The sequence below is a fragment of the Helianthus annuus genome, chromosome 1 (genome assembly GCF_002127325.2).
Source record: "Helianthus annuus cultivar XRQ/B chromosome 1, HanXRQr2.0-SUNRISE, whole genome shotgun sequence".
In the NCBI taxonomy this organism is placed as follows: Eukaryota; Viridiplantae; Streptophyta; class Magnoliopsida; order Asterales; family Asteraceae; genus Helianthus; species Helianthus annuus.
Window position 1 is genome coordinate 106,365,736 of NC_035433.2, and position 72,089 is coordinate 106,437,824.

The following is a 72,089-nucleotide window of genomic DNA, read 5'->3' on the forward strand; positions in this document are numbered from 1 at the left end:
TGTGTGACACATTGTCATGCAATCGAATAGTCAATTTTACCAAAAGTTTTTCAAACAAACAGATCACCCAATCGAATAGTCATCCGATCGGATGACCATCCGATCAAATGACCATTCGATCAGGCGACTTGTCCTTACACTATCTTTTGATTCAAACAATTTGACCAAAGTCTCGATCGAATAGCCATCCGATGGAATAGCCTTCCGTTCGGATAACCATCCGACCGGATGACTTGATTTATACTACAACGAAAACTTCAAAAGTTTCAAATCGAATTACAAGCCCTCACATCTTAGTCGAATGACCAACCGTTCGAATGTCCATCCGGATGACCATCCGTCCGGATGACCATCCGATCGAATGGATATTCACCCGTTCGACTCACCATTCGACAGTTATCCCATCAGACATGCTATTTACACGCTGTTCAATGACTTATGCTACTGTTCACAGGCTAATTCAGACGCGCTCTCATTCAGTCTAATCAAGTTGTATTTACTTGTTAAACAGCTACTGTGAGTATACTTGACCCCCTTTTAAACGCTTTAAACACACTTTGGGGTGTAACATACGTTCATATCTAAAACGCACTCATCAAAACGCAGTCTATACTCTAAAACTACTATTACATGCGAATTACTGAAGTGCATATTTACACGTGATGCTTGATACATATGTGCTAGGACTTTTACTCGCGACGTCCCACCTTAGCTAGTATGGTACTATAGTTGGACTCACGCCCGATGGAGTTTAGTTAAGGAAATCACGCCCTCTTTGGGATCTCTATCGCAGTCATCGAGTGACTTAGCTGGTAGTATTTGTCTTGTAGTGTGTATGTTGTGTATCTCGTTTATGTATGTGGAAATTCGCAGCGCTTTTATCTACTTTATACTATTTCAAACCTGTATGCTCGCCAATACTTTTGTATTGACATTATTTTAACGTATGTTCCAGGTTAATCGCAGACTATCTCGAAATCAAGCTAGGAAGTCTAGAAACTCACAATAAATATAGGTTGTCGGATTTGTATTGTTTGAGAGAACATGAAATCTGTATGATTGTTTACTGATTATGTTGTTTGTTAGTATGGGATCATGAACGCATTAAATATTGTCGCTAAATAGTTGTTATGGATTCTCTCGAGCAATCTGATTCGCCTAGTGTCGCACCCCGATGATTCCGCCATCGGTTGGGGTGTGACAGATTGGTATCAGAGCCATAACTATAGGGAATTAGGAAAGACACGACCTAGTCCGGGTTTTGATGTCTTAGAATTGACCTAGTCTATAGTCTAAGTACTAACCTTTGAACAGCTGGACTGTTGCTTCGTGTGAACCCGGTAGGGTCTTTGTACAAACATACATGTTGTTATACTCTCATTCGAACTCGCGAAAACTACATCTTCGTATGAACTCCTGCACATACAGCTTCGTACGAATGAGCCTTTCCTAAGGCTGAAACATACTTTTGCCTTTCCTAAGGCTAACAAAATACACACGTTTTCGAAAACACTCGCATAACACAACCAAGTGATTGTGTCGAGATTAGGTGTGAAAACCAAGAACTCTCAATAAAATCACTCACACAGCGCATTATTCTAGCACGAGAACCTTTCGTTGAGTTAGGAGTGATATCCACATGCCAATGGAAATCTCCATTTCTATCTAGTGGAACTCCCGAATTGATTCGGTGAGCACGACCACAGCTAGGAGCGAAGTTGTTAAGTTAGGGGTGAAACCCGCACCTTAATAACCCGTTCCACTCCCTAAAATGGTTTTCAAAAGCTCTCACCAAAGTCTCGACTGTACTAACGACTCTAACCGCGTAATAGCTGGAAAGATGAGTGCCGTAGCCGCATCCCGGTGAGGGCATAGTCCATTAGGCCGACGCGTGTGCTCGAATTTGTTGAGGATAGTTGAACTTTGGGTAGTCGATGTCTAACACCCCAGACACTCTATCTATTTTAAGCCCGCAGTCGCCGATTTTTACGCGTCAACAAATTTTACAAGTTTACAACATTACACTTAATCGATTTTCGACTTTACGCTTTATCAATTTGCCGATTTTTGCTCCCGCTTTATGTATGCACAACTCGCACAACCATCGCAATCTGAAACAAAAGCCGAATGTTTGCAACAAAACTAAAAGACTAGCAACTCGCTCTCTCTCTTCATCGCGTCCTCGCGCTATCTATACAAACATATATGTACGTAAGTATATATATATATATATATATATATATATATTATGCGATTATATGTGTTATACATGAGAACTTAGGAATCTCGTGTCTCCTATGTGGCTCCTATGTGAATACGTATTACTATGCTACCTGCAATAAGTTTTAAACGCGCTCAATCGCATCGCAAATCTCAAAATCATTATGATCGAATCTCACTCCAAATCTCTCTCCTTGTCTAGATGTCTTCGAACGCTTCCCTCTCGCAACGCATAGCTAAGAGAAGAGCCAGACGAAACGCCGATAAAAGGATCGCCTCACTCGTGGCCAAGGAAGTGGCCAGAGTTATTCCTCAAATCTTCGCGTAGTTTCAATCTCTCAGCAACTCTTGAACTTCGGAAGACTCTAAGACCAACACGCCGAAGCCTACTTTCTCCTACAAACACTTCAAAGCCTGCTACCCGATGGCCTTTACAGGCTAAGGAGGTGTATCTCAACTACTCCAGTGGTTCGATGCTATCGAGGTTACCCTTCGTCAGAGTGGGTGCCCCAGCATTTCCATACCACATGCGCCACAGGAGTATTTCAATCAAGAGACCTTGACTGGTGGACAGCCGAGCGAAACAAACATGGGAATGATGCAGCTTACGCTCTCTCCTGAGATGAGCTGAAGGAGCTCATGAAGGAAGAGTACTGCCATCCCCAAGAAGTCCAGAAGCTAGAAAACAAATTTTGGGAAATCAAGCAAGTTGACGGTGATGCGTGTGAAATGTGTTATATTTTAGGTGTATATTTTAAGCCCTTTTACACTTTTTAGCCAAGTTTTAAATTTATAAAACACGATATTTACTAACACTAAACACACATATGGGCAAGTGCACCCATCGTGGACGTAATATAGTGTTGGTAAGATACCGAGGTCGTCCAAGGACACAAGAGCTTTTAGTACCGGTTAATCCTCAACGTCTAATCAAATCAAAAAGTTAGAAAAAGGTTTTAAACTAGAAAAATAAAACTAACTAAAATGCTGAAAATAAAAATAAAAGTAAAAACAGATAGACAAGATGAATCACTTGGATCCGACTCGTGTGTAGTGTAACCTTTGATTATTTCCGCACTTTTGCACTTATTTAAGAGATTATCTTAGTTATTGTAGTAGGCCCCTCTTTTGAAGGTGACGTTACCCTCAATCCAGTAGTTTGAGTCAGCAAGGGTACAATCCTAAAGGGTCGGATTATAAAAAAATAATTAATTAAGTGAGCAGTCAAGGCAGCGTTATCTCCATCCTTCTTCTTAATGTTCCAAAACACGTCCTCCAGCTTTTGGCGTTCATGGGGAGGGCATAATTCGTCCATCATGATGGCTTTCAGCTCTTTCCATGTCAGCTCATAAGCTGCATCATTCCCGCGTTTGTTTCGTTCGGTCGTCCACCAGTCTAGAGCTCGGGACTGGAAGACGCCGGTTGCGTTTAGGGTACGAAGATTTTCTGGATAGCCGCTTTGGCGCAGAGTGACTTCGATGGAATCAAACCATTGAAACATAGCTGTTGGGCCATTTTCTCCGGTGAATTCCTTTGGTCCGCATGCCTTGAACTGTTTAAAGCTGAAAACGGTCTTGGTAGCGTCTTTGGGAGCTTCAGTTCTCGACTCCTCGGAAGTTTTGCTGACGTTTTCATAAACATCGCTCACAGCTTTTGCTACTTGCTAGGCGATGATAGCAGCAAGACGTCTGTCTCTCTTTTCTTGGCGGGTAAGTGGGGTTCGGTGTCCGGATGACGACATGGTCTGCAACAGACATCATCGTAGGTCTCAGACATATCAAAATCGAAACTCACCTCACTCGTCTACTACTTACTAAAACTCAGAAACACGTCGAAACACGTATTGTAACACCTCGAAATTTTGTGTCCAATAATGTGATTACACGTGTCATTAGTTTACACGTGGCATTAGATATTAAATAAAGGACTAAAGTTGACAAACCTTGAAAGTATGTAAATTCGAGGGTTATAAATGTCAACGAAGAGTAAATATACTGTATAGTAACCCTAATCGATGCTCGTACCTTCAAACGAATAACTCATGGATCGTACGGAGCGAAACGCGGAAGAAAGTGAGAGATTACAAGCTGCAGGGGTTAACTGTGTCAACATGTTTAATTTTACCTCTGAGTGACCCTTTGACAAAACCCGAGGCTTTGTAACAGTAAAATACGCTCACTAGAATATGTAATATAAATTTCGCGGAGTTCCGTTTTAAAACGAGAAAGTTATGATCAAATTCGTATGAGAGGGGTTAAAAGCGTCAACAATAAAAGTTAAGGCTTTTCGGATAGTAATTAAACTAACCGGGGACTTAACAGTGCGGGTAAATGGCACGAGGCCCTTAATTGTAGTTAACCGAGGGCCAAATCGCAAAGTTACCCCTTCGAACCCGAAAGGTCAGGTTATTAATTACCAAAGATTCGATTAATCATTACAAAAGATTTAAAAATCTTTGAAAACAGGCCTCAGGCGGCCCGCCTGAGTGAAACATATAAGTTAACGCGGGCCGCGAGCCACCTGTGGATACGTTTCATGACATGAAGATCCAGGCGGCCCGCGTACAAGCTGCCTGATCTCTCATGCGGGCCGCGTGAACCACCCAGATGCAGAAACTTTGGACAGATGCATTGTTTGAACTTGTGAACGATCATTGCTGCAATAAATGAAGCATGGGCGCCCTCTACTTGCCCCCTAGCACCCAGGCCACCTGCTGAACATCCATGCTCCATTGTAGGATGTGTTGTAATGATCTTAGGCCTAATTTTGCTCTATAAAAGGCACTACATTGCACTTAAATGAATCACACCTCAAACCTGCATTCTAACTCACTTCTGGAGCTCCAAAGCATTCCTCTATCATTCTAAGTCGTGCACCAAGCTTCTGTAAGTTGCCTAACCCTTTGTGGTTTCGTTTTTTTCATAGTTTTAGCCTAAAAGTCAATCCGTCGTAATTAACGATTGACTTTGCGGTAAATCACGAATGGTCCAGTGGTTTATCGAATCAAAGATAGTTATATGATGGTAATCATGTGGGCATTAAACCCCTAAAAGGGCACCCTCTGATTCCCACTCTAACTAGTTCAAAAATCGAGTCAAACTTGCTTAGAAAAAGTCAACAGAAATGTCATTTTGCGATTTCTTGCATAACCTGTAATATAGATGATATGTAACCTGTTTGAACACTCATAAAACATGATAATAAGTATATAAACTAGTCTAAGCTTGTTTGATCCGACCATTTTCTGTTTAGACCCGGTTCGGAACCAAAAGTCGCAAAAGTTTGACTTTTGCTTTGACTTCAGTTCTGACCCGTTAAAGTTTGATTTAGATATGCCTTAGGACTCTCTTAGGACCAGGTTACATGATGGTATAACCCTCTGTGACCGGTTCGTTGTTTCTCCGAGTCTTTTACACATTTCCGTTAAATGCTTAAAAGTTGACCGTAACGCCCTTTTTAAATTAAAACGAGAATTTCGGACACGTGAACAGATCATAACCTTGGTTACTGGTCTCTAAGCATGTCCCTAAAATTTCATGTCAATCCAAGGTCCAGAATAGGAGTTATGTTAAATAGCCGCAAATTGCGAAACTTTACTAATTAAATAGCGCAATTAGCATAACGCCTATCTAACCCCGGATTTCGACACCAAACCTTTTACTCACTGATGTAAAATAATATTTTGGGATTTTTAAAGATTTTTAATTTTTTTTAACCTGCTCATAACCTGCGGTTATGGCAACGGTTCGGTAAATACTGAATATACCCTTTTCGGCCGTAACTTGAGTTCTATAAGGTCTTTTGACCCGATTCCAGTTGCTACTGATTTTAAATAATAAATAAAGTATTTTAGACTTTATAAACTGTTCGGGAAACTCAGATTTCCTGTAGAACTCTAAAACCTCTTTTATAATCTTTAAAAAGACCGAAATACCCCTACGGGGCATATTATGAACTTAAACTCGTTACGGGCATTATGGAAGGTATCCTACTGATACGACAACCTCTTTAAGGCATATTAACTTAGGAAAACAGTGTAGGACTACTGCGGATTACCCGTTGCGCCTTTTGCGCGCACGGTTCGGCTTATGTAACTAGTTTACATAAATTAGCCGATACGGGTCAAACCATATTGTTTTGACCCCAAAATCCAGAGTATGATTATTATACCCATATAAAACAAGTCTTCAAGCTTGTTGGGTCAAAATCACACTCCATTCACGGTTTTCGCCTTTCACGCGATTAAACCGTAACTATCCTTTGAAACCGACCGGTCTAAGCTACGGCAAATATAAAGACCCGTTAGGATTCTAATAGGTTATTTTAAAACCTTCATTCTAGAATAGGAGACCAGTAAAAGCTATTTGTGATTTATTCAATTAAGGATTATACTTGCAAAGGTAAATACTTTTAACTTATTTTCCGTTATACGGGCTTGGGTTACGGTATCTAAAATACCGCTTGGTCGGGCAATTGACCCCAACTCATTAGTAGTTGGGTATTATCAATGTGACCCGTTTAAAAACTTGTTTTGTTGGCTTAACGCCTTTGGGGGCTTAATGACCATGTCCCAGATATCCTTGACAGCATTTATGAATGGCCACGACCTTGACATCCCGGTGTAGGCGTACACCCGGTATTATGTCCATAACTATAAAAGTGTAGCCGTTGGTTACCCGCCACGGTTTTACACTATGTGGTGTGTCTATTAAACTTTAACCCGACACGACTCGGGCGACCGAACGCATAGTAACATGTAATTCTTTACAAGATTTGATTATAAGTTATCCCAAGTTATAAAGAGTTTGTGCCTTGAGCATTTAAACCAATTTTATTAAACATTTTACAAAAGTGTCGGTTGAACGTATTTACCAGTCTAAACTGACGTATTTTCCCCAAAAAGACTAAATGCAGGTACTAGGCGTAATTGGCTGGGATTTCTCCTTAGCATCATTAGAAGTCTCGCAAGCTTAAGATGCCTGAAGTCTGTTGAACATTACTTTTGTTATTTTTATTGATCCCCTGTGGATTATTATTTCAACAATGGTGATACATTGATACTACACTTATCGTTGAAATATATTATCTTTATGCTTCCGCTGTGCATTCATATTTATTGTGTGGTTTGACTATAATGTTGCCAACTACGTCACGGTAATCCCCCACCGGCGAGACACGTGGAAATCGGGGTGTGACACGTATCGCATAAAAACCTAAGCACATAATCACAGATTCACGTAATCACAGAAGCACATAAGCACGTAGGGCACAGAAGCACAGAAACACATATGTATTTAATCACAGAGGCAGCCAGAATACAGAAACCTATCATTCAAGCTCGCGTGTCGTTCGTATATATATCGGTCGTGTATAGCATATTGAGTAGTATAGCATAATCGTATAGCAAGTCGAGTATAGTATAAGCGTATATCGTAGCATAATGTCGTCTATATTGTAGCGACTTGTTACCGTTTTGAGGTAGAAGAGCAATGCAGGTCGTGTGTGTGTTGATCGAAATGATAGCAAAAATCGGATAATCCTTCAAAAATTTAAACACATAAACAGGTAATTACACATAAAACACATACAATCGAAGAATTGTCAGAGTCGGCAGTTGCGGGCTCAGAATCGAAACACATAAAATCGAGAGATAGATTGTCTGCGGCTATTAGACATCGACTACCCAAAGCGATTCGACTATTCTCAATAGACTTGTCGTCACATTTTGACTTTCGGGATCGTGTTTCTGCCTCGATTCTTGGGCATTCAGCACGTATTCCCTAGGTCATATTCGCGAGTTCAGGTCGTTGGAGTCCGTCGAGGCTTTGGTGAGATGAGAAAAAGTCGGAATAAGTTGTCAAGGTTAGGGTTTCACCCCTTGCTTAGCAAGTTCTTCCTTGTTTTAGTGAAATTGAGGAGATTATTCATCAAAATATGGATTTCACTCCTGATTTGGTATAATTCTCCTTGTTAAACAAGCGTTCGTTATTGAAAAATAGTGAAGAAATCGTTGATAAAACAACATTGACCAAGCAACTTGGTCGAGAGTTTGCGGTTTTCACACTTAATCCCGATTGAGTCACTTGTCGTTGTCTGAAAATTCGAGTGCGGTGATGATGAGAATTAGCAGGATATATAGCACATAAGCTTGGTCTGTTGGTTCCTAACTATAGTCTAGGTCTCTAAGACTTCGACTCAGACTAGGTCGAGTCTAGCCTAATTCCCTATAGTTATGGCTCTGATACCAATCTGTCACACCCCAACCGATGGCGGAATCATCGGGGCATGGCACTAAGCGAAACAGATTGTCCAGAAGTTTCCATAACAATTATTATTACTATTCAATTTATATAATACGTCCCATACGGTACCTTAAATAGCAAAAAAATTATTACAGATAACATCAAGTCAAATATTCTGTTCCGACAACTCAGATTTTAAATATAAAAATTGTTCAAATGCTTCTAGAGACTCGATCTGCAAGATCTACAGACAACTATGCTCTAGACGCTTATTCTAAGCTCGCCTTCCTAGCAAATAAGCATCCTAATTGCCTGTCACATACGTTAAAATAAAGTCAATACATAAAATGTAAAGGTGAGCATACAAGTTTGATAATAGCATATAGAGTTCGAAATAGTTTACGCATAACCAGCACGTACACAGAGGAAAACGAAGCATGTTAATTATCGACATGGATCTATCGATACCAATGACTGCGGGTTGACTGCCTGAGGCAGTTCGCAATACATGATTACCACCGTAATCCATGCAAGTAATTGTCCTTAACAACCCCCGTGTGAACGGGTGCTGAGTCCAAATTATAGTACTATCATCGTTAAGGCAGGTAGACAGTATTCCACGTGTAAACATAACAACAAGCATTCATTTAGTCACGTAATACATGCGGTAAAGGTTAGCGTTTAAAGTATTTGAGTAGTGTGTTCGATTGCGATTTAGAATAAGTAACGTATGTAACACCCAAAAGTGCTAAAGCAAAAAGGGTTCGAGTAAGTGATTGATGGATTGAAGGGAGCACTTGAGAGTAGGGTTAGCCTGAATAGTTCGATAGCATAACGATGAGTATCGCGTAAAATGGAAACAGGTGTTGGAGGGTCGGACAACCTGGTCGATCGGACGGTAGGTACGATCGGACGGCTTGATCGTTCGGTTAACCAATCCGTTCGGACAGTCTGTCCGGTCGGTCGGTAGGCCGGTTGGATGAACTGTTCGAGTGGACTGTTTCTTCCTTTGAGAAGGATGTGTTTGTGTATAATGGTTTGACTTTTGAAGCTTTCGTTGTAGCATTTGAAAACATTGAAGTATCCTTACCTTTCAGGTCGATCGATCGAACGGACCGTTCGATCGGTCGGCTTAACCGATCGGTTAGGTACTTCAACAACAAGTTCTTATAAGGGTGTCACCTGGCGGACGGCTCGACCGATCGGGTGACACTCCAATGCGTTGAACAAGTTGAAAATCGATTAAGTGTTGAAGCATAGTATCTCATGATCCGAAGAGTAATTCAAATCAGACCGTAGTCCGATCGAACAACATTTCGTTCAATACGAGGCTTCATGAAATTGTCAATGTGTGGGGCCATGTGCTAGCCGATTGGCTGGCCTGGTCGATCGGCTGGCTTGTCCGATCGGCTGGGCTATCCGTTAGGACAGTCAGCCCGATCGGTCAGCTTCCTGACCTGGTCGGCCTGTTCGTCTAACACTTGGCTGTTCTGATTGTTTGACGTTATATCGAGGTATTTTGACAACGAGTTGAACCATAGAACCCTCGTTCTTGCTTGTTTCTCCTGCTCAGACAGGAATCACCCAAACCCGGCCGGTGAACTGTTCAGAACGGAGTTTGACGTTTAACCCGAAGTCGGTGAACCTCGTGGATAGAATCCGGATCTTGAGTCGTGCAACCACCGAAATGATTAGCAAGTCGGCACAAGCTCCGTTCCTATCGGTTTGAAGGCATTGAGTGTAAAAGAGTTGAAAGAAAGTTGGAAAATCCATCTTTCAATCCTTTACACCGTGTTAATGTTTAGATCTATGGAAGATCCTTGTTTGTTTATGTGGAAATCGGCTAGATCCAAGTGATTCTTGGTGGATTGAAGCCAAAACATGATGTTCTTCAAGAACACCATGATGACATCATCCTGGAACACTTGAATCTTGATGATTCCACGGTTAGAAATCAAGATTTGAAATATAGAAAGGTGTAGAAGTGTGTATAAATCAAGAAAGTACAACATTTAGGATGAAATCTTACAGGAATCGGAAGGAATCTGAGAAAAGAAGGGGAGCACGAGCTGGTCGGTCAGAACTTTCCAAAAGTGGTAAAGATGACAGTGACAGGGGTATTTATAGGATGCCAAAAGTGGAAAGGGCTGGCCGATCGGCCAGGCATCCCGATCGGATAGCCTGTCCGATCGGACAGCAGTCCGATCGGCTGAGAACCTAATCGTTCAGCTGCCTGATTCGAGTGTTTGGTGCGACGATTTTTGATATTTCGATTTTGATTGCGATTGATGAGAATACGATAGAGTTTCCTATTCAAATTACTTTTATCCTAACCACTATATCTAACATACAATCATCTATGTCTCGCGCTGTCTTTTCGCCACCAATTATCATAATTCGATTTCGATTGAGTTTGACTGAGTTTCGAGTTTCGATTCGAGTTTCGATTGTTTATCACACATAACATAAAGTAGACACGCACAAGTAACACATAAGGCACACACACACGTATATTAACACCAAAAATTCGCATAATTCGAGTCTCGAGTTTGATGATGATTTGAGTTGATTAGCTTGATCATTGATTGATTGACTTTATCACATTATTACTTCCTACTATTCACAGTCGTTTAGCGTTTCACATCGATTGAACATTCGATTACTTTGATTAATAACACTTACTCCACATAATACAAATAACGAAAATCGCAACCATAAAGCAGACTAACTATGGTCAAAGGAGTCAGTCTTGACTTTGACTTTGACTTTGACATTCAGTAACACGGGGTGTTACAACCACGGCCCCGTGTCCAATGGGCACGCCCCCGTGGTGGGTGATAGAAGCTTCTACAGCTTTGTCTTTTCTGCTGACACTTGGGCACGCCCCCGTGGTCAGTGAGCACAGGGCGTGTTCAGTCTTCTGTTTTCTTGTTTTGCTTGGGAAGATGCTGTCGGGAGGTCGGGCATGCCACGTTTGCTCCTTTTCTTGTATTTATGTTAGATTTAGCAGCCTTTATGCTTCTTTTGTTCATTTGAGCTCATTTAATCCTGAAAATACAAAAGGAAGACAAAAACACACTTTTTCCAACATTAGTACTAAAAAAGGGTTAGTTTTATGCCACAATTGATGTAATTTATATGTTGCATTTTGTGCACATCAACGGTGACAACAACGGCCTCACAGCAAGGTTCAAACAGCTTAGCATTATCTGCCCAAGCCAAGTCGACACTCCCGAAAAGGCTATCAAGAAGTACATCCGTGCTTTGCCTGAGTGCGTGGGCGATTTTGTCGAAGCTGCAAAACCTGCTACTATAGAAGAAACCTATCTCTTGGCCGCAGAAATCAATGACAAGCGAGTCTTGGCGGGATTCTTCTCCAAGAATGCCACCAGGAAGGCTAATCAAGCAATCGTCATCGAATCCTCCGACGAATCTTCCGATGACTTCTCCGACGAATTCTCAAACGACAACACACCGCCACAAGACACTCAGCCTAGCCGCAAGAGAAAGGGCTCGAGCCTAAACTCTTCAACAACTGAACTGCCTCAACCAGAACCTCTTCGAGCAGTTCCAGTTCACCAAAAGCGTGCCTACACGGGAGCTCTTCCCCTGTGTCAAAAGTGTACCTATCACCACCAAACGAGAACCGGTTGTCGCTATTGCATCAATTGCAAATGTTACGGCCACTACACCCGCCACTGCCGCACAGGACCACGACATCAAGGCATGCTAGCTCTCCCCGCATCACCAACGCAGCTCGCACCTCCAGCAACAACCGCAGCTCCAGCAAGAGTCTACCATATCAACACCAACCAGACGCAGAACGACGCTGTTGATGGTATGATTCTCGACAAAAATTCTTATGTGTATACTTCTCCGATCGCTCGATGTCACCACAAGAGGCGACGTTGACTCTCTCTCCCGCTCTCTCTCGTCCTTGCACCTAGTCTAAGTTCGCACACCGACTATAATACTAGTACTATATACTATATCACGATATAACGTGTTTTACCCTCACCATGCATCCTTGAAATAAGTTACGATAAACGTGCAAGGAACAACTTAATCACGGGTGCACACGGGATTATTTTGGTCAGTGCACGGAGATCGTAGTAAGTTCCAATGATGCCATAACGTTACAAGCATGGTTAAGCGTAGTGGATACACTGTTGGTACTTCCTATATATAAGCGTCTTAACCATGTAGACAAAGTGTGACACCTATTCACGGGACGGAGGCGTATGGTGGAAACATGGTGGATACGCCACTGGTACTTCCTATATATAAGTGCTTCGCCATGCTAACCAATTTCTCGTGAGGAAAGTGCCATGTGGAGTTGAACGTTATTAGACCTCTTATACTATTGAGACTATTTTCAGCACGCTAAACTCATTCACAAGGCGTAATATCTTATCACAAATCACGCCCTCTTTGGGATCTCTATCGTAGTCATCGAGTGACTTAGCTGGTAGTATTTGTCTTGTAGTGTGTATGTTGTGTATCTCGTTTATGTATGTGGAAATTCACAGCGCTTTTATCTACTTTATACTATTTCAAACCTGTATGCTCGCCAATACTTTTGTATTGACATTATTTTAACATATGTTGCAGGTTAATCGCAGACTATCTCGAAATCAAGCTAGGAAGTCTAGAAACTCACAATAAATCTAGGTTGTTGGATTTGTATTGTTTGAGAGAACATGAAATCTGTATGACTGTTTATTGATTATATTGTTTGTTAGTATGGGATAATGAACGCATTAAATATTGTTTCTAAATAGTTGTTACGGATTCTCTCGAGCAATCTGATTCGCCTAGTGCCGCACCCCGATGATTCTGCCATCAGTTGGGGTGTGACAGAAGGTGTGTAAGTAATGGAGTTTAAACAAAAGATTCGGATTAAAATTCAAAGTACAAAAACTATATAAGTATAAAAGTATTATCTAGTCTAAGTACTCAATTTTGACACTAAGTTACGTGTGATTTCATGGGTCCTAGTTTGCCCATTAGAATCAATAACGAGAGTCTTAGATTCTTAGATATAATAGCCTAAGTTTATGACGAGTAATCATGACCCGATTACCATCATAAATTCAGCCATGTTCTTGTGTATATGTATATTTATATAGTTATAATATTAACCTAAAACTGAGTCCATCATAGATATCATAGATTATCATGTAAGTCAAGTATGGGGGTTTAACCTCTTTATATGATTCACCACTACACAAAATCATCACAAGGATGATTCGGAGGGTCATGAATGACAAGAAATAAAGAACTAACTAGTATATTATCAAGCAAATCATCAAGTGAGGTGTGGAATCAAGTTAGGATTACCAAAGCATCCAAAGTTCACACTTGCATCAATCATAAGTCTCACCACATGAACTATGGTAAACACTTGTGGGTTGTTTTGAACCCTAATAAATCAGAAAGTTTAGAGGATGTTTGTACCTCTAAACTTGTAAGAATCGACTCTAACAAGTTCCACAACCATTGACGGGTTTAGGAGATTGTTAGGTACAAGATTCAAGTAGAAAAAGTTAAGTTTTTTAAAAGTTAACCAAGTTTCTTCAAAAAAGAAAGTTTGGACCTCAAAATGGTGATGTTCCACCTTAGATTACCATGGCAATCTTGTGGAAACACTCCCAGAGGTGTTCCAAGCTTTGTGGAAGAAGAAATGGTGAGAAAAAGTAGAAGACAATGAAGTTACAATAACATGAATAAAATCAGAAAAATACATTTCACTTTGGACCTCAAATATGGTGAGGTTTCACCTTAGTTTGCCATGGCAAACTTGTGAAAACCTTCCTAGAGGTTATCCAAGTGAAATGGAAGAAGAAACAAAAAGAATATGGATGAGGAAGTGAGTTGGAACTCACTTTGAACCCTTAGAACTTTCTACTCAAATCTGAATATTTTGGAGAGTTTTAGTGAGAATTTGAGAGTGTTAGAGAGGTTTGGAAAGTGGAAAAGAGAGTTAGAATGGGTCTATTTATAGTGAAGGATTAGGGTTAGTGTTTAGAAGTGAATTAATTGAAGTTAGGTGGGTGTTGGAAGCTTAAAACCGGCCAATGCGCAATCAGGGATTGCTGGGCTGCGGATCGCACTCGGCCGCAGGCCACAGAAGAAGCCCGGGTATGGTCAGCGTGTCGCGGGTGGGTTCAACCGAACTCAGTTTAATTATTTTTCAATTATAGTCCCTTATGTTTGTAATGTTGTTGTTTTAATGTATCATTCATATAATCAACATGCAATTATGCTGGAAAGAAGTACCAAAATATGATTTAAGTATTGTGGATATAAAACACGTATTTATGCAAATTGGTAAGTGTACAAGTATGTGTTTTACGAGAATAGCAGATATGTATCAAGAATGTTTATGGATCGAATGTATAAGCAAGCATGAATCAATAATGTACAATTCTTACAAAATAATCGATTTTATTATGATTGAAGCCTTAGCTTACAACGTTTGAACGAAATATGATAACAAGAGATTACAAGTTTCTGAAAATGAAAATACAAGGCAAGCTTTCTAAATACGAATAGTTACAAAAAGCGAGGCGTTACACATAATTAGTATCTAAAGATATATTATTGAAACTGTTACCCCCTGGTTGACTCAAAGGTGGTATCCCGGAAGAGAATCTAGGATAAGACATCTCTGCCGTTATAGCAAGGCCAGAAGAAGCAATAGTCTGCATGGGGATGAAATCCCCTTCATGGAACTCAGAAGTTCTCATTGGTTGTCTCCCTGATGATCCTTGATCCTAGAAAACACCAGAACCAGGAAAGGTCTGTGTTGAAGATCTTGTTGGATAATCCATGGATCCTTGAAGTTGAGTTGAGGATCCTTGTTGATGGAAATAGGAACCTTGAGGCTGAGACATCCCCAGAGATCCTTGTTGAAGAATAAAGGATCCTTGCGGCTGAAAGGAGGGTCCTTTGGATTGTTGAGTTGTTGATGCCGGAGTAACAAAATCTAGCACTCTAGGCATCAATGGAGAGCGATCATCTGCTAGCTTCTTTTGCTTCTTGATGTATTCGATCTCATGCGGGATCTTTTGATTAGTTTTGTTCTGCTGCTCCATATAGCTTTTCATCTGTGAATACAAAACATAAATATTGTTATCAGTATTTATAGAGGAGGAAGTAGTAGAAGGCTTGGATCCTTAGAAAACAAAAGCTGTCTTCTTCTGAGCAGTCTCCTTATTCTTCTGGAATTGTGGGGGAATAGGAGGTAACGCCATGGAGCTTTGTGACAAGGTAGTCGTTAGCATGGCAGTTGAAACAGACTTTCCTTGAGAGGCCATAGTGTTATTGTACTGATGAAAATAGGCTGAAATTGATAGAAAACTTTAGAATTGAAGAACCATTTACCCCACGGTGGGCGCCTAATTGTTTTGGTCAAAAATCGGTTTAAGGATAATGTAACCAAATTTTGTTTGTGAAGTAGAATGCTTGATTGAATGAAATGATAAAAGAACAAGAAATGTAAATTGTGCACGGTAATTTATACGAGGAAAAGCCCTCGATCACTAGTAGATCACCGACATAAAAACCTCGGGTGGTGAAAACTATCAACCACAACTATATTAACCAATGAATACAAATACAACTTCAGATGTTGATCAAGTGTTGTACAATGAACGTATAATCGCTAAGAGTGTTTGAGTGTGAGTTTTCTACTTGATGTGTGTGTATGCGAATGTCTGTTGTTAGCTAATAACACTTGATCAACCCTTTTGAATAACAATAACAACTAAATCCGAAAATGTTGTTTGATTCACGCCCCATTCATAACCGTTTGAAAAGAGTCACGTGCTAGCTCCAGTAACCTATCACTGATATTCCAGCTTAGACTTGGTCCATCACGTTGCTATCCTGCATATAAACATAAAAACATCGAGAACAATTGTTAGAAACCATAATCAATATTAAGGATCCTTGATCCTCCGAGACCCTGCACTATCTGTTAAGGATAAGTTATCCAAGCGGTGCCTCAGAATATCAGATCCATCATAATAAAAATCTAGTCCCTAACACTCTTCTACCTTCATAAAAATGTGTGTCGTATCCATTACCACGTTCGTTTAAAATACGTTGATTATATCGGAAGATGATGAAGACGCCATTAGGGCTGTTCATTTTTATCCAAAACCTGAAACCCGACCCGAATTCAAAGCCACCCGAACCCGAATTAGCGAATACCCGAAAAACCCGAACCCGAGAAACCCGAACCCGACCAACCCGAACTTTAAATGGTTCGGTTATCGGGTCACTTTTTCCAGACCAAAAACCCGAACAACCCGACCCGAAAAACCCGAAACACGAAACCCAAAAAAAACCCGAACATTTATTGTTTTGACCTCTTCCCCAATTGGGCTTGCTAGCTCGAGGGGTGTGGTGTTACTTGGCCTCCCGTCCCACAAGCCTTCTCCAAACCCATGGCCTTATAATGCATACTTATGTGTATTAAAGTTGGTGCATGACTTGTAAAAAAATATCAGAAGGCTAATATATTTTATAAAACTATATTTTATTTAACAAACAATTTAATGTATTTTACACACCATACATGATCATAAAAGAATTGTAAAATGTAGCTTACCAAAACGAATCTTATTATAGGATGAGCAATCGGTGTTAGACATTGAAAAATATCGGTACCAAACTGTACCGTATCGATTGAATTTCAATACCAACTCGATACCCAATTTTGGCGTTTTTCACAATGGGTACTTTTGGCTTGATACTAGTTCAAAATTATACGATATTTTACTACTTTTTACTTTCGAATACCGTACCGATACTGATCTTTAACCAATCCGAGGTAATCCCTACTTGGTTATAAATTCTTTCAATTCCTTTTCTATTAAAAAACCCCGGAAAAGTAGCGGGTTGGGATCCGGAACCCAACAAAATCTAAACCTAAACATTTCATTTCCGCTGATTTCACCCCATTTACAAACCCTAGGGGTTTTTCATTCTCCCTCTCGCTCTTCGTCTCTCTGCCATCATCCCCCCCACCAATTCACACTCTCTAGCTCACCAAACACTCCGCAGAATCACCACACATCCTCTTCCGTCAACTTCTCAGTGTCAGATCTGACATAAAATGGAGTTTGGGGGCCGAAAGAGAGGCAGACAAGACGGCGCTTGGAATGGAGCTCCTAAAAGACCTAGAGACGGTTAGTCTTGTCTCAATTGTTCTTATAATTGTTATTTCTTCTTGTTTTTGTAAGATTAGGTTTCATTATGTGTTGAGATCTGTTAGTGTTTGTTTTAAGATCTGATTTTCTGTGTGAAATGTTCGGTTTTGTTATTTCTTTAGGGTTGTTTGTTATGACGTCAGCGTTCTTCTGAAAAATTGGAAATTGAACTAAATTACTAATCTTGTTAGTAGAACACAGGGTTTTTGTGAGTATTTCAATTGGAACTGGAAACCAGCTTAAGTGTTAACGTTTAATTAGTTATGTTATAATTGTTAAAATATGTTATGAAGCGTAATAGTGTGGTGATAAGTTAAATGTGACGTGAATTTTGGATGTTAAAATATTGTTAATTGGAAGAAGGTAAATCGAATACGTAACTGAAACAAAGCAATTAATTTTCTGCAACAGAAATGGAGTCCTTTACATCTGGTGTAGGAAGCAAATCAAAGCCGTGCACGAAGTTTTTCAGGTTATAATCTTAACTTATACAAGATAATAATTGTCTAAATTAAAGTTCTAATGTGAAGTTGCATAACGTTAAAATACACCATTCGGTGTAACTTGGGAGAATTTGTATGAACCATGGTGACTGCAGCTCGAATATAAAGGATTAAATGTAGACGGGTTTTTTTTTGTAATGATTTTTATTGTTTGATTGGAGCACCGATGAAGTTAAAAGATTATGCAAAACACATAAATGAAAAGATGCTGTCTGGTAATGTAATTTTTCGGACCTTACGTCATAGTTATTAAAGGCGCTAGGCGCACTCAAGTCGCATAGGTCTCGCTTGGGGCCTAGGCACAAGGCGCAAGAAAAGCGAGGGCCTGAGAAAATAAAAGCGCACAACGGAAAAAATAAAAAATATTTTATGTATTAGAAAATTAACACTATTCTTCAAATAAAATAAATTAAAGCTATTATATAACATTTATTTAATATAATTTACTTACCAAAAGTTCTAAAATATTAGTGGAGAAAAGTGGTTTTCGTTAGATAAAAGTAGAAATCTAGCTGGAATCTTGTTGGAATTTATAGAATTTGCCCGGAAACTCTCCAGAATCTAGAATCTCACCGGAATCTGTTCCGGAATCATCATCAGGAGAATTAAAGTGCAATTGCCTTGACTTAAGGCGCAATTGCCTCGCCTCACCTGGAAAATGGGCCTAGGCGCAAGAGGCGATAGCTTTTAACAACTATGCCTTAAATACACTCATCTGGCTGCTGTATCGTGTAAAATAAGCATATGTGTTTTTATGTACTGGAGCAGCATTTTATGATAAGTTATGTTAATCCGCCACCATATTCTTCTGATCTCTTGGGATAAATGTGATATTAAGTTGTTTTGCTTTGTATCATTAGAAAGGTGAATAAATTTTACGTTAAGGTGAGTTTTATTCCTGGATTTTTGGTTATTGAGCCTGGTTATTTTTTTATCTAGTATAAAAGTTGAATTTCATGGCTCAGTTTTACTCTTCACCTACAAAGGGTTGGATTCGATCTTCAACGGGTCAAATGGGTTAAATTTAAAAATATGGTTAGTTTGATAGAGGTCAAATGGGCTGGACGTCAATTAAGTTAACATTTTATGGAAGTGTTGATGACTTGATAGTGTTTACACCCTTTAACTTTATTTTTTAATAAAAGTATATCTATTTCAATATTATAGTTATTATTAACGTATAAATGATAGTTAATTTTTCTTTAAAATTCAACCTAACGTTTAGACGTTAACACATTCCTGTTTGGAATATTTGTTATGGTTCTGTTTACACTCACTTATACAGTTGTACCGTCTTTTGATTTCTCATGTGTGTGGTTTTGGGTGATGCAGCACGTCCGGTTGTCCATTCGGTGAAGGATGTCACTTCCTACACTACGTTCCTGGCGGCTACAGTGCAGTGAAACAGTTGACGAACGTCAGCGGGCCCCTCGGAAGAAAAGCTCCTATGCAACAACCACCGCCCTTCGCTGCTGACGGTCCACTAAAAAGCAAGCTTTGCAACAAAATGAACACCCCAGAAGGATGCAAGTTTGGAGACAAATGCCGTTTTGCTCACAGTGAGGTGGAGCTCACTAGTAATAAGCCATCATTCTCAGCTTATGAAGACCCTCGTAGTCAACCAGGTCCCATCAGTTACGGTGGTGGTGGGTACCAAGGGCGGTTCGAACCACCCGCCCCACCTGGTCTAGCGGCTGCGGCTAACTTCGGTCAATCTGCCACTGCTAAGATCAGCATAGACGGGGCTCTAGCGGGGCCCATCATAGGGAAGAGTGGTGTGAACTCTAAGCAGATATGCCGCCTTACTGGAGTGAAGCTAGCCATAAGAGATCATGAAACAGACCCGAACCAAAAGAATATCGAGCTTGAAGGAACTTTTGATCAGATCAAACAGGCGAGTGCGATGGTGCATGAGTTGATCGTGAACCTTGGTGCAGGTGGCGGTGCAAATGGTCCGCCGGCAAGAAAGTCTGGCGGTTTTCAGCAGCAGGGTGGTGGGCAGGCGCATGGTTTTGCACATAAAATAAAGACGAAGATATGTGAAAACTTTGCGAAGGGACAGTGTACCTTTGGGGACAAGTGCCATTTTGCACATGGAGAGAGTGAGCTTCGTAGGTAGGTAGGCAACATAACATATTACATGTGATTTGGTTGGTGTTGTCATTTGGCCCAAATAATTTATGTCATAATATATTGTTGTAGGGTGCAGTTTGTTGGCTGTGGTTAAACAGGATTTTTTGCTAAAACTTTGTATTCATTTTGTTTTGGTTTAACTGTTTCTTTTTCTTAGTTACATGAAATTGAATTGAAATCCAACTTCTATTTCTTAGCAGTGTAGTTTGTTGAATACATTGGAATTTGAACTCAAATTCTTGTGAATTGTGAAACAAAAGAACAGATGGCACGTACACAATCAAAGGTAGGTTCAATCTCAATCCATCCATTCATGCTTTCTTTACTCGTTAAGAATCATTTTACCATATCTAACCGATCAACGCTTAAACATCAAAGTTACTTCATTTGTTATGGTTTAAACCATACTTAACAGAAACCCCCCCAATTTTAACCTAATTAGGTCAATTTTTCCTCAATCTTCAACTCCATATCATACATTTGACCTATTCCTCTTAACATTGATCAATTTCAACAACTTACATACACAGAAATATTGGCCCATTAGATTACCTAAGAACCCTTAACATGCAATGAAGCTTAGATTCAACAATGGAGTTACAATGTTTCTAACATGGTTTTACATGAAATATAGGTTTTTTCTAGCCTTAATCGACAAGTTCCAAACTATAACACAAATGTCTTAAACCCATAAACATCACAATTTCTTGAATTCTAGGTCAAGATAACATACCAAGCCTTCTTAAAGTGATGCGGCACTAGGTGTGTATCCCCATCAAAGTGGTGCAGGTTCAAGTCCTATAATGTGAGCAATAGGTGGATTTTGGTAGAATTTTTGGGGTTTAGGTGTTCACCATTAAAAGAAAGTTGAGATGATCAATGTAAATAATAACCCTTCACTTAATATTTTTTTGTTGATTACATGCAAGAACAAATGAATTATACAATGCACGATCTCCATGTACAAGAGACAGGGCCGGCTCTTGGGACATTGAAATCAAGCAGCCGCTTGAGGCCACCATTATTCCAAGGCCTCTGAATTTGAAATTACATTTTATGGATAATTTGTTTTGGGCTTGGGCTGATGTGTATTAAAGAAACTAAATGAGAGGGAATAATAATAGAAAAAATGTGAGGGTTATGTTTGCTTTTAGGCTCAGAAGTCAAAGCTAGGTTATCTGTTTAATCGATTACTTTTATTATTCATCATTATACCAACTTTTGTTACTTGATTATATTTTAGATTAGTCACTTGATTATTCAGTTAGTTGATTTTTTTTTTTTTTGAAAACAATCGTTTAGGCCCAATCGTGAGACCATCGACTTATGCACTAAATTTGCTAACCGTTTACATCATAATGGTAACCATAATTTTATTAAATGGTTGAAACATGATTCAATTGATTTTGTTCAAAGGCTTGTTTACTTTATTCAAAAAGGGTCCATAATTTTATTTCACATTAGGCCACTAAAAACGTTAAGCCGGCCCTGACAAGAGACGTCTTGATGCACGCACCTGTGCAATTTTAACTTGGGCCTTATCGATCGCCCCAGGCAGTTGGAAGCGATGAACCTCTCGTCAGAATGCGCCTAGGCACACTTTAAAACTAAGATTACCTCTAACGCTACCACTTAACAAAATTACAAATCAAACATGATAACTTTTCAACCAAATGCATCGACGACAAATTCATACTATTTTACAAATTTTAGTTCTACATCCGATCGTTGCATACTCCAAATCATTAATAATAAAATTATGTGCAAGTTGAAGGGCCCGTGTGTGTAAACAACTATGTTTCGGAGATCATTACCCAACTCGTGTTTCCAACCCTCTCAAAAATGCGTGCCAACTTCGAAGGAAAGACTTGTTTCCAATTTGGATGTCGAATTAAGTAATCCCATACCCTAAAACATGGGACTTGTGTTAGTATTTACTACCTTAAAATTTGGATTAAATATGTGTCTGTGTGTGTACCTTTTCTGATTTTTAACATAATCAGAGCCCTCAGCATATGGCGATGTTGACGTAGAAAAGAGAATCTCCGGATCCGATCGGTATCTCATTATACGAGCAAAATTTACCAGCCGCTCGCTCCTGTTAATATCAGACAACTATCATTACTACTATTACTACTATCGTTATTAACAGATAACAATAAATTTACCAAGAAAACGGTGTGATCACAAATCGGTCGGTATGAGTTTCGTATGTGTCTAGTAACCGCCCAGCGCGTCTAGGGTCCTCAAATGAAGCATTTAACCGTATTCTCCTGATGATGTCATCAGGACCTCTAGTACTTGCATCAAAACTGGCTGGAATTACTGAACCGCGAGACGTCTCTACCTGCACAGTCGAGACTTGTTAGAAAATAGATTATTTGACCGTCATTCTAACTGTATACAACTAACCAACGTTGTTGAAGGAACACAACTAACCGCGAGCCCATGGAAGATCGGATATGCTATTCCCTCAGAGTCCCGTCTTGTGTTATGTTTAAGCACTTGAAAATTTTTAATTTCAAACTTGTATCTGCTCTCTGCTAATTTTTCTACTATTTTTATGCACAACGGTAAAGAATAACCTTCCTCACACTCTCCCTGTTCAAACAAAAAAACGAGTAGTTGAGCTAAAGGTGACAAAACAAGCGGGTCAGGTTAATTACAGATACTTTATTATTATAAAATTAATCTAACTTTTCTAAATAATATATTTCAGGTAACTGTATATACTATGGAAGTAAAGATTGTTGAACCATACATGTGGATCAGAATCTTCAAACGCGCCAACTATGTGAACCTGCACCAAATACAGGTTTATCAAGATATGAAATACTAATCAAGTTTAAACCAATAATTAATAAAACATATAAAATCTTATTAAAGCCACAAGGATACAGAACAGAACACTACATCCAAAAGATCATCATCGTCACGATCTGAAACTAAAGACATCATCTGGAAGAGACCGACAACAACAACATCCGGAGAATCCAAATGGGCAACACATGTCCTACATTCACGGTAACCACAATTCAAGAATTTAGAATACAAATATAAAATAATTACTGAAACTTAATTAAGATACTATCGAAGATTCTTACATCCCCGTTCTGCAATTTCTAATAACCATGCCGACACATGTTGTTGCTTCATCAGTGCCAACTATCTTCATAACAAGGAGATGAAAAAAGTAAGTGCATTGCATCTATAATTTAACTATGAAAAGATTTTTTTGCGTTGCGTACATATTATATTAAGAAAATACCTCCACAAGTGCAGGGTTTACAGTAGCATATTCTCTTTGAAATAGATACACACATTTAGCTTCAACGGAGGATGAGAACTTCCTTTCGGGTATTGCACAGAACAAACGCGAGGCAGATACCAAATCAGGGTGATCCAGTAAAGCAATTACCATGTCATGGCCCTAATTGTTATCACAATGTTAGTAAACAGAAACATAACTTATATATGTTGGGATTGTGGAGTCTTCGGAAGAATCAAGCCCTGATTTATGATTTCTTTCTCAACAAGTTGTTTACCCTAATCTAAATGTTATATGATAGGCCACTCAGTGGCGAAGCTTGACCCGAATGACGGGGGGTTGAAAACGTATATACCCAAAAATTTCTATAGAACCGGGGGGTCGAAAACGTATATACCCAAAAATTTCTATACAAAAACTACATATATAACACTACTGAGCAAAAAGTTGGGGGGTCCCCCCCCCCCCCCCCCGTTGCCCCTTCTATACTTCGCCCCTGGCCACTGTAATTCCTTGAGCACCTGAATAAAATACGAACCCTAGTTGCAGCGGTGGCCGTAGGTTAGATTAGACTGAACCACGTTAAATCCAGGTGTTGTTTATTGCTTTAGTTCGTGTTCGTGTGTGCTTAATCCTAACAACATAAACATACTACAAATAAGTTTGTATGCAAGATAACAAATTATAAAATATACTTCATGTCTCATGGAAATTCATCATCTAAAATTCTAATGTCAAACAAACCTGCAACGTTGTAACTGCATAATATTATTAATTTATTCAGCTTTTCCTCTTCTAAATCAAAACTTCCAAAGCTGAACTGTCTCAATCTCTCTCTCTCTCTATACACACACACACACACACACACACATAGAGTCAAACTGGACATGCATCATCATTCATCAAAACAAAAGGTGAAACGATAAACGATGAAATTCCAATCTAACTGCTACAATATCTGGATCCAGACGTATAATTAAACAATGAATGATGATAAAAACATTGTTTGAGGAAGAATTGCGTGTAAAAAAGGGGGACCTCAAAGGGTAGATGAACTTACGGAGGATGAATCCGGCAAAAATTGAAGCCCGTTGACGTAAATCATGATCGGAAGAAGAAAATGGGAGGGTTAAGTCGTTGATATGATGCTAGTTAAAGCCCCCCACAGGTTTCATCAAAGTCCGCTCTTGTCGTTGTCATGGGTCAAACTTAAATAGCTAATATTCATGCCCTAAAATTAATGATTTACTACCTCATAATCTCATCATATTATCTAGTATCTACAAGTGTTTTATGATTTTCCTGATTATTAAATTACCAATGTATTATGTAGCGACGACGCCGTGGGAATAGTATGTGGTAAAGTGGTCTATTCCCTAATCAAGTGGTTGTGGGTTCAAATCCTGAAAAAGACAGGTGTGGAGAAAGAGTAGCCGTTAAAAAAAATGAAGCGTAGCAGTATTTGGAAAGATATTGTGGTTGTGGAAAAAGAACTTCAAGCTTGAGAGTATCTATAAAAAAGAACCTAATGGTAGAAGTTAGGGTAGGAACAAATATTAATTTTTGGGTGGATAACTGGATCGGCGATGAATTTCTAAAAGACCGATTCCCAACAATATACGCCAATGCAAGTTGCAAAAGACAAGAAGATAAAGGTGGTGGATTGTGTTCAAATTCTAAACAATAATAACTAGTGGGCGACTGGGCGTAGGGATGGATTCGTGGGCCTAATAGCTGGTTAGAATGGGCTCAACTGGGATGTTTAACACAAGATCTAAACAACTTCAAGTTCAAGGAGGGTGTCGATACCTAGAAATGGAAGATGGCAGCAAATGAAAAGTTGTCGGTGGCGCTTATCTGAGAACAATTTTAAAAGGAGTCAACGAGGGATCAAAATGTCATGTGACTACATTGGAATAGATGGGCTCCTCCAAAGGTAAACCCATTTTTTGTTAAAGGGTAACTCTCGATAGGATACTGGTAAAAACGAAACTCAGGAGGTGAGTAATACCAATTCAGAACCAACAGTGCTCGTGATGCAGGTTGCAAGACAAGTCAGTTGATCATATGATAGTCACGTGTTTGATAGCAAAAGTGGTTTCGTGGAACATTTTAATTTGGTCAATGATTCTAGCTACGTTATCTTTCAGCTCTTATAGTGAGGCTTTGGCGTGAATAGATGCACTTGTGGGATCAAAAGAATGTAAGAAAGTAGTAGGTGTGGTATTCCTGACTGAATTTTGGCAAATATGAAAAGCAAGGAACGAAAAAGAGTTTAATGGGATTAGCATGCCAGAATACAGAATGGTGGAAGATAGCAAAACAAACTCGTTTTTATGAATTAAGGCTGAACTAAATTCCACAATATATTTTGGGAAAGACGGTGTAAGTTCAACATCAGAGATATAGTTTTTTTTGAAAGGTGTGAATTATTCGCGAATGTCAGGAGGTCTAGCATATGTTGTCTTAACCTGGTCCGCGCTAGAGAGCCCCCTCGCACAATAGATCCTTAATTTAAACCCCTCAATAAGAAACCCCTATCACCAAGACTCGAACTTGAGATCTTGAGGGGAAAACTCATCCGGGCCCACCATAAGTGGAACTTAAATACCCGTGGCCACCATTAGAGCACTAGTGATGGTTAACATCAGAGATATAGTTGTGTAATTGTTTTTATTATGAACTTTGTTGTACTTTTATTGGGTGTTTACAACATATACGCTAATCCATTCTATAATCATAGAATCTTATCGTTAAAAATTTCGTGATTATTTATGTAAAGCTGGTTTTGAAAAGTCACGCTAAAAATTTGTAATGTCATTCAACATATTTATCTTTATTGATACTATGGAAAAAATGTTATCACAATTTAATATATGCTATATTGGATACACATGATAAAAATTATACGTAAGAATAGACAAAAATAAATAGGAGTTGTTAAACGTACCCAATTTCCCTTAATTTACTTCTTATACCCTCTCCTTCTAGTTTAAAAAATATACAATCAAATCTTTTATTTTTTAATTATCATCTGCTACAAGTTTTAAACAATTCAACCAAATTAATTAAATTATATAATGAAACTTATTCATAATTATGTATGATTCAATTCATATAGTTTAATGTATTTGATTCTTTCTCAAAACATGAATCCTTCATCAAACGTGTGTACAAATTTAAATTCTATTAAATATATATGGAGTGAGATATAGAAACTAACTTAAATCTAAAAACTATAAGAATCAATTTAAAAGTGACACATGACATAACTTTAAAAATCAATAAGGATATTTTAGTACTTATTTATATAATATAAATTTGTAACATTTGTTGGCTTTATAGGTTGTACTTTGTACTTCATTGGTGTGTTGTGCCTTAAATTGCTAATGATACAATTTCTATAACAACTCATAGTTATGTATTGTACCACATGTTAAAGCACATGACACATCCTCTTGATGCAGCTTTTCTTAGTTGCTTGACACGTTTTCTCCACGTGTCCCTGACTTCTTCTTTTGTTACCAAGTTGATTGATGTTTTTTAAGTTTTGTATTGTCATAGGTTTTACATGGTTAATGTTTGATGTCATTTAACCTTTACCACGACAACAGGGTTTCCATCTAGCATTTTTTTTTAACGTTTTGTCTTATTTTGTAAGTTACCGGCCGCAACGCGACGAGGTTCCATCTAGTTATTGATCAAACAATATCCTAACTTACTGTATATGAAGTAAGGCAATAGAACAATACTCACTAACCTTTTATATTTTTTGCTTTCTATTTACTCAACCTTATTTTACAAGCTTTTTTTAAATAAAAAAAAACTAATTAGTTTTCAAGCTTTTAATTTAGGGGAATTGACATGTAATAATCTCAACTAGAGGTGATTGGCCATTGACAGTTCCACCTTTGAATGTTTCCCCCACCAGTCCCACCTTTCACATATTTTTCCTACACCGGTCCCCCATTAAAAAAAAACTTAACAAAGTTAAGCTTTTTTCCAAATTACAAACAGATTTTTTAGGGCTTTTGATCAAAACGACGATACAAATCCATTAATGTAAAACTTACCTCGAAATGGTGCTCCAAATGACTTGATTTTTATTAATCGGAAATTGAAACACCCGAATTGAAGCGTCGTTTTCATCGTTTGGAGCACCGTTTCGAGGTAAGTTTTACATCAATGGACTCGTATCGTCGTTATGATCAAAAGCCATAAACAAACTGTTTGTAATTTGGAAAAAAAACATAACTCCGTTAAGTTTTTTTAACGGGGGAGCGGTGTAGAAAAAATAGGTGAAAGGTGAGACTGGTGGGGGGAATATTTAAAGGTGAGACTATCAATAACCAATAACCTTTAGTTGGTATTATTACAGGCCAATTCCCCTTTAATTTAAATAAAAAAATTAATTAATACAAAAACTAATTACAATCATCCATAATACTCATTCAACATTTAGGGTGGTGGGTATGATTCAAACACTTTAGACTGTGGGGTATGGGGCGGGGGTTGGGGCGTGGGTTGGCTGAAAACGCACAAGGCACCACCCCGGGTGGGCTTGGGTTTGGGCGTGGCCCAAGAGGCGGGAGTTTAAGACCGGGCGTGGGGCATGCCTAGCGGTCCTACGTGGCTGGTAGGCCTGTAAACGAACCGAACGAACACGAATATAGGCATGTTTGTGTTCGTTCATTTAACTTTAACCGAACACGAACATATAATCGAACACATTTTTTTGTTTGTGTTCGTTCATTAAGAAATCAGGCATGTTCGTGTTCGTTTATGTTCGTTCGTTTAAAGCCTAAACGAACAGTTCACGAACACAAACGAACATAAAAAAAACTAACTGAACATATTTGAATAAACATAAATTAACATGATTGAAGAAACAAGTCTAATCTATTACATTTAATCCGAAAACACATCTAAATAAGGGTTCATAGATATACTAAGTAGTTATATTTATATAAGTAGTTAGAAAACCTAATATTAATATAAATATAACTATTTTTGTATTTATTAAAATTTAAACGAACATAAACGAACGTAAATAAACGAACGTTCACGAACATAAAAGAATGTTCACGAACGTAAATGAACGAACACAAGGTGTGTTCATGTTCGTTCATTTAATTAAACGAACAAAATTTTTTGTTCGTGTTCGTTTGTTTATTAAATAAACGAACATAAACGAACTTCCCGCCGAACAAGTTCATGAACGTTCGGTTCGTTTACAGGCCTAGTGGCTGGCTCCTATTTTTATTTTTGGTTTTTTAGGAATTTAATAAAATTTTAATTTTTGGCTTTTTTATTTTTATTTTAATAAACTGCTAAGCCACGCGGGCTAGCCACGCCCCGCCATACCCCACAGACACGTCACTCACCAGCGGGGGGGGGGGGGGGGCTCGAACTCCACGTGTCAACCCATGCCCCAAACCCCCACCCCACCATACCCCACGGTCTTAGGGTGTTTGAGTTTTTCTATCCAATAATCTCATGCTGTCACACCCCAACCAATGGTGGAAACATCGGGATGAGACGAAGTGTGAAAATTGCTCGAGACATCATAACGCTAATAATTGTGACAAGTATTTAAATAATCATTTCATTTCATTTCTAAAGAATCAAGTACAAGGTTTTGAAACAAAGTACAACAACATGAATAATAAAATGATACAATACGAATACAATTCTTTCTAAGTGGGTATCTAAGCATCCTACTAGATTCCATGCATCGTCAACATCCACCTGTAACATGTTAAAATAAAGTTCAATGCAAAAGCAAAGGCGAGTATACAAGTTTGATACGTACATAGCAAAAGATAAGTTTTGAACAATTCCTCATAGCAAGCATGTGATTCAAGATAAGCCTTTAAATATGGTATGTGTCTAACATATCAAACCAAGGAAACGCAATATGCTCATGACATAACCGAGATAAAGGGGCGGGTCGTTAATCCTATAGCGTTACATATGTCACGGTTTGGCTCGTACGAAGTTAATGATAAATTCAACACATAAGATTAATCCAAGTTTAAAGCATCAAGCCATCACGTATACAAGCATGTTATAGGAATGTTCATGTGTTTAAGCAAAATGTTCATGTGTAAGTTTGTTGATAGATAAACATGTTACACCCCAAAAGTGGTAAAAGTAAAAAGGGAGAAATACGAGTATACTCACAAAGTTTGCATATGCTTTCCAATTATCCAATTATTGACGAGTTGATGAGGTTGGAAGATTGAATGTGTAGGGTTAAAGTTCAAGTATGCTTAGAGTCGAGACTCGGTATTCAAAACAACATAAAAAGTAAGATATGTGAATAGCATGTGAAAATAATCATCTTCAACACTTAACACTTGTATGACACTTGGTAACCACAAGGGTTATGATAATGTTTTCATGAGTTGAACACCCATAAGAATCACAACAAGGTTTAGGTCTTAGGTGATGTTCTACTACTTTAACATATAAACATGAGTTCAACATCAAAGGTTCGAATGAGTGTATATATATATCTAGGTTAAGTACTAAATATTATTTAGTCCAATAATTCAAGTAGGAGGTAGAAGATTAGAATCTTCATTTAGGCACCTCGTGTTATCATAGATGTCATGTATGGGGTAGGAAGGACATGCTTCCATTTAGGAACCCCTTGAATGTTCACCACTTCACTTGGTGTAACAACAACCAAGGAGGGTCACGAACTAGGATTTGCACAATAACATAAACAACCTAACTATAGAGAAATCATCAAATCACGTGAGGATTGTATGTAGGACAATCCAAGTTGTTCCCTAATCACTCATGTATCAAAGGCTATGTTTGACATGATTTGTGGGTTGAAACTCTAGACAAAACACCAAGTTTATGAGGTTTAATCCTCTGATTTTAAATGTCTCAACCTTGTTTTTAAGCTTAACCAACCATGGGATAAGTTGTAAGCATTAGGACATAGGTATGAGATGTGTTGAACACAAGTTACATAGGTATAAACAAGTTTTTGATGAACATAAAAACAAATAGAAAGTTTATCGATGATTTCGGGGCATTTCCAGGTCTGATTTCTCCAAGGAGAAGTCTAGGAATCGAACCCCATGATTATCCAAGTAAGTAGGAAAAAGAATCAAGTGATTTCGTTAAGAAATGAGTGAGTTATGCTCATTTTCGTGAAGGGGTGTCAATCTGCTCGAACCTTTGCTTTCAGCTACGGTTTGGAGGATGTTTTGAGAGTTTTTAGTGTTGCAAAACTGGTAGAGAGGCTGGTTATAAGTGGTATTTATAGGGGGAAGGATTAGGGTTTCAATGGGTTGGGCTTTGGAAGTGTTTAGAAGGGGTTACACCTTGAAACTAGTCCACAAAACCCAACTATATGGGGCTGAATTTTGCTGAATTGGGGCTGCCATATTTCTTTATTTTTTTATTTTTTTAAAACATTATAATGAGTAATTTTATTAGTTAAGTTGTGTAATAATTGCAACAATGTTTCCCCTAACTTGTAACAAGGTGAAATATGAAATAAAACATGATTTAACTAGGTAAAAAATGTAATGTACAAGTATGTAACATGTTTGTAAGTGACAAGTATATGTCACATATTAGATGATTAACCGTTGTATAAATAAGCATATTATTAGAGGTTTTTAGGTATCAACAATTTAAGGACAAGCATGGACATGCATCGTGAATAAGTATAAGTATGAATTACAAATAAGGATTCGATGTACAATGAATTCGAACGTATGAACATGTATGAATATGTAGATGGTGAATTTAAAGAAATACGAATTTTATTTATGATCCAAGTCTCGGATTTTACAACGAAAAGACGACTACAATAATACAAGATTTCCAAAAATAGCATTACAAGGCGAGCTTTCTAATTATGGAAAGTATGAAAAAGCAGGGCGTTACAGTCTCCCCTCCTTTAGGAAATTTCGTCCCGAAATTTATTCAAGAGGAAGACCTTGGAGAAAAAGCATTTTGGCTAAAAGAATCGAGACTTGGGAGTTTTGAAACGTTTAGAAAAGTACGAAATTTTGAAGAACGATAGGATAGGAATTTGTTTGACTAAAATGGGTTGAGGCGTTTAAGCATAGGTAAAACGGGTATGCGTGCGCATAGGCAAAGGAGTTTAAATAAGTTTGAATGTGAACGGGGTTCATATGAAAGAAAGGATAATGGAGAATAATAGGAGTATGGGGTGAACAATTGATACTAAATGAATGCAAGTATATGAATGATATAAGTATTAGATAGACGAAAGTAGCGTGTTAAAGTTGAAGTCTCGGCATGGATAATCGGATATGATGCGTTTGTGAGTTGTTTAAAGCTTGTATTAGGTCCAAAAGGTCTGTAAAACACTGAATTTCTCATGGCACGTTTTACGAAAGTTTGGTAACATGGTGAAAACACTTATATATAGGAAGTACCAGCGGCGTATCCACCGTGTTTTGACCACATTATGTCCGTTTCGTATTCGGTGTCATGTTACGTTCTGTGTCTTACCATACACAGTAGTACACTCTATGGTTTTTCATGAGCCAATTACTATAATCCCGTGTGCACCCGCGATTATCTTGATCGTCGCATGATCCACATAGCTTGTACTAGTTGTGTATGAATCGGGGTATACATAAAAAGTTTAGAATGTGTACGTACAAGAATATGGTATATAAGCAAGTCCATGTTTAAGTATGTGTGGGACCCACGCAAGCGAATCCATCAGGTTACGCTCGCGTATAGGTACGAATGTATGAATCATGAGTAAGGATGAAAGTATGAGCATAAGTTTAAGTATGAATACGCATGTATGTATGAGCATAAACATAAAACGTGTAAGTAGTATGTGTACAAGTAGAAGCGTAAAACGTATAAGTAGTATGCGTATAAGTACAAGCATAAAACGTATGAACATAGGTGTAGGTATGAAAAATAAATATTGCGTATATAGTGTTTGTTGGGACGCCACGGATCTAAGTGTATAAAACATTCAAAAGGTCGAGTATGTAAATACGAACAATATAAGTGAAATTGTCGCGATGAAATGGCAAAACGTGTATGATGATATGCATGTATAGTTGTTTAAACGAAATGCTGAGTTTATTGAATCAAATTTAGATTGAGCTTGGTTTGAAAGGTAGAATATAGTTTGTAAATGTAAAGGAACATAAAGTACTCATTGGTTATGCTTAACGTATTTTGTAATGATTGAAATGCTACTTTTGTTTAAAAAAAAGGAGTTCACATATGTTGAAAATTGTCGGTCCCCATGGAGTCTTTTAGCCCACGTGTTTTGAAATTTGGGTGACGAGTTAAGCGTTGTAGAGAGGGTTTTTTTTTTTTTTTTTTTTTTTTTTTTTTTGAAAATAACGGGTTTGTTTCATTTGCATCAAGACATGAAATTTTGAACTTTGAAGGTTCTTGTGAAAACGTCGACCCTAAGAAAAGAAATTTAGTAAAGGACTTAGTGATTGTTTAAAAAAAATAAATTTAACAAATGATTTATTGATGTTGAAAAGAGTATTTGGTAAAACGATCATATAACATCCATGAGATCTTATAAGTAATTGAGAAAGGTTAGGTTGATTTCGATTAAGAATGGAAGTCTCTAGTATGATGATATAATGTGAGCGTATTTTAGTTAATAAATCGGATATGAAGTTCATGGGCAAGAGATTCATTAGACCGATTAATTGATAGGTAGCATTTCATAAGGTTTTGAATTTTGCGTAATAAAATGTTTTAAGACATGATTAAGAATCTCGTGTATATGATTTGAGTGAAAATGGATGGTAGAATAAGAAGTACGTTTGATAAACAATGTATTTTGAAATCGGTATAAGTAGGTATTTTGAATAATGATAAATGATTTAGGTATAAAACATGATCGGGTTTGCATAATAAAATATTTTGAAAGAGGAGTTTTGGTAACGGTCACCAAAGTAAGGGAATCACCCCTAACTCGTTGGTGAGGTCGTTTTAAGGGAAGAGGGGTGGAGTCAATCGTCAAGGTAGGGAAGTCACTCCAATCTCGATGATACATCTCCACTAGTTGTTACAAGGAATATGAATGTAAATTATATGAAAATCATGCATGTATAAGTGTATCGAAAAGGTTCGATATGTTGTGCGTGTGAAAAGAGAAATCAAAGGTAAACTCGAGGTTGAAAGGTTGCATCGTATAAAATGAACAATAGAAACACATGTTTGACCAAAGTTTGGAGTGTTCCAAACAGAACTTTGACTAACCAAAGTGATCGAAAAGTCTTTTGAATTTGAGGAGCATGCTTTGGCCTAATAGATAAAATACTCTCGCCGACAAGTCGGTTAACGGTATTTACCCTTCCGGTTACTACATGTCCCAAATCAATCGAAATTCCGAGACTTGGCGGGATTTTAACAAAAATATCAAGGAGTGGAACTAGTCGCCAAGGTGCGGGTTTCACCCCTAACTTGACGATTTCGTATCCTAAGTGTGGTTGGTACTCGTCGGGTCAAAATTTAATTTCAACACTTTGACGAGGGTCCACTAGAATTTGAGATTTGAAATTTCCGTTAAGATGTGGATTTCACTCCTAACTTAATGGTGAATTTCGTGCGAAAAATAGAATCAAGCGGGGTGAGAGTCGTTTACCAAATTGTGGGTTTCACGCCTATTTTGGTAAACTCGTCTCGTTCGTATAATATGAGTGTTTTCGAGTTTAAGAAAAAAAAATCGAGTAAAATGCATGAGGGAAGTGTATGTCGAAGGAGATACACAAACAAGTGTAAACACATAGGAAAGCATATCAAGAATGGTACTTAAATAATGAAATGATAAAACAAGTATTAACACATAGAGAAATATGTCAAGAATAACACATAAAGGATCGAACAACGAAACAAGTGTTAACACATAATAAAACAAGCATTAATGCGTAAGAACAATATGTAAAATATTACACACGAGTAACATACATGTTTAAAAGAGCATGAATAAGTAACAAATAAAGTATCATGTAGTAGCCCAAGTAAAGCATACGAATAAGGCTCTAAAACTATAGACTAGGTGAAAGCATTCCTACTTTTCCTAATTCCCTATAGTTATGGCTCTGATACCAATCTGTCACACCCCAACCAATGGCGGAAACATCGGGATGAGACGAAGTGTGAAGATTGCTCGAGACATCATAACGCTAATAATTGTGACAAGTATTTAAATAATCATTTCATTTCATTTCTAAAGAATCAAGTACAAGGTTTTGAAACAAAGTACAACAACATGAATAATAAAATGATACAATACGAATACAATTCTTTCTAAGTGGGTATCTAAGCATCCTACTAGATTCCATGCATCGTCAACATCCACCTGTAACATGTTAAAATAAAGTTCAATGCAAAAGCAAAGGCGAGTATACAAGTTTGATACGTACATAGCAAAAGATAAGTTTTGAACAATTCCTCATAGCAAGCATGTGATTCAAGATAAGCCTTTAAATATGGTATGTGTCTAATATATCAAACCAAGGAAACGCAATATGCTCATTACATAATCGAGATAAAGGGGCGGGTCGTTAATCCTATAGCGCTACATATGTCACGGTTTGGCTCGTACGAAGTTAATGATAAATTCAACACATAAGATTAATCCAAGTTTAAAGCATCAAGCCATCACGTATACAAGCATGTTATAGGAATGTTCATGTGTTTAAGCAAAATGTTCATGTGTAAGTTTGTTGATAGATAAACATGTTACACCCCAAAAGTGGTAAAAGTAAAAAGGGGGAAATACGAGTATACTCACAAAGTTTGCATATGCTTTCCAATTATCCAATTATTGACGAGTTGATGAGGTTGGAAGATTGAATGTGTAGGGTTAAAGTTCAAGTATGCTTAGAGTCGAGATTCGGTATTCAAAACAACATAAAAAGTAAGATATGTGAATAGCATGTGAAAATAATCATCTTCAACACTTAACACTTGTATGACACTTGGTAACCACAAGGGTTATGATAATGTTTTCATGAGTTGAACACCCATAAGAATCACAACAAGGTTTAGGTCTTAGGTGATGTTCTACTACTTTAACATATAAACATGAGTTCAATATCAAAGGTTCGAATGAGTGTATATATATATCTAGGTTAAGTACTACATATTATTTAGTCCAATAATTCAAGTAGGAGGTAGAAGATTAGAATCTTCATTTAGGCACCTCGTGTTATCATAGATGTCATGTATGGGGTAGGAAGGACATGCTTCCATTTAGGAACCCCTTGAATGTTCACCACTTCACTTGGTGTAACAACAACCAAGGAGGGTCACGAACTAGGATTTGCACAATAACATAAACAACCTAACTATAGAGAAATCATCAAATCACGTGAGGATTGTATGTAGGACAACCCAAGTTGTTCCCTAATCACTCATGTATCAAAGGCTATGTTTGACATGATTTGTGGGTTGAAACTCTAGACAAAACACCAAGTTTATGAGGTTTAATCCTCTGATTTTAAATGTCTCAACCTTGTTTTTAAGCTTAACCAACCATGGGATAAGTTGTAAGCATTAGGACATAGGTATGAGATGTGTTGAACACAAGTTACATAGGTATAAACAAGTTCTTGATGAACATAAAAACAAACAGAAAGTTTATGGATGATTTCGGGGCATTTCCAGGTCTGATTTCTCCAAGGAGAAGTCTAGGAATCGAACCCCATGATTATCCAAGTAAGTAGGAAAAAGAATCAAGTGATTTCGTTAAGAAATGAGTGAGTTATGCTCATTTTCGTGAAGGGGTGTCAATCTGCTCGAACCTTTGCTTTCAGCTACGGTTTGGAGGATGTTTTGAGAATTTTTAGTGTTGCAAAAGTGGTAGAGAGGCTGGTTATAAGTGGTATTTATAGGGGGAAGGATTAGGGTTTCAATGGGTTGGGCTTTGGAAGTGTTTAGAAGGGGTTACACCTTGAAACTAGCCCACAAAACCCAACTATATGGGGCTGAATTTTGCTGAATTGGGGCTGCCATATTTTTTTATTTTTTTATTTTTTTAAAACATTATAATGAGTAATTTTGTTAGTTAAGTTGTGTAATAATATGCAACAATGTTTCCCCTAACTTGTAACAAGGTGAAATATGAAATAAAACATGATTTAAGTAGGTAAAAAGTGTAATGTACAAGTATGTAACATGTTTGTAAGTGACAAGTATATGTCACATATTAGATGATTAACCGTTGTATAAATAAGCATATTATTAGGGGTTTTTAGGTATCAACAATTTAAGGACAAGCATGGACATGCATCGTGAATAAGTATAAGTATGAATTACAAATAAGGATTCGATGTACAATGAATTCGAACGTATGAACATGTATGAATATGTAGATGGTGAATTTAAAGAAATACGAATTTCATTTATGATCCAAGTCTCGGATTTTACAACGAAAAGACGACTACAATAATACAAGATTTCCAAAAATAGCATTATAAGGCGAGCTTTCTAATTATGGAAAGTATGAAAAAGCAGGGCGTTACACATGCCATGTGAACTCCCCCTTCATTCCCCATTTTCTACTCAAACACTAGGAATGATTCAAACATCCACTCAATTAAACAAATAAAAAATTTGATTGGTTATCTCTCTCCTCTCTCTCTTCTCCATCCTTTCTTCACCTTCAGTGAATACTCACCGATTCCACCTCTTCTCTCCTACTCCCCACTCACCAATCCACCACCGAAAATGATTCACCGATCGGCAACCCCCCTCCCCGATCCCACTCCCCGCAATCGTACCGTCCCCATTATAAAATTTATTTTTTTAGAAACAAGCAATAAACTTTAAAACACCACCTGCAATACCCAGATCGCCGATCAGAACTTCCGTAATATGAACCAATCGGTTGATAGATAAATAATCCGTTGAGTGGATTAAGCTCAAAAGAAAATAGTAGGAAACAAGAATTTGAGATAACCCTCCTTTTAATATTTTTCATTCATAATCTTCATTAACTCAACAATGATACTTATAGAAACAAAAACAATAACTAATTACTAACCCACTAACCTAAAAATACGAGACATGAAAATTGTGGAGCATCCTCCACCACTTCCTTTATTTGACCACATGACTATTTAAAATAAGTAGAAATAAAACATATAAACTAAAGTAAATAAACTAATAAATTTCATGGAATGCATGAAACATCCAAAATCACCCTACTGATTCGTGCATGAATGAGCCATCATTAGCTAGGTACATAACATTCCGGTGACTACTGACCGGTTCGGCGGGTCATACACAAAATATTGATTTTTTAATATAACTAGCAATAAGACCCGCGCGCGTTGCGGCGCGGGTACATCGCAAACGTCGAATGAATTAGTTCAAACATTATGTGATGCGTTGACCATATGAAAGCATGTGTTTCGACATATCTGATTGAACTCAATGTAACCTATATAAGAATCGCGATTAGATCAAAACATAAAATAAATCGAATTTATACCGTATTACCGTACAATAATAATGTATTATATGTGCCTCGAGTCATACATAGAAAATGTAACGTGTATAACGGGAAAAGTTGACACATATAATCAAAAGAGATTAATTAGATCTTTTGGAAAAAGGGAAAAAAGAAACCACAATTTGACTCTAGTCGGTTCGAAACAAAATTTACAAAACATTCATAAAATTACCACGAAAACATATTATATTTGACCTTGCTCGTTTCCCAAAAAAGTTTACGACAAGACATACACCAACTCGAATTTATACTAAAATGCACCTAAAAATATGCACGTAAAAATGTTTTTTTAAACGAAAACGTATTATAAATGATCTGACCCGTTTCCAGAAAAAGTTTACGTCAAAACGTAGAGCAAATCGAATTTATACCAACACGTATATAAAAATATGCACGTAAAAAAATAATTTTACTTAGACTAAATTGCATAAATCAACCTTTATGTTATGCCTAAACTGCACTTTATACCTTTCACTATGAAATCGGCAAAATCCCAACCTTTATGTTCATGTTATGTTACATTCTGTAACTTTTACAACTAACGCCGTCTGAAAACTCAGTTAAGTTACCTCACATGCTCTGCATGTGAGGGCTTTTTAGTCATTTTACTTCTTTTAAAATTGGTTTTTATTTAGAATTAGTGGTAAACTTCAAATAAAGTATTAGTAAAAAAATTAATAGGTTAAAAACGTTCGTAAAATCGTGCCAAGTAGCATAATGTCACGCCAACGTCAGCGACCACCAACATCAGAAAAGCTCGAAAAAATAAAATTAAAAAGTAAAAAATAACACTGAACGAAAAACCAACGTAAAAACGTTGAACCACGCACGCCCGTTGTGGCGTGTTAATGCGAAGAAATTAGACATAAACGTAAAACACAGAAGATAATAACTAAGTCGATCTAGGACCCGCACGTTGCGACGAACTTGTCAAACGGAGAAAAATATTGTCAAACGGGAAAAAACAGACGAAAAACGTTAAACCCCACACGCACGTTGCAGCGTGTTGACTCGCAAAATTTAGAACGAAGCGTAAGACGAAAAACTTGCGATAGATGAAAAGTATGAGGGACCAAATTGAAAATAAAAAAGTATAGGGGTAAAATCGCAAAAGATGAAAAACTTTGGATAAAAAGTTAAAAAAGTCATTGGGGTTAAAATTCAAAGAATAAAACCTTTAGGAAAGTGAAAATTGCATTTTTTTTTTAAACTACCCTAAGCAATAAGTACAACCTCTTTATGCACAAAATGGTGTGGAAATATAATAATAAGAATAAATACAGAAATATATTCACAATTACACATTATCATATTATATTTACTACACATATATGTCCTGTTTATATCTCTCTTGTTTGGTTTAACAAGAAAGAGAAAGACTTAGTTCTCGGTCATTGACTTGTTCTCCGGCGAATTTCACCGACGGTGATTACAGTTTTAAAGATCGGACAGCTGACCGTCACCTGTGATAAGATTTCACCTTATTCTTTCTTGTTTTTTTTTTGCAAATTATTAATCCTCTGTGATTCACATTTTCAGGCTCCATCAGATCAGATTCAATAATTACATGGGGTTTTATATTTGTTTCTCCAAATTAAAACCCTCATTTCAAATTTTTTGATTTTTAATCAGTTTTTTGTTGGCATTAATTGCTTGCATGTTTATTTAGGTTTTGATTGTTATGAAATTGCCGTTTTTTTTTTAATTTAACAATTGTTTATTATTGAATGAATTGCACATTTTAGGTGTTTGAGGATTGTTTCAGTGAGATTGGGGATTAGGGTTCTTGAATTGGAATCTGAATTGCAATTGATTTGAGTATTTCTTAAAATTAGGGTTTGGAAAAGTAGAAAAACAGGTTAAAGGGGGGGACTTTTTGGTGGTTGGGTGCAAGACCATCATCAAAATAATGGAGGTCAAAGTCGGGTTTCTAGTACACCGAATAAGAACTTCAACTCGATCTTAAACTCCGCTCACGTTCCAAACACAATGCATAACCTTCCTAGTACGCCAAATAAGAACTTCAACCCGATCTTAAACTCCGCTTACGTTCCAAACACAAAGCATAATCATCCTACTACACCAAATAAGAGCTTCATCCCGATCTTAAACTCCGCTCATGTTCCAAACACAATGCATAACCTTCCTACTACACCAAAGAAGAACTTCAACCCGATCTTAAACTCCGCTCACGTTCCAAACACAAAGCATAACCTTCCTACTACACCAAATAAGAACTTCAACCCGATCTTAAACTCCGCTCACGTTCCAAACACAATGCATAACCTCGCTACTACACCAAATAAGAACTTCAACCCGATCTTAAATTCCGCTCACGTTCCAAACACAATGCATAATCTTCCTACTACACCAAATAAGAACTTCAACCCGATCGTAAACTCCACTCACGTTCCAAACACAATGCATAACCTTCCTAGTACGCCAAATAAGAACTTCAACCCGATCTTAAACTCGGCTCACGTTCCAAACACAAAGCATAATCTTCCTACTACACCAAATAAGAGCTTCATCCCGATCTTAAACTCCACTCATGTTCCAAACACAATGCATAACCTTCCTAGTACGCCAAATAAGAACTTCATCCCGATCTTAAACTCAACTCCTGTTCCAAACACAATGCATAACCTTCCTAGTACGCCAAATAAGAACTTCAACCCGATCTTAAACTCGGTTCCTGTTCTAAACACAATCCATAACCTGAACCCTAACCATGGTTCTAACCAAGCTTCACCGCCGGTCTCGTACTTCCCCTCGAAAGACCCTGCAAATTGGGACTATGGTCTTTTGGCAGCTATAGTGAGGCCCAAAGCAAGCCCGATAAGTGACCCGTTCAAAAATCGACCACAAAGCAATAGTGTTCATGATTTAAATAAAACACCAGCTCAAAATTCATTTACTCAAGGTGGTTCTATGCTTGGAAATCAACCGTATCCGACATTCGGTCAGAAAGGTGAAGAATTTTCATATTTTATACATTTGACATTGAAATAGTTACAGTTATGCATAAAAGTTATATATCAATTTTAAAGTTGTTTTCCTGTAATAAAGCTAAAACATAGGTTTTTATTATTAAAACCCCATTAAAAATCACAATGATTGGGATCATTGTTTATTTTTTAATAGATGGATTTCCGGTCCCATGCCGCTCCTGCTATGACTTAAACTCGCCACCAAGATCCGAACTCGATGCAGTCTCGTCTAGGATCACGGGCTCATTGCCATTTGCTCCAATTACTCCCGATACTCAACGAAAAGATAGAGATGAAAGTCAAAGAATTGAAGATGGTGATAACCATTGTATCGGGGACTCGACGTCTTCAGCGGTTTCAACAACACAAAAAGAGCATTTAGTTTGTGAGGAGGGTGACGAATTAGGGATCGACTTAAACAAGACACCGAATCAAAAGACACCTGCAAGACGGAAAAAACACCGCCTGAAAGTGATTCGAGAAGGGAAACCGCGTAAAAAGAAAGTATGCGAGAAAAGTTCCGAAAGAAATTGGTGTTGAAAAAAGCCCTAATGGTAAACGAAAGTACGTGAGGAAGAAGGTTGTTGATCAGTTGGATAGTCAACCGAAAACTGAAGAGGTAAAATCTTCAAAACCTATTGTTGAAACTCCCACTAAATCATGTAGACGACAATTGAACTTTGACTCGGAGCATGTGGCGATAGACGATAGTCAAAATAAAGAAACGCAGGGTATTAATTTAAAGAATAATCTCCCAAGATATAGAACAAGAAAGAAGAATAAACAGCATACTCGACCACCTTTGTTGTGTAAATTTGTATATAGCTAAACTACTAAAGTAGTCTAAGTACGCGTATAACATAAGGGTGGCTAAACATGAAAACTAAGTTCTTTAAAATTGTGAAGTAAAAATTATAATTTTATATACGTTGAGATATTAACAAAAATGTTAGAGAGTACACGAAATAATTGAAATACATGAATAGAACAAAAAAATCACAACTCACTGAAGATCTCTTTATAAATAACGTTAGTTGTTTTATTAGTCGGTTTATCATCGTTGTCAAGTATTAGTAGCTTTACTCCATCTCGTGTTTTAACCCTTGATGAAGAAATAAACAAAATTTTAACCGGCAATAATATCAAAACCATTTTCATATAGTTTTAAGAAAAAAAATACCTTAAATCACTCCGGTGTGTTTAGAATCCATTATATAATATACATAAGTGTGTAAAATCACATATTTCACATTAAATAAGGAAAAAAAGTTAAAGTAAAATTATAACTCACAAACATAAATAAGCCACTCACCACACATCAAGCTTGTGAAAGCAAGTGGTTGAAAGTTTACTCATTCCACAATTCTTTTTAAAAAAATTGGACACTTTTTAAACTTTTTATCATTCGATAATTCACACAAATTTTTAAACTTTACTCATTCGATAGTTCTTTTAAAATTTTTAGACAATTCATAGGTAAATGGGTTAAAACTGTCCATCTACACACATCAAACTTGTGAAAGCCAAAAGGGGCAACCTTCGATCCAATTTTTAAAATAGCAAATTACTTGTAAATAAAATAACATTGAAGACCAATCAAATAATTACCTGCAAAAGCACCAATCATAGCATTCTCAAGGTCGCTAAGATCGAGGCTTCTACAACTATAATTGACACTATCATTTGTCACGTTGCTTGTATACCCCTTTTCCAAAAAAATTTAACACATGCTTGCTGATCCCCACTCACTTGCTAATCCCCACTCACCAACTGTTTACAACAAATAAAATATATCATCATCATACTCAGTATATCCCACCAATAGCAAAGCTAAGTTAGAGTCTTAGGAGGGTGAACAAATAAAATATATACATTTAGAATTAATTAATTAATAATTAATAACAAACATAAAACTTTATAACATTATTTTTGCCCAATCAAAGGAGACAAATTGATTTAAGAACCTCACAAACTCCATCTTAGCTAGAAGCTAAGATAGAGCATACAACCCCAAAAAACACAAAAATAAACGTACATAACCCCAAAAAATAATAATAATGTTAAAACCCGCAGGGACGTCACAAACCAACATCAAAATTGCTCCAGCTATTCAAGGACAGACCCGCACTTTGATGCGTCCGCATCTTCCAAATGGTCATCAAGAATAGACTTTTCCTCTAACAAAACTTTTGCATCAGGACATACTTTTCCTCTAAACACCTTGTCATTTCGACACATACACATCTTCCAAATGGTCATTAAGAAAAACACATAGATAATAGGGTTCTCCTTTGCTGGTTTGTTCATTTTAAGAGCACGCTCCAACATATCGCTATAGCACTTATACAACCTGCAAGTAAATGATCTGCAGTCTCCTCCCGTATACCATACATGGGACATTTCCCATCTCAACGGCCCTCGCCACAAGGTCCATAGCCGTTGGAATGTTGGCGTTGACCACTATCTGAACAAAACAACTAACTTTTGGAATTGCAATCTTATTCCAGTAGAACCCGTTATGACCCGTATTATTATTTGGACCCCTAGGAAAATAAAATCTGATTTGTTTTAATGTGAACTCCGCCAACACTCATCAATACAGCCAACCCAACCTATCCAACTCGTCCTTAAGATGCGTAATATGCAGCAGCCCCAAAATTAGATCACCTCATCCTCAACTTCATCCTAGGCCAGCGCCTGTTTCCACTCGAGAGCCCATCTAACCTTTAAGTAAACACAAACAGTAAAAGAACTATTTCAAAAATAATAAATTCATAATTATTCTTAACTTATGATACTTATTATATATAAGAATGAAAAAAAAATCAGGCAATTCGTGGCTCTTTGGGGTGTTACTTTTACGACTTGCATTAGTAAATATGTTGGCAGGTTTACAATCCACTTGAACACAGAAATTTATAATACTTACAAAAATAAAAACATACATACTCGTATACTTTGCCTCTCAAATCTACGGTTACAGGTTTCCCAAGTCTTAAATATAAGTGAACTTTGAAGATAATGAAATAATAGACAAATAACATACCTAATGAGTATTTGAAGCATAGTGAGGAGGGACTCGTTATATAACAGAGATGATATTTAGAGAAAAAAGAATAATATCATACAAAAGGTAAAATATTAAGGATATGGTTATTTTTTATGAAAATAATAAAAATAAACATACCTAATGAAAAGAAAATGCCAAAAGTTTAACTTATCTAAAACGAAGGGATAAACAAATGTATAAAACTCATAATTCTCACTTCAGCCCAGACCAAAAGTTTAGCCGTATTGACGCAAACTCATTTTAACCTGTTAGTCTGTTACCCAACCCATCTATTTTGCTTGCTCTTAACATTTATGTACCTCTTGAATGGATTTACCAGTCAAATCCAACATCTTCTAACTTGATTTTACCATTTATGTCATACGCCCAATTGTTCACTACTCTGGACTAAACAAATTGCATATATAACTCCACATGTCCACTGTAAGATCTCACTCTCCAAATCCTAAACCATACCAACCATCGCCTATGGCCTTATTAACTACCCATTCAAACAAAACCAAATATTTTACTTTCAAAAAAAATATTTTCCAACAAACAGTTCTTCTTTTTGAACTTGATGCGTACATTGACTTGATTAAAATAGGGGATACCCTAACCTGAGTAGAAATCTGTTGTCCATCTCTGGTGTTGATAAAGTTAGTCTAGTCCGCTTTGAAATTTATACCCATCTTGAAACCAGTTTTTCTTTAAGATTCACTTGTTATTTCCTTGACCCATTTATGATTTTTGATATCATGACAACCTCGAGTCTAGCTTCCAAGCCTTAGCGTCGGGTCCTTTTGCAACAACTGTCGTATACAAACACATGAAGTTTAAATAGTTCTAGCGATTAACGTGCATAGTAAGAGGTTAATCATGACTAAGTGACTTACCCTTTTAAGCAAAGAGTGAGCTTCACCACTTAACCACGGTAGCAACTTCACTTTTTAGTTGACAAACTTCTCCTGAAGTTTCTTTGTGTTGGAAGGTGTGAATGGTGGCTGAAGAAAAGATGGCAAAAATACATGCAATCATAAAACTCTTGGTAAAATGGTCGGGTCAACACAAATAGTTTTGTGCCCATCAAAACGGGTCAGGTTGGGTCAACGCAGAATACTAAAATAATTAGTGTTGCAAAAATTTATACTAATTTCAAGGCATGAGCCTTAAATGCACATGGGCGACTTTCGACCTTTTTCAAATAATATTATCATAATTGAATGGGTTAAAAATAATATTAACCTTCGTATTCATTTTGTCTGATTGGAGGAAGCCAAAGCTTTTCACTTTCATCAGTAATACATTCAGCAAGTTTTGCAGCAATGTAGTCAAAATGTGCCCGGAGAAGATAATTTTTAGATCTTAAAAGGCACATATAGGCAAATAGAGGTAGCAATTTCGACCCCCGATCTGGATTGAGTGTTATGTCGAACCAATCAAATATATCATGATTACAAAAACAAAACCTATACAATAAATAATATAATAAAAATAATAACGTACCGGGTCATTATAGTTAGAAATATAGTAACGAATCGAATCAATACCTCTTCAGTGGTCAAGAGTCTCTTTTAGCTTGCTGTTCAGTGGAGCGCTAGCCCGCTCTTCAGTGGTCGCTGTCGCTTGATTCTCCTATTCAACAATAACACTTGGAATAGGAAAGCTCCCGAAGTCTCAATCGAAAACTGGCGCCGTGAAGTGACTATAGCAGCGATCGATGGCTTGTCATTCGCGCGTTGAGCACGACTAGTTGAACTTGAAAGAGATTCTTGCTCCCGGAACTCCTTCGAAGCGTACCATCTTTCATTGTAAGAAGTCTAACTAGAAAAGGATCTCCCTATTATTTTGAGAAGAGAATTGTTGGTTTGACCGACGAACTACGTGGGAAAATGGGCCTTCTTTCTTTTCAGAAAGCATTTTTAAAAGTAACAATTCCATTCAGTTCGGTTTCGGAAAACTTTCCGCCGGGGCCTCGTTTCGACAACAAAGAAGTCATCTTTGACGATTTCCCATTCCTTCCCTGCCGAGCCGCCTCTCTTCGCCCTCTGCCTTCCCTTTCTATAACATAGCCAAGCGCCCTCCTTTACAATCACTAATAAAAAAGAAATAGCAATCAAAGCCCTATCGTATCAGTACGTCTCTGTGATTTTTCCGGCCCCAGGGGACTTTACTCGACCCATTCCCCAGTCTCCCGCACTACTCAAGTAAGTGTGCGACTCCGTATGAGGACCTCCTTCCCTTCTGCCCACTCTCCGTTCACACGGTTCTCAAAGCAGAGGAGGAAGGGTGGGCAACAGGTACCACGAGCCCTCTGTCCCACACATCTATCTAGAAGCAAGTGTAGTTCACCGGTTCCACCGAATGCTCCTATCTGTCGGCAAAGATGTCCGGACACCAGCTCATAGTTTACAAAACAAACTTTTAAATGGATTTGGTTCATTGTCTTCATCCTCTTGTAAAACCGACTCTGGATATAACAACAAATCATAACCTCCTACGACGTCATCATTCAACTCCTACGAACCCATTTTGTTTTTCAAAATTAAAAAAAAAAATGGTTCGTGAATATGTACTCCAAAAATTAAAGAAAACAAACTATAACCAATAAAGTTTAAGCAGCTAGTTCCAAGTTCCACAGCAGACCGAACAATATCAATCTCAAACTTGCCGAATCAATCGACTTGCTTGGATCAAGTAGTATCAGAATCATCCTTGAGCTTTGTTTATAAGAACAATTTGTGAAGGAGCTAAAATCAGTCCAGCTTGTCCCGACAGTTCCTTTTAAAACAGGATGAACGCCTCTTATGTTCAGATAAATTTTCGTCAATAATTATCACACAAACCATCTTGTTAGAAATTAGGTAAACTTTTTTAGAAATCTTACGTGTCAAATGAGCAAAATGACGGACAAATCAATTGAAAGTTAAACGGGTCAAAAAGTTTGAACATATAAAAAATCGCCCAAAAGTGTCTTTATATCCACTGACCCGAATCATTTTGACTCGTTAGCCAACCCATTTATGTCACTAACACAAAATCTCCCAAAAGTGTCTTTATATCCCTAGTTAATTCACTCGTTCCCTGCATCGTCAAGAACCCATAAACTGAATTGACGACTATACCCTTTCTTACAAAATACACTAAAATGAATAAGAAGTTCGAAAAAAGTACCCCGGATCCTCTGCCTCTTTCATGCCCTCTGTAACTGTTGCGGTTCTGGTAAGGACCTCCATCGGTCTAACAATCAGAATTACTAATAAGAAAAAATATGTCAGAGACACGTATTGACCTATTCTTTATTCGAGAACGAAACTTTAGAGCAACAAAAATACTAAATTGTAGCATCGTGAGCAAAAACCGAACCAAAAACCGACGAAACCGAACCAAAATTAACCGAAGATCAGTCATCGGTTATTTTTTGTACCATTGGTTAACCAAAATTAACTAACTCGAAATATTCATATTTTTTATACCATTGTCACTTAAAGCTTGGAATTTGTTTGAACTGTTGTTATGTTGCGACTTTCGACCCTTTTTTAAACAATATTATCATAATAGAATGGGTTAAAAATAATATTAACCTGCGTATTCATCTTGTCTGATTGGAGGAAGCTAAAGATTTTCACTTTCATTAGCAATACATTCACCAAGTTTTGCAGCAATGTAGTCAAACTATGCCTGGAGAAGATAATTTTCAGATCTTAAAAGGCACATATAGGCAAATAGAGGTGGAAATTTCGACCCCCGATCTGGATTGAGTGTTATGTCAAACCAATCAAATATATCAAGATTACAAAAACAAAATCTATACAATAAATAATATAATAAAAATAATAACGTACCGGGTCATTATAGTTAGAAATATAGTAACGAATCGAATCAATACCGTCCAAATTCCCAGCCAACGAACCGCCGCCACACGCGGTTTGTCCGGACACCAGCTCATAGTTCACAAAACAAACTTTTAAATGGATTTGGTTCATTGTCTTCATCCTCTTGCAAAACCGACTGTAGATATAACAGCAAATCATCACCTCCTACGACGTCATGATTCACCTCCTACGAACCCATTTTGTTTTTCAAAATTAAAAAAAATATGGTTCGTGAATATGTACTCCAAAAATTTAAAAATAAAACAAACTATAACTAATAAAGGTTAAGTGGCTGGTTCCAAGCTCCACAGCAGACCGAACAATATCAATCTCAAACTTGTCGAATCAGTCGACTTGCTTGGATCAGGTAGTATTAGAATCATCCTTGAGCTTTTATAAGAACAATTTGTTAAGGAGCTAAAATCAGTCGACTTGTGAAGGAGCTAAAACCACTGACCCGAATCATTTTTGACTCGTTACCCAACCCATTTATGTCACTAACACAAAAACTCCCAAAATCATGTAACGAACTGCTGGTGCAAGTAAAAACCTAATAACATATCATGAGCATAACATCACTGAATTAAGAAAACAACAAATTAGGCACAAATTAATGGCAAACCTCAGTCACGCAAACCATCTTGTTAGAAATTAGATAAAATCAGTCTAGCTTGTCCCGACAGTTCCTTTTAAAACCAGATGAACGCCTCTTTTGTTCGGATAAAATTTCTTCAATAGTTATCACACAAACCATCTTGTTAGAAATTAGGTAACCTTTTTTAGAAATCTAACGTGTCAAATGAGCAAAATGACGGACAAATCAATTGAAAGTTAAACGGGTCAAAAAGTTTGAACATATAGAAAATCGCCCAAAAGTGTCTTTATATCCACTGACCCGAATCATTTTTGAGTCGTTACCCAACCCATTTATGTCACTAACACAAAACTCCCAAAATCATGTACCGAACTGTTGGTGCAAGTAAAAACCTAATAACATCACTGATTAAGCTTTTAACACTATCTCTTCCTTCAACTAGCAATCCATAGCAAACAATATTCTCAATATCAAAGACTTGACCATGCGAATCAACAATCCAAAATATCACCTGCTTCAACAATTTGTCTATATTAGTGGTTGCTCTACTCCAAGCAAACACAAATCAATATTTCATTATTAGAAGTTCTTTAGGATTGTCTAACAAAGCCAACCCGTAAAAAGACGATCAACTTCAAACGAAACCGCCTCTAAAATAATTGAAATAACCAAGCTACCCAACCACTAAAATAATTGATACATAAGTTTATAGACATGAAAAGTGAACTTACCGATAACAGTAGTTGCAACATGGCTTCCTTGAAATCATGATTAGAAAGGTATACAATTATTCCACTAAGATAAGCCTGTATAACTGCCTCTAAAATAATTGAAATAACGAAGCTACCCAACCACTAAAATAATTGATACATAAGTTTATAGACATAAAAAGTGAACTTACCGATAACAGTAGTTGCAACATGGCTTGCTTGAAATCATGATTAGAAAGGTATACAATTATTCCACTAAGATAAGCCTGTATAAAAACATGATTAATTACCTGACAAAGAGACTATTACACGAAGGGAAAAAATTAACAATATAAGAGTAGAGAAACAAAGCCCAAACGTATGAAATTTAAGAAAGAAAAACTAATGCACCTTGCACTGGCTATGGAAAGCATTGCATTTATTAGCTGCTATAGGCTATCTCAAAATAAAGATTTGCAACATTCGTGTAGCCTGAAGCAAAATAAGAAAATATTTGGAATGAAACACAAAAAAAACACTAACTGAAAATTATTACCAATCTACTTTAATCATAAAAGAAACTGCATACCCTTCATACGAAAAAATAAATGACCTAATTCAACAAATTGGCAAAAGAATATTACCAAAAGGCGGCAAAGAAAGGAGATACGGCTGATATGACACCGAGGTAGTGGGGCCTGATTCTTCCGATGATTACAACACTCAAATAAGCTTCAAACATTCAGCCCATAAACATCATCATCGTAGGAACCGTAATGCAGCCACCATTGTGACCATCGTTTATCCTCACTTACTGGATGAGACAAAGTTCACCGACAATTTCGACGTTAGCTATGGTGGCTCAGAGATTCTTAACACATCTCTTTCTCTTTCCTATAACATAAAATGATCTTGTCAACACAATACAAAATCAGTTTACCTGTAACGACAATGAAATTTATTCTTAAACATGTTGGAGTTTAAACATGTCACACCCCCAAAATACCACTTGTGGAAACTCCGCGGGACGTGTGACGTACCAGGATCTAGCCACCAATCATTCTGAACTCATAACTATAATTAAATAAAAACTTTCATTCATTATCATAAAGTGTTAGAAAACGTTAAATGTAATTCATTGTATACAGCGGAAGCATAAATCATTTATTAAGTGTTTCATAAACCACATGTACGAAAACCATTAGACTTGTCTTGCGATTCCGTATACTTCGACCCATGACCATTCCAGCCTCCCAGACAGCAGGTTCCAATGATATAACCCTATAGACCTGCAAGCATGCAGACAAGTGTGTCAGGCGACACTGGTGAGTTCAAAGTTTGTTAACACGTTTTAGTTACCAGATATGAGTATAAAACATTTCAATGATTTGATGTCGTTAATAACTCGATTACCGCTGATGGCTCCAGATTATTTGCCTAAACCCCAATGCCTCTATCAAAGCAATGGTCAAGATTGGGATCATTAGTTCACTCCTGACCTCCCCGGTGCGGTGTGAGGTTGCCAAACCTAAATAGTGCTATTAGCTAATACCCCGTTGCCTCCCCGGCAACAATCGGTAGAAGGGACTTAGGTGATAGATATGAGTGTATTAACCAACATCCCAAAAACCCGACATTCCTCCCCGGAACGTTTACCAGATGTCCCTCCCCGGGACGCATGCTTGGAAAAAGAGCAGTGAACTCACCTTTGATTTGCTCGGTATGTTTAGCTATATTACCCGTTCCAAGTTGGCCAACCATACCCTACTGTGGTTACCAAAGACAGTCAGTTACACATGGATCACGGATTCTTCTCACACATCATTCAAGTAATGAACAAGTAGTTCGCATATCACCATACATATCACCATACATGGCATACCAGTTAATCATGCAACTTATCAATTCATTTCCCTCATACAAGTTATAACACTTTATCATGAAGTCCATAGTCCATAACACACATCATTTTCCTCTTTAACACCTAGCATTTGATGTAAGTCATTTTTATAACATATATCGAGTAGTGCAAGTTCACAATTTATGAAACAGTTAACTAATCCGATACATCAAGCATTCATGTATGCGACTACCTAACTGGTCTCTTTACACGGTTCGGCCCAACTACTATCTATGTGTATGTGTGCGGCCCAACTCTAGTGTTCGGCCCAAGTGAGTATTCGTACAACCCAGTCATTACAAGCAGTTCACATTGTTGTGTGGCCCAACTCAGACACACGGCCCAATTATACAAGTCCAACAAATGCAGTGATGCGGGCTTGGCTGGTGACCCAGGGTCGTGCGACCTAATTTAACATGCCATCTAAGAAGAGAGAGTGTGTGTGTGTGTGGCCCATGTGAAGCTAGGTGTGTTTTTATCATTTGTGCAGCCCGGTTAATGTATATAAAGCCCAATCAGGTATGTAATCCCCATAACTTCCATCTATACTCCTTCGGCTAAGTTTCGTAGACGACGAATAACGTTCTTCGTCGGAATGAGAGGTGACGAAATCCCCAACTTTCGTCGACACTGGCTTCGACGAAATATGATGTTTCGTCGGGTTGAAGGGTGTGACGAAATATGATGTTTCGTCGGGGTAACACCAGATGGTTATGAACCCTTAACTAACAGTTCATCCTGCCACGCACAGATCTTCGCGAATAAAATCAAACATAAGCATCCTACACTTTAATCATCGATTATCATAAACACAGTTATATACATACGTTCACACCATTCATGTTAACCCCTCACATCATCATAAACACAGTTATATACGTACGTTCACACCATTCATGTTAACACATCAAATCATCATAAACACAGTTATATACATACGTTCAAACATAATACATACACTAACCGGAGTTAGATGGGAGGGCGAAGGTGCTTGGATTCGCGAAAGAAAGCTCCAGAGGGGAAGGTTGTCGCCGGTTTGTTGAGGGAATTAGGGTTTACCATATTTTATGTGTTGAGAGAATTACCCCAGACACCCACATATGTGATTCCTAATTATAAAGGTTTCGGGCTCAGTGTGGGCTTTGAGGGTTTGGGCCGAGGATAAGTCCACAATAAACATACATAATTATTTATAACATTCGCATAATGTATAACTTCACAACCATTCGCATATAATCAAACATCTCAATTTATCTGATAATGTACGCGCAAGTAGCAAGATATCAGTACAAGGAAAAGCCCTTCAAACTACGGGTTGTCATATCATCCCCAACTTGAAGGAAATTTCGCCCCGAAATTTGATAAGCAGTCTCAGTGGAGCAGAGTGATAGCTTGGGGTGACTGTGGATTTTCCTCGGGTGCCACATCATCCCCAACTTGAAAGGGAATTTCTTCCCGAAATTCACCAATGATGTCAGAAGTTGATACAACCGTTTGAACAATCGAGGATACTAGAGCTTTGTCTGATCTTTGCGTTCCCATGTGAACCCCGGTCCACGTCTTAAGTTCCAACGAATTCTCACGATTGGAAATTGGACTATGTTAACGAACCTTACTTCCTTGTCTATGTCTTTGATTGGCTCCTCGACAACTGCAACTTGTCTAATAAAGGTATTACAAATGTTTCATCAAACACTGCCTTAGATTCGAGACATAAATGACATTGTGTACGTTACCCAATTCGTAGGGTAACTCGTGTTTGTAGGCCACGTGACCGATTCTTTCCTGAATTCTGAATGACTCAACATAACGTAAATTAAGCTCGTCACGCTTTCCAAGCGTACCACACCCTCCCAGGGTCAGACTTTCAACATGATACGATCGCCTACAACAATCTTCCAGCGTTTCCTAAGCTTATGAGCTTTCCTGTTGGTCACACGTTGCCGCCAAACGACTCCCAATCCAAACAATCTTCTCAAAGGTTTCAAGCACAAGTCCTGGACCTGTGATTAGGTTGTCACCCACCTTAGTCCAACAAGGGAATCAGCATTGTCGCCCAAGCAATGCTTCAAACGGAGCTGTCTGAATACTAGGATGGTAACTGCTACAGTAGAACTCAATCTAAGATAAGTGTCCTCCCAATTCCCACTAAAACCAATCACACACATGCTCGTAGCATGTCTTCAAGTGTCAGGACGGTTCGTTTACCTTGACCGTTTGTCCAATGCTCAAGTCTAGACGTGAGCCAAGGGTGTTGTGTGTTGCCTGTCATAAATCAAGCATAGATTAAAATCAAGGGTAACAGGAGTTGGCACCTCGTGCCTAAAAGCCGCCTCTCTCAGAGGAACATTCACAGCTGTGGAGACTCGTCAGTTTCCTTGATTGCAAGAAAGTGTGCTGGTTACGTGAGACAATCAACGATCACCCAGGTGATATTGTTTCCATTTCGAGTTGTAAGTAGACTAGCGACAAAATCCATGGCAGTCTGTTCTCATCTTCCATATGGGTGTTGCTGGTTGCTGATACTCCACCTTGACTTTCCCACAAGTCAAACGTTATACACATACATTGCTAGGTGGGTCTTCAGGCCCGATCACCAGTACAAGATGTATAGATCCTAATATTTCTCATCAGCACCCAGACGACTAGAATTTCGAGGCCGGTGTGCTTTGCTAAACACAAGTTCCCTACAGTTGCCGAACAATGAGATCCACACTCGTTGCTTGAGGTAGCGAATATCGTCCGTCCTGCCAAAGGTTGCTTCTCCATGCCCCGCATGGGTTCAACTTGAAAATCCTCTTCCTTCAGTTCTCCATTTTGAATAGAGCGAGTCTGATCAGGTAAGTTAGAGTCGTTAGTGATCTGCAAAGCTCGTGCACGTTCAAATTTCATAGTCGTAATCATCCAAAAGTTCCATCCAGCGATGCCATTAACTGATGTAGCTCTTTCGAAACCAGGGTACACATGAGGCTCTTGTGATCGGTCTAAGTAGTACATTTGGTACCATCCAAGTAGTGCCTCCAATTTACATCCAAAGACCACGGTTTCCACCGCAGGTTGTGTGTCGTGTAGTTACTCTCTGTAACTCCATTACGTAGGTCACCACTCTCTCGTGTTGCATCTGCGCGTAACTGGGACTCTGATTCGAACCATCATGGTATACCACTAGATCATCAGTACTCTCGGATAGAAGCGATGCTCAGTGCATTGCAGAGTTGGGTTTCAAAAGCTGAAAAGACGTCCTCCTGTTTTGTCTCTCACGAATATACAACACCCTGCTGTGCTAGAGCTGCGCGATGTTCGAAAATCCTGTGATGGATCTGCGATAGTATCTAGCGAAACCAAGGATTTGCTGTATCCCCATAGGAATCTTTGGTGTAGATTAGTTTCTAACAAAATGGATCTTAGCGAGATTCACGTGTATTCCCACTTCGTTGTTTAAATGACCAAAAGTTGTACCTCTCGAATTCGTAAGTTACCTTTAACAAGACTTCGCGCGTAGTGGCTCTTCCCTCAGGAGCTCTAAAATACGATACAAATGCCGTCCATGATGCTCCTTTCTCCTGGAAATGATTCAACATGTCAAGAATAAGCATGGTCGATTCATGTGATCCCTAAAGCTGCTGGTGTGATGATTAGCCCAGAGGTCATGGAATACAACGTCGTAATGGCCACACTGCGTTCGATATGCCGTTTTAGGAACATGCTCCTCTTGGACTTCCATCTATTGGAAGTTCATTTGTTAGTCAATCCTCGAATGGGAGCTTGACCCTCGCTACTGGTCGACAGGTCATCGATGCGCGGTAAAGGATAGCGGTTCTTGACAATCACCTTGCTGAGTTCTCGATAGTCATTACACATACGAAAAGGCTTATCTTCACGGATATAACTGGGCTCCCCAAAGTGAAAAAACTAGGTCCGATAAGACTCTTGTCCAACAGTTCCTGAAGTTGATTAGGCAGTTCCTGCAACCTTCCTGATGTGAGACAATAAGGAGTACTAGTAATAAGGGCTGCTTCTGTCATGATACCGATCTGATATTCCACCTGACGATGTGAAGGTAAACCTGATAGTTCTCCTGGTAGCACATAGAGAGAAATCACGAACAATTGGTGGATCCTCGTTCCTCTTTTCCTTAGCCTTAACATCAGTAACGAGTGCTAACATAGCGGGGTAATCCTTCTGTGGACACTTCTGACCTTCATTGCTGAATTGATGCTAACCTCTGCACCACTCGGATACTTTATGACAGACGCCAACTTTCTCCTCACAGGGTATATCTGCGCGATATCTGGATAACCAATCCATACTGACTACTGTATCAAAACTATCATGGGTAGTAGAAAGAAGGTCGATGTCGAACACTTGTCCCACAAGTAGGGGTGAGCAAAAGGAAAAACCCGACCCTACCCGACTATTACCCGACCCGACCCGAGAACCGATCAAACATAAAATACAGAACCGAATCACTACCCTATAGGGTCGGTTCCGGTCCATAGGTCAAAGTTGGGTTTCACCATGAAAAGAACCGAGAACCGACCCGACCCGACCCGATTTTATATGAAAAATTGGAACCGATCTAAATACCTAGGTACTTGGGTTCGGGTCGGGTTGGGTAATTTTCGGTTCGGTTCTCAGTTATTTTCGGTCCGGACCTAAACTTGCTCACCCCTACCCATAAGGTCGAGTTTGCATCCCAACGTACATATGAAGTTTCAATTGACTTGCCATCAGTTGATTCCACAACAGGTTCGGTTTCAAGAAACATTAGGGTTAAGCAGAATAGAGACGAAGCGTTTAGCTACCCATACAAGCTACCATGTTTCTATAATCCTAGCTTCGCCCACGCCAATCCTAAATGCCCTTCCACGAGCATCATTTCCAGTGTTGTTATTGTCGTTGTTCCCTTAGTTGTTGTCGTCTTGATTTTAACAACGGCCAACCCATGTCGTAGGCACCCTCCTTTCCATACTGTAGGCTACGATTACGAGTACCTTGATGTTGCCGTAACTGCTACCTCTAACGTCGTTGCTTGAAACGGAGCCCTACGATCTTTCACCAACCAAGTCCATCTTTTCACATTCTGCGCCACGTCCTATCGCGCTACTCACTATGCTGGTAGTCACACATTCCACACTGTAATCTGTTGTCATCGCTTATGTCCCGATTGATTCGTAAGAGTTGACTCCCATAAGTCGCTGACTAGGGTTAGGGATTCGGTTGAAGTCAATCTGCTGGTGTTCGCTGCCGGTAACCAGGGTCGTCCTAATACTGAGGTCGGTAAGGCACTACACTCATCCTTTTGTCTATCGTTCTTGCAAGTTGTTTGAGTAATACACGGTATGTTGCGAGAGTGTTGCAGAAGTGATCGAACTTCGGGATCTAAGACGCCAGTACATTGAGTTCCAACAATCAAGGAGGAGTGAGGAAGGTATAGACCAATCATTCGACGCTGCGACATCCAACTGAGAGACGTTTGTACTAGCACCTAACATTCTACACAGTTCGCTAGACGTTCAGATGAGTGCTCAGGTGATACTCAATAGCATCGAGATTCGTACGGATTCAGAGAGGAGTGAAATGATCATGTTCGAGTAGGAGACAATCACTGCTATGACTCCTATAGACTGTTGTGTTTCGCATCGATCAAATAATGGGACGGAACCCCTTTTCACTTGTTAAGCCTTACTGGGACTCGCATGCACCCCACAGTATTATTATGTGTGCACCCACAATAATATTGCGATTTGCATGCTCATCTCAGTTCCTCCTAACTCATGTCAAATGGTTCCTCAAACTCGAATGCCAAACAGAGGTTATCAAAACGATAAGAGCACGAGAATCTAAGGACTATGACATGCTACCAGCGCATCATAATGTATGCAAGCAATTCATGTGATCATTCTATAGTGATGAGTGTGTGTTTGTATGCTACATCATAAACAAATGTACACTACTCATGTAATGTATACTACAGATGAAAAGACGAACCTTGCAATCTGGAGCTGAGTGTCATGGTCGTATTCACGTGTTCAGAACTGTTCGGTTATAGTCTGGTTTTATAAAAACATTTTTATAACCAAGTTCACTATAACCAGTGGCTCTGATACCAAACTGTCACACCCCTAAAATACCACTTGCGGAAACTCCGCGGGATGTGTGACGTACCAGGATCAAGCCACCAATCATTCTGAACTCACAACTATAATTAAATAAAAACTTTCATTCATTATCATAAAGTGTTACAAAACGTTAAATGTAATTCATTGTATACAGCGGAAGCATAAATCAATTATTAAGTGTTTCATAAACCAAATGTACGAAAACCATTAGACTTGTCTTGCGATTCCGTGTACTTCGACCCATGACCACTCTAGCCTCCCAGACAGCAAGTTCCAATGATATAACCCTATAGACCTGCAAGCAATCAGACAAGTGTGTCAGACGACACTGGTGAGTTCAAAGTTTGTTAACACGTTTTAGTTACCAGATACGAGTATAAAACATTTCAATGATTTGATGTCGTTAATAACTCGATTACCGCTGATGGCTCCAGATTATTTGCCCAAACCACAATGCCTCTATCAAAGCAATGGTCAAGACTGAGATCAATAGTTCACTCCTGACCTCCCCGGTGCGGTGTGAGGTTGCCAAACCTAAATAGCACTATTAACTAATACCCCATTGCCTCCCCGACAACAATCGGTAGAAGGGACTTAGGTGATAGATATGAGTGTATTAACCAACATCTCAAAAACCCGACATTCCTCCCCGGAACATTTACCAGATGTCCCTCCCCGGGATGCATGCTTGGAAAAGAGCAGTGAACTCACCTTTGATTTGCTCGGTATGTTTAGCTATATTACCCGTTCCAAGTTGGCCAACCATACCCTACCGTGGTTACCAAAGACAGTCAGTTACACATGGATCACGGATTCTTCTCACACATCATTCAAGTAACGAACAAGTAATTCGCATATCACCATACATATCACCATACATGGCATACCAGTTAATCATGCAACTTATCAATTCATTTCCCTCATACAAGTTATAACACTTTATCATGAAGTCCATAGTCCATAACACACATCATTTTCCTCTTAACACCTAGCATATGATGTAAGTCATTTTTATAACATATATCGAGTAGTGCAAGTTCACAATTTATGAAACAGTTAACTAATTCGGTACATCAAGCATTCATGTATGCGACTACCTAACTGGTCTCTTTACACGGTTCGGCCCAACTACTATCTATGTGTATGTGTGTGGCCCAGCTCTAGTGTTCGGCCCAAGTGAGTATTCGTACAACCCAGTCATTACAAGCAGTTCACATTGTTGTGTGGCCCAACTCAGACACACGGCCCAATTATACAAGTCCAACAAATGCAGTGATGCGGGCTTGGCTGGTGACCCAGGGTCGTGCGACCCAGTTTAACAGGCCATCTAAGAAGAGTGTGTGTGTGTGTGTGTGTGTGTGGCCCATGTGAAGCTAGGTGTGTTTTTATCATTTGTGCAGCCCGGTTAACGTATATAAAGCCCAATCAGGTATGTAATCCCCATAACTTCCATCTATACTCCTTCGGCTAAGTTTCGTAGACGACGAATAACGTTCTTCGTCGGAATGAGAGGTGACGAAATCCCCAACTTTCGTCGACACAGGCTTCGACGAAATATGATGTTTCGTTGGGTTGAAGGGTGTGACGAAATATGATGTTTCGTCGGGTTGAAGGGTGTGACGAAATATGATGTTTCGTCGTGGTAACACCAGATGGTTATGAACCCTAACTAGTAGTTCATCCTGCCACGCACAGATCTTCGCGAATTAAATCAAACATAAGCATCCTACACTCTAATCATCGATCATCATAAACACAGTTATATACATACGTTCACACCATTCATGTTAACCCATCAAATCATCATAAACACAGTTATATACGTACGTTCACACCATTCATGTTAACACATCAAATCATCATAAACACAGTTATATACATACGTTCAAACATAATACAAACACTAACTGGAGTTAGATGTGAGGGCGAAGGTGCTTGATTCGCAAAAGAAAGCTCCAGAGGGGAAGGTTGTCACTGGTTTATTGAGGGAATTAGGGTTTACCATATTTTATGTGTTGAGAGAATTACCCCAGACACCCTCATACGTGATTCCTAATTATAAAGGTTTCGGGCTCAGTGTGGGCTTTGAGGGTTTGGGCCAAGGACAAGTCCACAATAAACATACATAATGAACATACATAATTATTTATAACATTCGCATAATGTATAACTTCACAACCATTCGCATATAATCAAACATCTCAATTTATCTGATAATGTATGCACAAGTAGCAAGATATCAGTACAAGGAAAAGCCCTTCAAACTACGGGTTGTCACAAAACATATCAATTAATCATTTTAAAAACTAAAACCCTAAAACACTACAATCCAGAAAACACAACATCATATATCAACATATTGAAACACTTAAAAAAGCTATACACTAAACCCTAAAACCCTGAAATCGGGTTGTTCTGTAATAGAGATCAAGGGATTGAAATCATAAAAGTAAAAAAACTAGCACCTAATAAAGGGATAATGCATAAAAGAGACCAACCATATACCTGTATAAATCAGGAAGCGGAGATCGACAACACCTAGAGAAAACGCAAAATCCGTTACCTGAAACACATTGCGAATGAAGGGATGAAAACAGAACAAAGCTATCAAATCTACAACATACATGTTAAAATATGTGTCATCTAACATAGACTGATGAGATGTACGTTAGGGTTCTAAGGGATTGAGATAATCGTACAATAACAACATGAAATTAGGGTTCCAAACAGAACATGGAATTAAGATCGCATATTCAAAATAAATGATACAACGATTGTTACCTGGATGCCATACATCAGAATAGGAGAACAAATCGAGACGAATTCGAGTAACGATCGTTGTTATGGAGGAACTGCTGGGAGGAAAAGAGCGGCGATTAATGAAGAACAAACTGGCAGAGGAAGAAACCTAGGGAGGAAAAGAGCGGCAATTGATGAATTAGGGTTTGTTAATCGTATTGTGGAAGGAAGTGGCGTCTGAGGAAGGAGGCGCATATATGAATTGAAAGAAAATTGAATGAGAATTGAGAGAATTGAGATAAATGGCGCTCAAAAATCAATTCTCTGGCCAAAGAGCATTGCCACATCAAGGTCAAAAAGTCAACATTCTTTTGCTTTAGTGGGCGTTTGGGTTAGCTTATTTTGGAGCAACTTATAACTTATTGACTTATAAAAGTTAATAAGTTGTTTTTATAGTGTTTGGTTTAACTTATTTAAGTTGTTTTTGTGTGTGAAAAAGTTGTTTTTGAGAAGTTAGAAATTCTAACTTATAACTTATGACTTATATAAGTTAATAAGTTGTTTTTGAGAAGGAATCCCAAACACCCCCTTAGTATAAGAGATTGATAGAAATTTATAAAGGCATGTTATGCCCAAAACAAATAATTTTTCTTAATTTGTGTTTTAAATAAATAATGACGAATAAGATTGTAAATAAAATAAAAACAAAATAAATTTAGAACTTGGATTCCCGATACTATAAAGATAAGTCCAAAACCTTCTCTTCTACCTGTTCTGTTTGGGTGTGTAAGCCACATTTTAGAGTTTTGCTTGAGGAAAAGAAAAGATTCAAGTGTGGGGTATTTGATATACGTAAAATACAACATATAAATTATATCAAGAGTAAATTACAAAATCGTCCTTTATGTATGTCACTCATTGCAAACTGTGTCCTTTATCTTCAATGATTACAGAAAATGTACTCGATATTTACAAACCCTTACAAGTTATGTCCTTTAGCTCTAACTCGGTTAATTTTTTGTGGTTAAATCTGACCAAATGGACCCCACATGAGGGTATTTTGGTAATTTTACTCTCATGTGGGGTCCATTTGGTCAGATTTAACCACAAAAGTACCCTCATGTGAGGTCCATTTGGTCGGATTTAAGCACAAAAATTAACTGAGTTAGGCTAAAGGACATAACTTGCAAGGGTTTGCAAACATCGAGTACGTTTTCTGTAATTATTGAAGACAAAGGACACAGTTTGCAATAAGTGACATACATAAAGGACGATTTTTGTAATTTACTCTTATATCAAATACGACGTAAAATCAAGCATTTTTAGTACTAGTGTTGGAAAAAGCTTGTTTCTTTGTTCCTTTTTAATTTATAGGGTAAAAAGAGCTTAAATGCACAAAAGAAGTGTAGGATCGTTATTGACGATCAAATGAGTCAATCAGAGCTGAAACACCACTGTTTATGCAGCGGAAATACACAAACAGTTTGAATCAAAGAGAATGGAGTAGAAATAGAATGCAGATCACTTTAAACACGTTTTCTCATTAATACTTCTTAGAAAAATTCGGCAGCAGTTCGGCTACACATTCGACATTCGGTACAAAATGAGAAAACACAACTACTATATATAGGGGAGCTGATTCCGCTCCTAATGACATTGTGTCATTTCGGGCGGAATCACTAACTTGTGATTTCGCTCCAAATGACATAATATCATTTCGAGCGGAATCAACCCTTTAACACATAAACTTTACAAAACAGCCCCTATACTATACATAATTCACATATTTGACCCCTAGACCCTATACAAGCTTGACTAAGACTAAGATGCAGGCTTTAGACATTCGTGCATCAACAAACTCCCCCTTGGATACAACCGGAGTCTTCAGTCTTGTCTTCGGTCTTCAGAGTGACTTGAAAGTTTCATCACGCTGCTTAGGCTTTTTCCTCATTAAGTTCCTAAGCCTGTCATTCTCTTTCTTCTTTCTCTTATCTTCTTCGGCCTGTTGCTTCATCCATTTTCCTCTGTTTGCTTCCAGTTTCTTGCGTTCACGTTCAGCTTTCTTTCTTTCCTTCTCTTCAAGCGACCACCATTTAGAATCCCATTTATTTTCAGAATTAATGCCTTTCTGAAAACAAATAGATACAACTTGTTGATACTGCATCGCCTGCTCACGGTCTTCAGACTGAAAATGGATCTTGTTTATGAATAGACATTCAATATCTTTGGCCGAGCAATTAACTAACCACATCGGGTCATAAACATGTATTACTCTTATCTCCCTTCCAGCTCGATAAGTAATGATAGCCTTAGTCGAAATGCAACTGTATACCCAGCCCAAGAAGCCTTTATAGAAATCCTGCTCCATCTTCGGCATTGGTATATTCTTCATCGTCTTCGGCTTTTTCACATTAAGTATAGTTTCTTCAACCCCTGTCACCGGATCTACCCTTTGCACTCTCTTTGGGTAATGCGGCTTCCAGTGACGGAAATTTTTCAACGATTCAAACTTTATGTATCCCCACATTGCAACATCATTCTTTCGAACAGGATACCCTAAAGTTCTCACTTTCGACAGCTCCTCAACATCCCACCATGGTAATGACATCACATCATATAGACGTTCAAAGTACTGTACTCCAAACTCCCTTCTGATCTCATAAGCATTAACATGAGGCAGGAAACCCCAGCTAATGATGTCACCAAGTGAAATGCTTCGATCTCTCTGATAATACTTCAACGGCCTTTTGAACTTTCTTTCGTGACTGTCTTTAAACCACTTCTGCCGTTCTTCCTTCTGCATGTCTTTAGGAGTGCCATCGAAATTTTTGTCTTTCAAGATTTCAGCGACTTTCCTTCTTAACTCATCCCGATTCTCTTTAGTAAAGAACTCCATCAGTGTAGGAAACTGAGAAGTATCTTCAGTTACACTCTCGTCATCAGTGCAATCTTCAACCTCAACCCTGTCATACATATCAGCATCCTCTACATACTTGTACTCATACTCAGGCTGATGGTTGATATCGAACGCATTCAATTCATCTTCGAAATCAAACTTGAAGTCTGGATCCACCATACATTTCTTTTATCTCATCCAATGTATACGTATGTCTGTGTTCACCTTCCTCCATATCAGTGTCTAATCTCAAAATTAACTTTTCAACTTGTTTAACATTCTGATCATCACCATGCTCCCCCTTTCCATCAACTCCCCCTGTCTCTTCATTCACAGTATCATTCAAGTAATCATCAACAGTCCTTTCACTTGACTGTTCAGTCACTTTGATTCCCATACCACCCTGATTATCATCATCGTCATTGTCATCATCGGAACCATGACTGCTAGCAGAGAAAACTTTTTCATCATTGTCATCTTCCTCATCTTCATCACCCTCTTCATCGTCATCCTCCTCATCATCTTCTTCATCGTCATCACCAGCAAGATCTTCCAGTGATACATGTTCTTCAATGATTGCTGATACGGAGGATATTGGAACTGGATTCTCAATAACTAGAGATGGAACAATTGAACTTTCAGCTACTGCCACACTGCTTTCAACACCTTTTCCCTTATCTTTCATTTGTGCGTCAATCTCAGCTTGGTGTTTAGCTCTAAGTTCTTCAACTGCAATCTCCTCGAATATTTGTTCTATTGACTTTCCAAGCATATTCTCAACAACTTTGTTTAACATGTAAAACTCATGTTCTTTCATTGCTTTTGCAGCTTCAAGCTCTTTGTTTTTCATCTCGAAATATTTGTTCTGCTCATCTCTACGAGCCTTTTCTTCTTCTAATTCAGCCACTCGCACTTTCAAGAAATCAATCTCTGTCTGATCTGTGTCAATCTTCTTCAGTAAAGACTTGTTTTCAGATTCTAGCTTCTTTACACGCATTTCTAGAATCTTTTCACGATCAGCCACCTTCTTGTTTTCAGCTGCAACTATTTTGTTTTCATTTAACACATCATCCATCTTCTTTTCTAACTTCTTCACCTGTTCATCATTTGCAAAACCAAAATCTCCAATATCTTCAAGATTATCCGGAGGAATATGAAGACCATTGTGGCCAGAAGAACCAAGAGTTAGTTGAATTTGAGTGAGTGGTGGTGTTTGAAATATTTCTTGAGATATGAATAAGGTTTGTTGTTGTGGTGGTGAGAGATGTAATGGTGAAAGATGTAGTGGTGAAGGTTGTCTAGGTGGTGTTGGTTGTTTTGGTGGAGAAGGTTGTCTTGGAGATGTTTGATGTGGTGGTGATTGATGTGGTGTAGGTACAGGTGGTGGTGTTGGTGGTTTGCTTGGTTCTTTGGATGGTTTCTTCTTCAGAACAATCTTTGGCTTTGTAATCCTCAGAGAAACTTTCTTTATCTTTGGAGATACAATCCTCTTTCTTGCTCCTGCTTTCTTTTTACCACTGGAAGGTGATTGAGATTCAGAAACGTGCTCAGGAGATGGAACGTATGCAGCATCATCTTTCTCCTGTCTCTTCCTCTTCCTTAATTGTTTCTCTTTCTCTGTAGCTTCTTGAATTCTTCTTAGACGTTCAGTCTCATCTATTTCTTCATTAGAAGAACTCGAAGAGCTTGTAGTACTTTTATTAACATCATCACCTTCGATATCATCAATAACTTTCTCTTTTTCAGCTTCTACATTAGCTGCTTGCTCAGACACTAAATCATCAACATTTAACATCACTTGATCAATATCAGCATATGGATCTTCTTCCACAGTTACAACCGGCTCCTCAACCTCAGGCTCATCAATCAACAACGTCTTTGCCACTTTCTTTTGCTTTTTCTTTGGCTGTGACGATGACCCCTCACCCTCCTGTGATTTAGGGGTAACCTTTTTGCCTCTCTTTCTCGGTTCTTTGACAAACCAGTCATTACGTGTGGTTTTGAACTCTTCAAGAGCCTTTAGCTCATCAGCATAAGCTGCTTTCTTCATCTCTTCTTCATTTCTCCAGTTTTGGTGATTGACTGAATCAGGATCAACGTAGTTCACATCTTTGATATATCCGAAGAATTCAGCAACTATCTTTGGTTCAGGATGGTTTGGGTGATATCTTGCAAGCTGCTTGAGAGAATCGTTGCTCATGTGTGACTGAACTAACAAATCATTCTTCAAATTACGTTCAATATCTGGATATGCATGATCAATCAACATCTGCACGAATCTTGGATAAGTCCAAGTCCGACTCTTTGTTGTAATATTCTCGACCATGTAATGAAAAACAATATGCGAGAAGTTGTATTTCTTGTTCAGAACCAATGCAGTGACCATATTCATCTGGTAATCACGCATGGTATCATACCCTCCTTTGCAATGGCTAAGTGACATTAGTACACAATGAACAATAAACTTGTAAGGTTTCTGGAACTTTGACTTCAAGTAATTCCCAACATTTAGTGCACCCACATATCCCATCCTCAACATGCATCCTTTGACCATTCGTTCAGGAAACTTTGTTGGCGAGTCTTCATCGTCTGGAAAATTCACAACCTCACGAATGAGCGCCTCTGTAACAGCAATTGTTTTCTTTTCATTGTGATGTTTCACAACTGAATTTATCACTTTGTTTGTTTCATCGTATGTTGCATGCTTCCAGAATCGTTTAATGTGTGACTTGTATACAGGACATTGATCCGTAAGAGCTTTCTGAATAGGTACTCGACTCATGAACTCCAGAATGCTGCTGAATTTTGCCAACTCTGAATTCTTTTGCACATCAAAATCACAACAACTGTTGTGAAGTGGATCAAATATAACATTCGAACCCTGCAAATCATCAAACAACAAAATAAAATCAACACTTAGAAAAAATTTTCACCAACAAACATTCACAAGCGAAATCACATGAAAATATAGAAGCGGAATCAGAACAGACACATAGAAGCGGAATCACAAAACTCATTTTGGGCGGAATCATAACATGTATTTTGGAGCGGAATTAGATTGAACACATTGGAGCGAAATCACCTAACACTCACTTTGGAGCGGAATTACAGACTATCACTCAAATCTTGTTAGATGATGAAGTTGATCATGTGGGTTTGTTAGTCTGTTAATTCCGATTCTAGAGATGTGTTTTAAATTCATTTTTAACCCCAAACATGCCCTAGATCTAAAACTGTAGCAACAGTTCATCGTTAAACATGAATTAACCCTAAATCTTGAACAATCAATACTTAAAACATGAAATAAGATACAATCCGACAACACATGTTCGATTTCTTGTTCAGATTTAACAGATATTAATCCTAAATCTAAGTTTTGTTCATCAATGTCGCCGACAGTCATGAAACAAGTATATCTAGGATAAATCAGGTCTCAAACTACCTTGCCCATGCTGATAGTTGAGATTGCCAACTAAAAACACAAGATTCTAACTGAAATCGGATAGCAATTCGTTTAGAAAACGAAGATAATGGGGTTTCGCTCAAGATCGCCGGAGAGAGAAACAGTTTGGGGCGGAAACAGAAAATGAGGTTGGAGCGGAATCAGGTGGCCTTTTATAGGTTGTCTGATTCCGCTCGAAATGGTCAACATGCTCTCTCAAGCGGAATCACTTAGAAGTTTACAAGCGGAATCAGTCTTCAAAGCAGCTATGAGCGAAATCAACTTTAATGCATTTTCAGGCGGAATTAGAACATAATTTTCAAACCTTTTTGATTTTTAACATTTTTGATTGTTCACTGACACACCCAGTTAACCAAGTCCAAGTTAATGACCTTGGTCAACTGTTCAGCCTACCAAGTCCAATTTAATGGCCTTGGTTGACCTGATTATGAAGTACGCTGACTTTTCGATTCTGAAAACAGTTCAAATTAATGAACTTTTGAACTTTACGAACTTTCAAACACTTTTTCAATCTTTCAAATATGTACCAATCACATTTTAGCATCTCCTGCTTAACCAACCCTCATCAGACAGACATGATCTGCACAAAGCTTTGATCATCTGATCCCCAACATCGGTTGTCGAAAATAAGATGAAAAAATAAAATCTTTTTGGATTTTTAACAAGATAAACAGAAATATGTACACACAATCTTTTTGTGAGCGTGTTAGGGGTCATATCAGCATTTGACAAGACACAAGCACCGTTAAGCTTCTATTTCATACCAATCCTTAAACAATTCGCGTAGATTGCTGATATACTGATCCTCTTAAATTTTCACAGAACTTTCAATCTATTCGGGATACAGAATTAATGTTTTAAGACTTAAACCTTTACATGTGTCCCACCTCAGTATATACTCCCGTATCCAGATCCCAATATTCAGTCTTACAGGTGAGTATACCTAGATGATATCTGTAATGGGGTGAATTGCGAGGGCCGTGAGAGCTCAGGCCGATACTTCCGTATACGCAGAGAGATGACGACTTCGACTTTGGTGGGTTCCCTTTAGAGAATCTTTTTTTACAACAGCACATGATTAACATTTTGCAATGTTTAATCATTTTTTATGCTGAGGGGAGGCTTTACAAGTAAAGCATATGCGTAAAGTATTATCCCGGGACTAGGTCAGCATTTCCATACAGCAGAAGTCCCGAGATAATACCCCAGATATCACTAAGCATAAAGACCTAGTATCTCAGAATAAGGGACCTTTCAAATGAGATTTCGGGGGTTACCCATATATCCTGGAGGTGTTCCCCATGTAAAAGCAAGTAAATTTTAGGTTTATATCCCAAACAGACCTACTAATTTTGTAAAAACCTATCGGCACATATTTAGCGAGACTGCTTAATGCATTTTAAACGTTACATTTCTTTAGCGTACTGTGTCTGTCTAGCTGATGTACTATCATTTCCCCTATTATACACAAACTCTTTTTCAAGTTTTCTAATGTTTTTGGATTTTTGTATTTTATCATGTTTTTGTATTTTTCTGCGAATTTCTCCCCCTAAAAAGAAAAACATATTTTTGTGTTTTTGTTTTTATCGAAAAGCAGAAAACAAACTATACGGAAAGTTGACAACACGACATGGTTCACATCTGATCGCCGCCCTCCTCGGCTTCACATTCTACTACCCTCCCAGATCGCAAATTTTTCATCCCATTCAATTTTAGAAGATAATAAAATCTCTTTTTGTCAAAGGGTTTTGTATAAAAATCAGCTTTCTGATCATCGGTGTGTATGTGTTCAATCCGGATTAACTTCTTCTCGTGACAATCACGGATGAAGTGGTGACGGATTTCGATATGTTTCGTTTTAGAATGGTGAACCGGGTTTTTAGTGATGTTTATAGCTGCTTCGTTGTCCACATAAATCGGCGTATCCAAGAATTGCAAACCGAAGTCACGGATTTGCTGTTGAATCCAAAGGATCTTTGAGCAACAGCTGGAGGCTGAAACGTATTCAGCCTCACACGTCGAAAGCGCCACTGCGGTTTGTTTCTTGCACTGCCAGGTAACGAGTCGAGTTCCGAAGAACTGACACCCAGCAGTGGTGGACTTTGCATTCTGCTTGCAGCTTCCAAAGTCAGAATCAGCGAAACCTGATAGGGAGAAGTCACCCGAGCGAGGATACCACAAGCCGATGCTTGGGCAGCCTTTCAAATACCGTAAGATACGTTTGACAATCGTCAGGTGTGACTGCTTCGGGCTCGACTGATATCTGGCACAGAGACATGTCGGGTACATAATGTCCGGTCGAGAAGCAGTGAGATACATCAAAGATCCAATGATTGACCGGTACAGTGTCTCGTCCACTTTCACACCACTTTCGTCAGGACAGATACCATGGTTCTGTGCAAGGGGGGTTGTTGTAGGACTGCATTCAGTCATATCAAACTTGTCAAGCACGTCCTTCATGTATTTCGTTTGGTGAATGAAGATTCCATCGGGCATCTGCTCCACCTGCAGCCCGAGGAAGAACTTCATCTCCCCCATAGAACTCATCTCAAACTTCTTCTTCATTACTTTCTCAAACTCTTTACACAACTCGTCGTTGGTGGAACCGAAAATGATATTATCAACGTAAATCTGCACGATCAACAAATGGCCTGCCACTTCCTTTGTGAACAAAGTGTTATCAACTGTCCCTCTGGTGAACCCGTTGGCCAACAGATATTTGGAAAGCATCTCATACCAGGCTCTCGGGGCCTGTGAAGTCCGTAGAGCGCCTTGTCCAGCAGATAGACCTTGTTTTTGTGTTGTGGATCTGTGAACCCCGGCGGTTGTCCCACATACACCTCTTCTTTAATCTTTTCGTATAGGAAGGCAGATTTGACGTCCAGCTGGTACACTTTAAAGTCTTTCCATGACGCAAACACCAGAAAGATCCGAATCGCCTCGAGTCTAGCAACAGGCGCGTAAACTTCGTCATAGTCGATGCCTTCTTGCTGACTAAAGCCTTGTACCACTAATCGTGCTTTGTTCCTCATCACGACTCCTCTGTCATCCCTTTTGCACTTGAATACCCACTTTGTTTTGATCAACTTTTGATTCTGTGGCAGATCAACTAGTCTCCAAACACCCAGCTTTTCAAATTGTAGCAGCTCTTCTTGCATTGCATTCACCCAGCTATCCTCAGTCAACGCCTCTTTGTAAGTTCTGGGCTCGATCTGTGAAATAAAACACTTTAATGAGAATTCTTCTTGCAAATGAGCAACAGAAGAATAAAAACATGTAAGAGCTCGGTTGATTTGGTCTCTGGTTTTGACACCACTTTGCAGGTCACCAATTATTTGCTCTGACGGATGGTAAGACAAAGTCCGAGGCATAATGGTGTCAGGCACATTCACTTCCGATTGCAAGTTTGATATATCAAGATCAACGGTTTGATCCTCAGCTTCCGTTGAAGTATCATTTGGTTCCTCGTCAAAGGTCGGAGCGGGTTCCACCTCTGAGTCGTCCGAATCGTCAAATGTTGGGGCTGGTTCCTCTGGTGGTTCGTGAGCTGTTCCACTCGGTCCGGCATCATCATTGTGAGTACCCTCGGTGGGTGGAGAAACTACGAGCAGTCTAGGGACTTGCTCCTGTGACATAGATTGCTGATACTGATACAGAAGTGCTAGTTCCTCGTCACTCAGCTGAACCGGTAGTTGAAACGACTCCCAGAGCTTGTCAAAATCGAATAGGAATCTTTGTCCGGGAAGTTGTGGTAATGGAGTGTGCTTCTCACAATCCACATGCTGAACTTGTATCACTTTCCCCAGGCACGGTACGAACACCCTCTTCAATGGGCTTGCGTAACCTACAAAGAAACCCTCATTTGATTTAGCACCAAATTTTCCATTTTCATCAATAAACGTACACGGAGACCCAAATGGCTCCAGAAACTCAAGATTCGGCTTGTATCGGTGCAGCAACTCAAAACATATCTTTTTGTACTTTTTAACGGTGAGTACGCGATTCAAAGTATAACACGCTGCAGCCACTACTTCGCTCCAGAAGAAGATCGGTAGTTTGGAATCGGCTAACATTGTGCGAGTTGTCTCTATTAGGGTTCGATTCTTTCTTTCAGCAATGCTGTTCTGTTGTGGTGTGTATGGCGCACTGAATTCATGAAGAATTCCCTTTTCATTGCAAAACTCGTACATTTTGTTGTTTTTGAATTCTGTTCCGTTGTCACTACGAATTCTTCGGATCGGCAGCTTATACACTGTTTCCATCTTCTTGAACAACACCATAAGCGACTCAAACATCTGATCCTTTCTTTCCAAGCACACAACCCACGAGAATCTTGTAAAATCATCAGTCACTACCAAGCAGTACAAATCTCCACTGATGCTCTTTACATTGACCGACCAGAAGAGATCCATGTGTAATCTCTCAAGAGGTAACCTGATCGAATTAAGTATCTTCGCTGGGTGTGACTTCCGAGTCTGCTTCCCTTTTTTACAAGCTACACAATCATCAGACAAATGAAAACTCTTTAAGTTTACACCTTCTACCAAATCATTGTGCACTAGAAAATTCATTTTACGAACATGAATGTGGCCCATCTTTCGATGCCACATAATTGATTCTTTTTCCGTTGCTTTTGATTTTGACACAAAACATTGTTTTTGATGAGTTGTTGGTGTTGCAATGCTCATATCAAGAATATATAAGTCGTTCTCCCGTGGAGCGCGCAACAACACCATCTCATCAGGGATTTTAAACCCCGGTTTTAAAACCAAACACTCGTTCTTTGTGAAATGTACACTGAAAGATTTATCACATATTTGAGAAATGCTAAGTAAATTGTTTCCCAACTCTACGATATAGTTCACTTTCTCAAATGAGATGACACCATTCGTCAATGTTCCCTGTCCAACAATTCTTCCGCCTTGATTTCCGGCGAAGCCCACATAACTTCCATTGATAGATTTGACGTCGTAAAGAAGAGCTAGCATCCCTGTCATATGTCTCGATGCACCACTGTCCATGATCCACTTCGAAAGAACAGACCTGGGCAGCCCCTGCAAACATCAAATCAACTCATTCAAACAATGACGCCCATGACTTTTTGACCTCAGAAACAGTGCCAAACACTACATCACACTTCTCATCATTTTTAGGAAAGTTAAATGTGACATTAGGAACATCATCTTTCACAATTGGTTTTACTTTGTTGTTAATCGGGGGAAACTCAGCAAAAAATTTATCAAGTTCAGATTCAAATTCGACAACATCATCTTTTAAAACCTTTGCTTCATTTTTTAAAGCATTGTCCATTTTTTTCACCTCGATTGATGGTTTCGACTTCGCAACCCATGATTAGTTTTCAAAAAGTTTTGTTTTCGGATAAATTTTTGAAGTCTTGCAAGATTTGGAAGATTTGCCAACCTCGAAGGTCGATTTCGGCTTTTCTTCCGACTTCAAAGATTCACCTTCTTTAAAATGCGAATCGCGGAAACCTTTTACCTTTTGTATCAATCGGTGACTTTGGTCGAGGTTTTTGAACAACTGGTTTTACGAAAATAGGTTTTTCAAACACTTTCTTGCATTGTTTTGCCATGTGCCCGATTTCATTACAGCGATAACAGACTCTATTTTCATATTCGACAAAAGTTGATTTGAGTGTCTCCTCTTTCAACTTT

General features: G+C 38.4%; 3 protein-coding genes and 1 long non-coding RNA gene across 5 annotated transcripts; 2 read left to right on the top strand and 2 right to left on the bottom strand.

Moving 5' to 3' along the window:
- The first annotated feature begins 17,357 nt into the window (after nucleotides 1–17,357).
- Nucleotides 17,358–20,497, top strand: LOC110874806 (zinc finger CCCH domain-containing protein 14). The gene is made up of 3 exons (XM_022123226.2): nucleotides 17,358–17,659; nucleotides 18,092–18,152; nucleotides 19,516–20,497. The coding sequence occupies exons 1-3, from the start codon at nucleotides 17,587–17,589 to the stop codon at nucleotides 20,300–20,302; spliced, it is 921 nt and encodes a 306-aa protein (XP_021978918.1). The 5' UTR covers nucleotides 17,358–17,586; the 3' UTR covers nucleotides 20,303–20,497.
- A 1,460-nt stretch (nucleotides 20,498–21,957) lies between these two features.
- LOC110874793 (protein N-terminal asparagine amidohydrolase) lies at nucleotides 21,958–24,783 on the bottom strand. Of its 2 annotated transcripts, none has more exons than XM_022123220.2 (9): nucleotides 24,645–24,783; nucleotides 23,585–23,746; nucleotides 23,421–23,485; nucleotides 23,230–23,329; nucleotides 23,078–23,116; nucleotides 22,756–22,917; nucleotides 22,485–22,663; nucleotides 22,295–22,414; nucleotides 21,958–22,224 (listed from the first exon to the last, which is right to left on the bottom strand). In XM_022123220.2, exons 1-9 carry the CDS (start codon nucleotides 24,687–24,689, stop codon nucleotides 22,110–22,112), a joined length of 987 nt encoding a protein of 328 aa, XP_021978912.1. In that variant the 5' UTR covers nucleotides 24,690–24,783; the 3' UTR covers nucleotides 21,958–22,109. The 2 variants fall into 2 exon arrangements, with proteins under 2 accessions (XP_021978912.1, XP_035845960.1); XM_035990067.1 differs by having other exon boundaries at nucleotides 23,585–23,753; nucleotides 24,645–24,732.
- A 14,645-nt stretch (nucleotides 24,784–39,428) lies between these two features.
- On the top strand, nucleotides 39,429–42,013 carry LOC110874769 (sialidase). The gene is made up of 2 exons (XM_022123212.2): nucleotides 39,429–41,067; nucleotides 41,241–42,013. The coding sequence occupies exons 1-2, from the start codon at nucleotides 40,086–40,088 to the stop codon at nucleotides 41,624–41,626; spliced, it is 1,368 nt and encodes a 455-aa protein (XP_021978904.1). The 5' UTR covers nucleotides 39,429–40,085; the 3' UTR covers nucleotides 41,627–42,013.
- Nucleotides 42,014–49,519: 7,506 nt separating this feature from the next.
- Nucleotides 49,520–50,060, bottom strand: LOC110938896. Its single transcript, XR_002591797.2, has 3 exons — nucleotides 49,939–50,060; nucleotides 49,706–49,786; nucleotides 49,520–49,581 (listed from the first exon to the last, which is right to left on the bottom strand). It is a non-coding gene; the product is annotated as an uncharacterized LOC110938896 (long non-coding RNA).
- Nucleotides 50,061–72,089: the final 22,029 nt, after the last annotated feature.

Excerpts from the sequence above, each read along its gene's own strand:
- LOC110874806 (XM_022123226.2), top strand. The coding sequence starts at position 17,587 with ATGGAGTTTGGGGGCCGAAAGAGAGGCAGACAAGACGGCGCTTGGAAT. Across the intron at positions 17,660-18,091 it reads TCCTAAAAGACCTAGAGACG|AAATGGAGTCCTTTACATCT; the intron begins GTTAGTCTTGTC and ends TTTCTGCAACAG. Across the intron at positions 18,153-19,515 it reads CCGTGCACGAAGTTTTTCAG|CACGTCCGGTTGTCCATTCG; the intron begins GTTATAATCTTA and ends TGGGTGATGCAG.
- LOC110874769 (XM_022123212.2), top strand. The coding sequence starts at position 40,086 with ATGCATAACCTTCCTAGTACGCCAAATAAGAACTTCAACCCGATCTTA. Across the intron at positions 41,068-41,240 it reads TCCGACATTCGGTCAGAAAG|ATGGATTTCCGGTCCCATGC; the intron begins GTGAAGAATTTT and ends ATTTTTTAATAG.
- LOC110874793 (XM_022123220.2), bottom strand. The coding sequence starts at position 24,689 with ATGATTTACGTCAACGGGCTTCAATTTTTGCCGGATTCATCCTCC. Across the intron at positions 23,330-23,420 it reads AGAAATTGCAGAACGGGGAT|GACATGTGTTGCCCATTTGG; the intron begins GTAAGAATCTTC and ends CCGTGAATGTAG. Across the intron at positions 22,415-22,484 it reads GTGATCACACCGTTTTCTTG|GAGCGAGCGGCTGGTAAATT; the intron begins GTAAATTTATTG and ends TGATATTAACAG.